Raw genomic sequence first — 72,089 nt, 5'->3', positions numbered from 1 at the left:
TATGACTCGGTGTAGATTGATGAAAAAGGCTTTAGAAAAAGGCTGTAAATTAACAAAATATGGAAAAAGTCAAGGGGTCTGAATACTTTCCGAAGTAAATGTATGTGTGAGGCCGGTTGGACGTTCTTTCAAATTCTCTAAAACGGCGTTAGTGGAGAAATTAACATTCAATTCTCTGGCAACAGCTCTGGTGGACAATACATTTTAGAGTATTTTTTTATATCTATTTTTTTTTATATATAATTTGGTTTTTGGGAACTCAGATGGCATCTCAATTTCTTGTTAGTCTAACCAGCTATCATACTAACCGGGCACACAGGGGACATGCCCAGGGGCCCCAACCTCCAGGGGGCCTCCATTGATTTTGTTAGTCACTCTCACTCAGATATAATGTCAACATGACATAAGTCATGGCATTAGCTTGTAAACTGTAAACATTCCTCCCCACCACATTGCAAAATGTGTAGAATTGCAGGAAATTAGCTATAAAACTGCACACAACAAAAATCTGTAAAGCAAACTCATTTGTTTACTTTTTGTTAATAAAATAGTTTATTTCCTACACTGATCGCTCTGTGCATATTAAGTTATTGTTTTTAATCCCAGGGCTAAATTAATGTGAGTTAATGTGTAGCGGCTAATTGTATATACAGTGGGGGAAAAAAGTATTTGATCCCCTGCTGATTTTGTACGTTTGCCCACTTACAAAGAAATTATCAGTCTATAATTTTAATAGTAGGTTTATTTGAACAGTGAGAGACAGAATAACAACAAAAAAATCCAGAAGAACGCATGTCAAAAATGTTACAAAATGATTTGCATTTTAATGGGGGAAATAAGTATTTGACCCCTCTGCAAAACATGACTTAGTACTTGGTGGCAAAACCCTTGTTGGCAATCACAGAGGTCAGACGTTTCTTGTAGTTGGCCACCAGGTTTGCACACATCTCAGGAGGGATTTTGTCCCACTCCTCTTTGCAGATCTTCTCCAAGTCATTAAGGTTTCGAGGCTGACATTTGGCAACTCGAACCTTCAGCTCCCTCCACAGATTTTCTATGGGATTAAGGTCTGGAGACTGGCTAGGCCACTCCAGGACCTTAATGTGCTTCTTCTTGAGCCACTCCTTTGTTGCCTTGGCTGTGTGTTTTGGATCATTGTCATGCTGGAATACCCATCCACGACCCATTTTCAAAGACCTGGCTGAGGGAAGGAGGTTCTCACCCAAGATTTGACGGTACATGGCCCCGTCCATCGTCCCTTTGATGCGGTGAAGTTGACCTGTCCCCTTAGCAGAAAAACACCCCCAAAGCATAATGTTTCCACCTCCATGTTTGACGGTGGAGATGGTGTTCTTGGGGTCATAGGCAGCATTCCTCCTCCTCCAAACACGGCGAGTTGAGTTGATGTCAAAGAGCTACATTTTGGTCTCATCTGACCACAACACTTTCACCAGTTGTCCTCTGAGTCATTCAGATGTTCATTGGCAAACTTCAGACGGGCATGTATATGTATTCTTGAGCAGGGGGACCTTGCGGGCGCTGCAGGATTTCAGTCCTTCACGGCGTAGTGTGTTACCAATTGTTTTCTTGGTGACTATGGTCCCAGCTGCCTTGAGATCATTGACAAGATCCTCCCGTGTAGTTCTGGGCTGATTCCTCACCGTTCTCATGATCATTGCAACTGCACGAGGTGAGATCTTGCATGGAGGGATATTGATAGTTCTTTTGTGTTTCTTCCATTTGCGAATAATCACACCAAATGTTGTCACCTTCTCACCAAGCTGCTTGGCGATGGTCTTGTAGCCCATTCCAGCCTTGTGTAGGTCTACAATCTTGTCCCTGACATCCTTGGAGAGCTCTTTGGTCTTGGCCATGGTGGAGCGTTTGGAATCTGATTGATTGATTGATTGATTGCATCTGTGGACAGGTGTCTTTTTTACAGGTAACAAGCTGCGGTTAGGAGCACTCCCTTTAAGAGTGTGCTCCAAATCTCAGCTCGTTACCTGTATAAAAGACACCTGGGAGCCAGAAATCTCTCTGATTGAGAGGGGGTCAAATACTTATTTCCCTCATTAAAATGCAAATCAATTTATAACATTTCTGACATGCGTCTTTCTGGATATTTTTGTTGTTTTTCTGTCTCTCACTGTTCAAATAAACCTACCATTAAAATTATAGACTGATCCTTTCTTTGTCAGTGGGCAAACGTACAAAATCAGCAGGGGATCAAATACTTTTTTCCCCCACTGTAGCTAATAAGCAATGTGTTTGTAGATCAACTGAGGTGAATGAAGCCATAGCTACCGATGTGATAATGGCTGGGGTCATTTTACCTTGGTTTTGCTGTTCTCCAAATATAATTTTAGGTCCGTCCGGACCTCATTAAAACTCAGATCCTGGTTACGGCCCTGACAGGGTCCACGAACACATGCCCCTTCTCTTTCCCTCACAGCCTTGTCAGCAACGTCAAGACCACCAGTCCAAATCCCACAAGGTCTCCCTCTCTCTTGCCTCACAGCGGTGGGATATCATTCATCAGCACTGACATGTGTTGGCAGACTGCTGGCAAAAAACCCCAGGTGACAGAAGGAGAAGAGACGGAGGGGTGGAGAGATTATTGGACTTGTGATAGGGCAGTTTTATTGGACAGCAAAGGTGGGTGACGACCTTCCACTCTGTCCCACACAGACCGGCCAAGCGGGAGATCTACAGCCACCATGGCCTCATCTCCAGCCTTTGATAAAAATGTAAATAATTCATTATTTCATATTAATATCTATGCTGTTCTTTGTTATTAGGGTTTATCTTAGCTGTATGCATGCATATGCCCACTTCTCTAAACAGTTTAAGCCTATTCAGATGGATCAAGCTACTCATAAACGTAAACCGTTTTGACCACCTGTTTTGTAACAATGTTCATTGTATTTCAATGGTGCTTATGTGGTGCATACCCAGAATGTCAACCAGTAGAGCAGGGTTCCCCAAACTCGGTCCTGGGATCCGTTTTGGGTTTTGTCCGAGCACTACACAGCTGATTCAAATAACCAACTCATCATCAAGGTTTGATTATTTGAATCAGCTGTGTAGCACAAGGGCAAAAACAAAACATGCACTAGGACCGTGTTTTGGAAACCCTTCATTAGAGGAATGGAACATTGTCAGTATGTCTTTTGAAACATGACAATAGAAATTGTAAGGGGACAAATCATTCCATATTTGTTATTGAATAGACTAACAACTTTTGAAAGGTTAGTTCACAATCTCATCGGTTACTGGAAGCCATGTCCCAAATTACTCATTCACTTAGTATGAATATTGTGTGTGTGTGTGTGTGTGTGTGTATAGACAGTATCAGTGCAGTTTATGTTCACTTATCTGTTTCTTGCTGTCTGTATTGGAGGGCATTGAGGGATGCCATTGAATTTCAACTAGATTTCGAACCATTGTGACATAACTGCAGTCTACGTACACTGAGTCAGTTGCAAATAACATTAAAAAAAAATAATGGTTGTCAAAAATGGCTGTTTGTAGAACACAGTTCGTGTGGGCAACTTTTCTGCACTGATCCAACACTAACACAGGCATAGGCTTGCATCCCAAATGGCTCCCTATTCCCTATGGAGCCTAGTGAAAAGTCGTGCACTATAGGGAATAAGGTACCATTAGAAACACAACCATTATTTTCCATTGAAATTTTCAGCTCCAACTAAGTTATCATCATGCAGTTTGGTTGTGGCAAGGATTCTCACACTAGAGCTCATAGCTGCCATCCAGAAATAGCAACCATTCATCAGCTAAATCAGCATTTCTTACACAGGAGGCTGCTGAGGGGAGAATGGCTCATAATAAATGGCCAGAACGGTGCAAATGGAATGGCATCAAACTCCTGGAAACCATGTCTTTGCTGTATTTGATACCATTCCACTGATTCCACTCCAGCCATTACCACAAGCCCGTTCTCCCCAATTAAGGTGCAACCAACCTCCTGTGATTTCTCATGCTGTTTTTATACTGGGTAATTACACTATCAATCACTTGATAACATCAACACTTTAGTCATTTAGCAGACACTCTTATCCAGAGCACCTTACAGGCATGAATGCATACATTTCATAGATATTTTTATTTATTTTTTTCCATACTGGTCCCCCGTGGGAATCGAACCCACAACCCTGGCATTGCAAACACCATGCTCTACCAACTGAGCCACACGGGACCCTGTGTACATTATTTCCATAAAATCATCAAATAATATAGATGAAGCTCTTTAAAACAGACTTGAGTGCTGGTTGTCTGGAAGGTAAGTAGATACGCTGAAGCATTTCAACATAGCTCTTTTTCAAAGCTTGTGAAGCACCTTCTTGTGTCTGGGAGCACATGCCTGCATTCACCAGGTGAGCAGTATCAGGGATGTGTTCATTAGCCACCAAATAGAAGAAAACTGACTGCAACATGGAGGGACTACTTGGACTTGTCCAAAAAGGAACGTTCATTTCCATTTTCCGTTGCAAAACATTTTGCTACAGTGTGCCCTAATGAACTCGACCCAGGTGTGCATCTGAGTAACAAAAAATAGTGCAGAGGGAGGAGACCACAGGAGGTTGGTGGCACCTTAATTGGAGAGGACGGGCTCGTGGTAATGGCTGGAGCGGCATTAGTGGAATGGTATCAAATACATTGAACATGGTTTCCAGGCGTTTGATGCCATTCCATTTGTTCCGTTCCGGATATTATAAGCCTGCCTTCCCTCAGCAGCCTCCTGTGGCGTAAACACAGGGCTGTCGTCTGAAATTGACAGGACACGCACACAAGTAGACAAGTCGATTGTAAAAATATGACTGAATAACAAAAATAATTGGACAGGCTATGAACTGAATAAGCGTCAGAGATAATATTATGCTTGTCACTTTGCCATAAGTATAAAAGCAGTGTCTAGAGACATCTAGTGGCCTAAGTGAAGCGAGTTTCCAGAAGTCACTGAACTAATGCCAAAGATGTAGGATGGAGAAGCAATTTCTCTCAGCCCTTTGGTTTGTCAATACACACAATAAAGTATGACTTTTGACTTATATTGCTACTTTGTGATCTTTAGCTAATTACTATCAACATAGATGTCATAAAACACTGCCTGAAGATAGTCCGTTCTAGAGATATAAGAAACAGAAAAGAGAGAGCATTATGATCGCGACCACGTTCACTTTTGCAATGCGTTAAAAAAATGCAGTGAGCTTCATGAAATGCTACATTACTCATTCATGTATGAATCGTTCCAAGATTCATGTGTTCATGTATTAATCGGCATATAAATCAACGCAAGCATTTTGAAAACATACAAACAAAAGTCATAGCGACATTTTTGTTGTCAAATATTTGCTGGAAGAAATACACTTGAGTACACAAAACATTAAGAACATCTGTTCTTTCCATGACATAGACTGCCCTGGTGAATCCATGTGAAAGCTATGATCCCTTATTGACGTCACTTGGTAAATCCACTTCAATCAGTGTATATCAATGGGAGGAGACAGGATTTTTAAACCTTGAGACAATTGAGACATGGATTGTGTGTGTGCCATTCAGAGGGTGAATGGGCAAGACAACGGGGTATGGTAGTAGGTGGCAGGCGCATCGGTTTGTGTCAAGAACTGCAACGCTGCTGGATTTTTCACACTCATCAGTTTCCTGTGTGTATCAAGAATGGTCCACCACCCAAAGGACATCCAGCCAACTTGACACAACTGTAGGAAGCATTGGAGTCAACATGGGCCAGCATAGCTGTGGGATATTAGGAAGGTGTTCCTAATGTTTGGTATACTCAGTGTATAGCCTATTACTTTTGTCTCAGTGATCTATGTTGTTTTTGTCTGGCCTGCTACCGGGCGCCAGGCTCCCCAGCATTACGCACTCCTGCCACCATCATTACGCACACCTGCCTTCCCCCGTCACACGCATCAACAACTATTGGACTCACCTGGACTCAATCACCTGTGTCATTACCTCCCCTATATCTGTCTGTTCCCAAGCTCTGTTCCCCGCTTCAGGATGAATTGTCGTACTTCGTTGTGTTACCCGTGTGATGACACTGGTCCTGTCTCGTTCCATGTCTGTTCCTTATTAAACGTTGACTCCCCATACCTGCTTCTCTACTCGGTCCATACAGTTTTCTTTCATTAGGTCATAGTTTTTGTCTTTTTGATCATAGACCCCAGCGAGCTCTGTAGCATTGTTTGTTAGATACAGCTGTGCATATGCTAAATATGGATTCTATGCAATGGCAAAATATATATATTTCATAACAAAAAATATATATATTTTCAGAATTGTTACATATATGAAGCAAAGGCACAAATGAAGATTAGCTGGGTGCTGTTTGACAAATCCAGATTACCATCTCACACAGAGATACTAATTTTGGATTACGTGCATGCAGTATGTTATTTGAGTACAATTCTGCCACCTACTATAAAAATCATTAACCAAAACACATCTGTAGGCCTACACATAATACAGCCTGGTCTCATAGACTAGACGTAACATAGTAAATGTAAATCCGAAACACTCAAATGAGTATGATATATTACGTTTGGTATAGTTAGATAGCCACAAATTGTAATTTGTAACATATCATACAAAATGGAGGATGGACATCCACGATTAATACATACCATACGAAACATAACATATAATTCTAATTGGAGTGTTGTATGTACATTTAATATGTTACATCTACCCCTGAGTCCATGTTGCATAATAACATAACAATGTGCACAATCAATTCAAAATAACATCATAGCCCCTAATTCATATAGCCCATCACCCTCCTGTAGTCTAAATCTGAGAAGATCTATAGATTTAAGCAATTTTGTAATTGAGTCACAATACCTTCTGATAGGTTGGATGGAATTGTTTTGACATATTGCTTTAATAAAGCAAAATGTAAGTTGAGGAGAGACTGCTGACCAAAATACAATGACTGCTCTTCGTTTCGAGACAGAGAGATCGGCGTTTTCAGACAGTATCAATCCGCCCATCGAGTTCAATTTGATCATAGTTGACCTACATTACAGAACTGACTAGTCAGCTTACTGATGGACCTAATTTCACTGTCTGTGGGTCCTAGTTAGGCCTGTCTGTTTTTAGCATGAAAGTAAGAGTAAGCGGACCGGTGATGTCTGTGTGTGCCTACATGTACTGTAGGCTACTTCAGAGACAGAGTAGGCCTCCGTAATGGGGTCCAACTTGAGCGCTGTTCTGACTCCTGTGTCGCCCAGCCCAGCCCAAGCAAGTTAGACTATGTTCAGTTGATGGTGACAAATAATATTATACCAATATGAATATACAAATAGGCATGCCAAAAGAAAGGGTTCAAACGGACGCGGGCAAACCTCGCCATGTCAAGAGACTAGGCTGCTCAATCCATCTCTCACTCTCATTTAACTGATTTCCCACCAATCCCTCACACTTGAGCAATCAAGCACCTGGCACCCAGCTTCTGCTGCCAATAGGGATGGGATACTTGAAAGACTTTAAAGCCTTCCTGTAACACATACAATGCATTAAGAATTATTACACGCAATGTTAACCAGCATATAAACTTCCCCAGTCTTCCAACTGCAGTTCAGGGAGGATATCCTGAGCTTCCCTGTGATGGTACCATCAGAGAACCTGGACTTAGTCACATGAAACTCAAACCTGAAAGAAAATCCTAACATTTTAAGATCATTTGGACAAGAAGTGAGAATGTTAAGTAGTTTTTTTTTCTGGGTCCTGAATTGTTATAATTATGTCTAACCACTAGAGGGAGCCACCTGACAAGGCCACACGAGCGCTAGACACTTTTAGACATAGTTGCCTCCCACAGGTCAAAATTGGAAATGCACGGTCATCAGATTCCAGCCTCACACCCACACACACGGGAGAATCTCAATTGTATTTTGATCGCCTTCCGTCTCCTCTCCTCCGTCCTCTCCTTCGAGGAGAAGCGGCAAGGAGAGGGAAAGTAGAAACAACTGCGCTTTTATGAGAAATTCTTCTCCACTCCCGCTTCATCGGGTAAAAAACATTTACAGAGGTGCAATCCCAAAATCAATGTCTAAATTGTTCAAAACTAATGGAACTAGGTGTGGAAGACATTTGATAGATACAAGGTATAAGAAGTGTATCGCTTTTAAACGGGTGCATGCTTTTCTCCTTTGAGGAAACAACAGCTGATTATGAGCGGGCGTGGTGGATGTTAAAACACTGATGCGCTAGCTGCGAAGAAGAGGACACTCCTCTTGTTCACCTACTCACGGACTTACACTCTCTTCAACAGCTTGACCACTTATCGGTTTCAGGGTCACGGAGGAGAGGAGGACGTAGGAGTCGAGGAGAGATTTTTTTCCCCCAATTAATAATCTCCCATAGTTAAAGACAGTACAATGGTACATCCAAGGGTGAAAAGGTTCTACCTGGAACCAAAAATGGCTCTCCTACAGGGACAGCCGAAGAACCCTTATGGTTCTAGGTAGCCTAGAGTGTAGCCTATGAAGACATCATTGTCATTACAAAGGTCAACCCAATTAGATGGATATGTTGGCATCCTATGTGAGGTAACATTTTCAACAGACAGGTTAAGGGGTATATCAATAACCAACAGTATCATTAATATATCCCAGGAAATTGAGTTGTTTTATGTAAATTGTAGTTCAGTAATCATACACTAAATTATTGAACGTACAAAGAATATACACTGAGTGTACAAAACATTAGGAACACCTTACTAATATTTAATTGCACCCCCTTATGCACTCAGGACAGCCTCATTCAATTCGTTGGGGCATGGACTCTACAAGGTGTTGAAAGCATTCCACAGGGATGCTGGCCCATGTTGACTCCAATGCTTCCCATAGTTGTTTGAAGTTGGCTGGATGTCGTTTCGGACCATTCTTGATACACACGGGAAGCTTTTGAGCGTTAAAAACCCAGTAGCGTTACAGTTCTTGACACACTCAAACCACTGTGCCTGGCACCTACTACCCCATTCAAAGGCACTTACATTCGCCCTCTGAATGGCACACATACACAATCCATGTGTCAATTGTCTCAAGGCTTAAAAATCCTTCTTTAACTTGTCTCCTCCCCTTCATCTACACCAGGCATTCCCAAACCAGGGGTACGTGCAATGCCATAGGGGGTACGGCAAATACAAATGTGATTCACATTTTAAAATGTTTTAATTCTTCACATTTTCAAACAGTACATTTATATTTTCCAACGGGGCTATACATTTGGGTGAGGTTTTTGTCTCGCCTGAGTAGCCTCGTTTCACTACCAAAAATAAAATTAAACCATCTAGTGTTCAGCAAAATAACAACACAATGTCAGATACAGGTAGCCTAGTCAAATAATTAGCATCCAATCACATTAACCGTTACTCTCTCGCGGGAAACCTTCACTCTTGCACAGACATTTAGAAACAAAATATGACAATTTGAAAAATAAGACACGGGAGTTTATTGAGCGTCAAAAAAGACGACTTTTGAGTAGTAAGACATGTATAAAAGCAACAGATACCATTGATAAAAAGGGGCTAGAAGCGTCTTATATGGTGAGCTACCAAGTGGCTAAGACAGGGAAGCCCCATACTATTGTGGAGAACTTAATTCTTCCTGCTGTCGCGGATATGGCTGGGACAATGCTGGGGGGAAAGGCCCAACAATCTATACAGACGATGTCTTCATCAAACAACACTATTTCACAACGCATCAGTGACATGGCAGGAGATGTTTTGAAACAATTACTGCTTAACATACAAGCCAGTGAATTGTATGCGTTACAGCTGGATGAGTCAACAGACGTGGCGGTCCTGGCACAGCTCCTGGTGTATGTCCATTACGTTTATGGGGGGTCAATTAAGGAAGACATCCTCTTCTGCAAACCACTGGAAACCAGGACAACAGGAGAGAATATTTTTTAAGTACTGGACAGCTTTGTGACATCAAATCGACTTTGGTGGTCAAGATGTGTTGGTATCTGTACTGATGGTGCAAAAGCCATGACAGGGAGACATAGTGGAGTGGTAACGCGCGTGCAAGCAGTTGCTCCCGACACCACTTGGGTACACTGCAGCGTCCACCGAGAGGCTCTTGCTGCCAAGGGAATGCCTGACAGCTTGAAAGACATTTTGGACACTACAGTGAAAATGGTTAACTTTGTTAAAGCAAAGCCCCTGAACTCTCGTGTATTTTCTGCATTATGCAATGATATGGGCAGCGACCATGTAACTCTTTTACAACATACAGAAGTGCGCTGGTTATCAAGGGGCAAAGTATTGACACGTTCTTTTTCATTGAGAGACGAGCTTAAAGTTTTCTTTACTGACCATTTCACTTGTCTGATCGCTTGCATGATGACCAGTTTCTCACACGACGACTATTCTGAGTGATGTTTTTTCTCACCTGAATGATCTGAATTTAGGATTACAGGGACTCTCCGCAACTATATTCAATGTGTGGAACAAAATTGAGGCTATGATTAAGAAGTTGGAGCTCTTTTCTGTCTGCATTAACAAGGACAATACACAGGTCTTTCCATCATTGTATGATTTTTTTGTGTGCAAATGAACTCAAGCTTACGGACAATGCCAAATGTGATATAGCAAAGCACCTGAGTGAGCTGGGTGCGCAATTATATAGTTATTTTCCCAAAACGGACGACACAAACAACTGCATTCGTTATCCCTTTCATGCCCTGTCTCCAGTCCACTTACCGATATCTGAACAAGCGTGTCACGCCCTGACCATAGAGAGCCCTTGGTTCTCTATGGTGTTTAGGTCAGAGCGTGACTAGGGTGGTGTTCTAGTCATTGTATTTCTATGTTGGTGGTTTGTATGGTTCCCAATTAGAGGCAGCTGGTAATCGTTGCCTCTAATTGGGGATCATATTTTGGAAGCCCTTTCTCCCACCTGCTTTGTGGGATATTGTTTTGTTGAATGCTGATGTGCACGGTGTTACTTCACGGTCGTTGTTTGTTTATTGTTTTGTTTAAGTTTCACTAATAAAAGATGTGGAACTCGAATCACGCTGTGCCTTGGTCTGTCTATCCCAACAACCGTGACAGAATATGTGAGAGTATGTGAGAGTGGATTCTTGGCCCTCACTAGCATGAAACCTAAATACAGGCACAGACTGTGTGTGGAAAATGATTTAAAGACTGAGACTCTCTCCAATACAACCCAACATTGCAGTTATGTGCATCCTTTCAAGTACACCCTTCTCATTAACCTGTGGTGAGCTATTCACAATTTTTTATTAACAAATAAGGTTTTATATGTAAGATGGCTAAATAAAGAGCAAAGTTATTGATTATTATTATTTGTGCCCTGGTCCTATAAGAGCTCTTTGTCACTTCTCACAAGCCGGGTTATGACAAACTCACACTCATTCTTATGTTTAACAATTGTATTGCATAGTGTGGGTTTGGCAGGCTTAAAATGATGGCAAAAAACAACAGAGTGCGCTGACCCTGATGTACGCAGCTGGAGGTTGAATGTTTGAAGGGGTATAAAAAGGACTATAAAAAGTTTGGTCTACACTGGTCTACACTGACTGAAGTGAATTTAACAGGTGACATACATACGGGATCATAGCTTTCACCTGGATTCACCTGGTCAGTCTATCTCATGGAAAGAGCAGGTGTTCCTAATGTTTTGTTCACTCAGTGTACGTGGCATAACCTATTCCAGAGTATGTTTTGTGTTACATTAATTAACAGAAACATGATATATTCATGCCTGTTTTCACCCCACTGTTTTAGAGAGGGTAAAACAAAAGCTCACAAGCTGACATCCAGAGATAGATTATGAATCAGATGACAACTGTGTATGATGATATCATAGTAAAAATTTAACCTGAGTTGTATCCGCTCATCCATGGCAGCCTCTGACGAGTCATATATTACCCATGAGCCTCTTGTGTGGATTGAAATAGACAGATCCTTGGTGGTGATGGTGGATACAGAGTGGTTCTGGTTCTACTTGTTTACTGCCTCCGGAGGAAGAGGGTGGGGTCTGCCCCACCCCCTCCCTCCCATCTCTTTCTCTACTTGCTTTACAACCCTGTCATCCTCACTGGTGTTGCTCCTGATGCTCTTTAAGCATGCATTATGTCCTGCACAGTGGATCTCCGGAAGTGCTGCAAGGATTTGCTCATTTGCCCAACTTGTGAAAATGGGGACTTTAAACTAATGCTGATCAATAATAATTTTCCCCTATTTGTTGACCTTTGATACTATGTTTCCATGGACTAATTTTACTGTAAAGGATAGAGATGTTCTACCTATGATATTATGTTCATGAGTAGGCTAACATATGTGTGCTTTGCTCTCTATGGAGAATGCATATTACAGTCATAATTGCCCCCAAATTTTTTGTTTTTTATTGATTGACAATGATAAAAGATACTCTAGCCTAGAAAATAAACTAGATAATAGAATAGAACACATTAGAAAACGATAGAATAGAGTGGAGTATAACACAACATTATTCCTGGAAGACAAAACTTGCTAATATTTTGTGGCTGGGAATATTTTCATCATTACTTAATTCGAACATTAAGGATGTTTTAACGCTTATACCGTAGCCTAACGCCAATGTTTCAGGGCACTCACGCTCCTTTGTTCCTTTCTATTTCACTGTACCTGTACTGCCCCTTTAAGAGAAAACAGTTCAATCTAGGCGTGTTCTCTGCTCCCATTGATTAGATACGAGTCAAACTCGCATCCTGCGGTAAAAGCACAGCGAACACACCTTCTTTTTAGGCTACGGTTATGTATATGTTATTTAAGATAGGCCTGTTGTAGTTGTTTATTTTTTATTTTGATTAATAATGAGACTTATTGAATAGCAACCATCATAAACCAAACCTGTGTGGTGCGCGCGTATGATCAGTATTATCGAGATGGTATGAACGTCACTCGGTCAAGGTCCACTCCCGATGCGAGGACCAAGATTGGATTGCTTTCTTATGGGCCGAGAAAATCTGCCTCCAGCATTTGGATAACATTTAAACAGATTCCATTATTAAAGGGATCATTTGGGAACCTGATTACTGTTCTATTCTATAATGGAAGCCCTCTGGCACTGGAAGGAGGTGGCCACACTGAAAAGAGAACTTTCATTGCCGAAAATATGGATGCATGGATTTTGTGAAAATGTATGACACAAACGACAAGTGATTCATAATCATCTCATTTCAGAGCAATTAACGCGGATTGCTGAAGAAAGATATTCGTTGCATCAGACTGAATGGACTGTAGGCTTATTGATGGCGCTTTACTAGGCTACCAGATTTAAATCAACAAAACTTTTTTATCATAGGCATATTTGTGAGCTTCTGAATCATTTGGAATCGCCCGTTTCAGATTACCATCTCGCGGGTGTTGTGATTCTGCCAGTTACAAGGCAATTGACTTTACCGTATCGTTGTCGTTTTGAAAGGCAAGGAAATATTGCCATTTGGGCTACATACTGTGGCCTTTACACATCATATGTCACTATACTGAGTTGAACGTAATCTGTCAGTATGTCGGCGGTAATGATTGCAAGGAAGGTACGAAAATGGGAAAAGCTCCCGGGGAAAAACACTTTCTGCTGCGATGGACGCGTAATGATGGCCCGGCAGAAAGGCGTCTTCTATCTAACCGTATTTCTCATCGTCGGCACCTGCTCCCTGTTCTTCGCATTCGAGTAAGTATAGTTACATCTCCATTATTCATTTGGGCGATGATCAAACAATATGTAAATAATTAGGGCGTGTTTTCTCAAGAAATCCTGAACATGCACCATCAGTGCAAGTGTCATAAAATGTTTTCTAGGATGAGGTGCAGGGCCTGTACTAGCCTTTTGGGGGCCCTAAACTAGATTTGGTTGACCCCCCCTTTACAAGTGCATTTCCTGCAAGTCTACACATTTTGCCACAGGGAGGGAAGCAGTATTTGCAATTTTATTACACATTTAAAAAATTCAGTTATACAGTTAATTCCCTGCAATTCTACCCATTTTGCCATGACTTATGCCATGCTAATGATATCTGATTGAGAGTGACTAGCAAAATCAATAGAGGCCCCCTGGAGTTCAGGGCCTGGTCGGTATTTGGCCATGATTACTATACATTTCGATAGCTGGCTAGACTAACTTACCAATCCAAAAATTGTTAGCTGACATGGCTAATTGAGTGACTGTCAGTGACTGACATAACATGAGAAAAATTGCTGATGCACAACCAAATTTCCAACTTGCACCTTGTGTATTCTACTATTCTTACTCTCAACAGTAAGTTGAGACCCCGACTGAGTAAAGAGGGAAAAAAAGACAGCTTATGCTTGGAGCCCAGATGAGGCGCTTTTCCTATAGGCCCGAATGTCAGATGCAAATAACCTGTAGTATGCCTAAAATATAGGTTATATTTACACTGTACCAAGTTATGATTGAATAATTTATGATTATTATAATAATTTTATGGGTGCTTATATTTGTCATGTTTCACACGTGTGTATTAATATGCATCTGTGAAATTGATTTGAAAACATTTGCATATCCCAACTCCCCTGAGACACCCTCAGTGAGTCGGGTCACGGCCAGGGCCTGACATTATCAATGGAGACGCTGAAGCAATTAGGATTCAAACTAGCGACATTTAGGTTACTGGCCCAACGCTTGCCTAAAACATCAGACTGTTACCATGGTTAGCCCATGGATATTCAGTCTGAAAGAAGTCTGCCTAAAAAAGACAAGGGTCTCTACAAGCGAGAATGTTGAATAAAATATGTACTTTACCGGTTGTTCATGCTGTTTTGGCGGTAGGAGGTGGAGATACGGTATCCACGGGAAAGTGTTGTTTACCCACATTTTGTTTGTTTTTTGGCTCCAGTAGGTTCTGTCACTTGTATTTTCGATCTCCTGAGGCATTGCACGTGATGCACAATATGTAAACTATAGCCGAATCTAACCAAACCGTTGACCGACACAGTTTCCTCGTAATCAGCTGGGAGTTTTTTTTAATTTTATTTGCCAGCTGACTGCATGGGACAACGTTCAGTTAGGCTCGGCCCTACTGACGGTAGGGTTGAAAACGCTTCCCTGTGGATATTTTGTCAGATTACCTCCGACATAGGGACAAAATCAGCAGACAACAGGTGAAGTAATTTGAAATGAAGTATGTTCAACATTCTGACTTGTAATAGGACTGTTCGGGAAGGCTAAGCCTACATCTTAGAGAGAAGTGTAAGTGTTTTACTCTCAGATTCTAAAAGAGCATATCTAACCACTAGTCTATCAGCTGCTCTCAAGTAATAAGGCATATAAAATATTCAAATATAGATTTTTTGGTGTTTTTTTATAGAGATTTATTTTCTTCACAAAAATTAATGGCTGAGTGATAGCCTATCAGAAGGGAACCATTATTGACTAATATCTAGTCTTGCATATTTAAACATTTTAATTCCCTTACTGGGCTCTTGCTCAAAATTAAGCATTGCCTTTCAGAACATAGGCCTACTGTAGATTTGCCTTTCTTGTACTTCATCAACATAAAGCAAAACTGCCTAACAAAGCTGACCAAAGAGCAATTCGGCCAAATGCCTTGTTTGAGGGCCTGTCTGAATTGTGGGTTTTTGCAGAATTGTCATTATTTAGCTAAAAACGGGGGGCCTCAAGGAAAATTGGGCCGGCATGTCAGAAATAACCAGGCCGGTTTGTTGTTTTGCAATCTCACTGAAACCACAATACATTTTCCTCCATGAAATGTATGGCATGATGGAGATTGCACTGCAGTGGATAGCTGCCATCTTAAGGGCTCCTGACCAATTCTGTTATTTTGCGGGGGTTTTACGCTGATCTTAACTTTTTGTACATAATGTTTCCGCTATCATTTCCTATGACTGAAAACAGCTTCTGGACATCAGAACGGCAATCACTAATCTTGATTTGGATGAAGATTTATACTTCAACGAGTCAGGCAGCTCTGGTTGTTTGCTTACGCCAGACCAAGCCCTCATCCCTGGGACTCTAAAGAGGAAGCGGTGGTGAAAGAGAGGCAAGCGAGGTGGCATTATGATTTGACTACGTTGGCGAGCATCAAGACCACCATTGCCCTCCATTTTGTTGGCGAATGTACAATCACTAGAGAACAAATTGGATGAGCTCTGTTCAAGACTATCCTAACAACGGGACCTGATGAACTGTAATATTCTATGTTTTTATCGAAATCGTGGCTGAACAAGGACTTGTATAATATACACCTCGCTGGCTTTTCCATGCTTCGTCAAGATTGGACAGCAGCTTCGAGTAAGCTTAGAGGGGGAGGGGTGTGTATTTGTTAACACTAGAACCGCAAATGACCACTGTCATTTGATTCTGTAAATAGAAAAAAATCTTCCCCCAAAAAGCTATGTCCTACGCCTTCCATTACTTTTCCTAAATGTTTGTATTTTACACTGCTCATTTGTCAGAATTTTGAAATCACAAATAAAGTATTTACAGCCCTTTTACCAGTTGCAATTAAAAAACTCTCACACCTATTCCCAACTTAATCCGCCGAGACCATGTGCTGTAGGATGTTGATACCCAATCAGGCGCTAATGCGTGTCACTCACTTAATGACAAATGGGTGAATGGGCGAGAATAACTGAATGATGAGGGTGAAGAGGTTGATTTTAATTTAGAAAGACAATAGTGTAATGATGAGTTTGCGTTATGCCTCTTTATCAGCAGCAAACCATTTGACCGCGCGCCTTGTGGATTGATACCATTCTCTTTTACGTTTTACTTTGTGAAAAGAAGCTGTTATGGGACTGTTTGATTTACTATAACTCTCCCTTACAATATATTTGATTAGTAATAAAAGAAAACATGCTACATGTTGCAGTAGGGCTTTAGAATAATGCAAAACGTATCCTTGACTATCCAGTGACGCAAGCTATGCCGGCCCACTGAAGGAATGACGAATTGACGATAATTGTGCAAGTTACTTCACAATTGAATTTTAAATTAGGCCTAACTGAATGATGAGGGTGAAAAGGTTGATTTTAATTTAGAACAACAATAGTGTAATGACGAGTTTGTCTATTTATAAGCGTTGGCAATCATGTTAATAATTTGACCGTGCGCCTTGCAAGTTGATACCATTCTCTTTAACTTTGTAAAAAGCAGCTGTTACAAGACTGTTTTATTTACTGTAACTCTATTACTAATAAAAATGTATTGTAAGGGAAACGAAAACATGCTATGTGTTGCCGTAGGCCTTTAAGATAATGCAAAATATACCTTTGACTCTATCCATGATGATGAGCGGGGAACAAACGATTCCAGTCAACTTGCACAGCCGGCCCATAAAACTATACCGAATCTAATTTCACACGATTTAGCCTATAGACAAGATGACATTGACAATCTGAGTGACAGTATTAACCCTATCAGTTGTCAAATTATACATGAAGAGATGGGTGCATCTTGTAATTGACAGATGCAAGGAAAGGAGCATCACTTTATCAAATCCTCCTTCAGAGTCACATGCAGGTAAAACATTTAGATTTCTATATAGTATCAGAAATAGCATATTCTGCAGTTTCCATGACACTTACCTTTGTAAAAAAAAAAAATATATATATATCTCCTCGAGGTGCAGCTTTATTTCCAAATTTCAAGAATATCTGTGCTTCCATGCATTCAGCACATGATCACTCGCACGGCAGCATTGCTCTGGCTACTAAGCAAAAACTAGTAACATAATACACTTAGAATTCAAATATTTTGTTCTGTCATCAATGGATGAATGTACGATTTAGAAACTGATAATGGTGCGTGTGACTTCAAAGAACTGAATGATGAAGAGGGTGATTTGAATTTGATTGATCTGAATAATGAGGGTGAAAAGGATGATTGAATTTAGAACAATAGTGTAATGATGATGAATTGTGGGTGTTTTTTGTGGTCTATTTTATTATGAAAGACTGGAAATGGTAAATGTTTCGGAGAGTCAAATCAGACACTGAGTACAACCATACAGTGTGTGTAGTTCACAATGCCACGCGACCGCTCGCGAGGGACCGCGCCACGCGACCGCTCGCGAGGGACCGCGCCACGCGACCGCTCGCGAGGGACCGCGCCACGCGACACCTGTGGCAGGTGCACACAAAACAAGGCCCATGAAAACTGTGTGCAGTGCAACCAATTTTGTTTGTGGGGCTTGCTCACACGAAGCCCAGAAGTTGTGTGCTGACTGTGGAGCATGAAGACGAGATTGATTAATGCGTATAAGGGCACAATACAGTGTCGGATACAGTTGACTGTTTTTATATCTTGTAATTAATATTTTTCCACATTTATTTATGCAATTCATCTTTTTAATAATAATAATAATTACAGTTATTTTCGCTTGTGCACCTGGCTGGTTATATTATCTTTTCATTTCTACTTTGTCAAAAGAAGCTGTAACTGGACTTTATGAATTACTATAACTCGATTACTAATCGACTATAGAAATAAAGTTGATCAAATGGATTATACTGTAATGTTTTTTTTTTATTGTAAGGGAAATGAAAATAGGCAATAGGCCTATTTATTTTTTTCTCTGACTTTGTAGAATTATACAGAACATATACTTGACTCGAATTGATATATTTCCACTATTTATTCATGCAATTTATCCTTTACAATAGTTTATGCAATATTTATCAAGTGTTGGTACTCATCTTTGTGCACCTTGTGGGTTGATATGCATCTGATGCATATGCTAAATAAAGGGGACTTCCGGCAATGTTCTCTAGTAGGTACTTATAGGCTGAAAGGCCAGGGGGTTCTAGTGTTAACAGCTAATGTTAAGAAAGTATTGAGTTTTTGCTAGCCTGAGTTAGAATACTTCATGAAAAGCTGCCGACCATAATATTTACCAAGATACTTTATCACGATGCTGTAGATAAACCTTTTGCCCCCTTTCAGATTTTTCTCTCTTTTGCATAGTTTTGGTATTGAATGTTATCAGATCTTCAACCAAAACCTAATATTAAAGGGAACTGGAGTTCAAAACAATTTATAGTTATTTAATTAACGAAGTTGTGCAACACTGAATTCCCCTGTGTGAAAAAAAAAGTCATTGCCCCCTTACATTCAATAACTGGTTGTGCCACCTTTAGCTGCAATGACTGCAACCGAATGCTTCCTGTAGTTTATCAGTCTCTCACATCGCTGTGGAGGGATTTTGGCCCACTCTTGCATGCAGAACTGCTTTAACTCAGCGACATTTGTGGGTTTTCAAGCATGAACTGCTCGTTTCAAGTCCTGCCACAACATCTCTATTGGGATTAGGTCTGGACTTTGACTAGGCCATTCAAAAACTTCAAATTTGTTGCTTATTAGAAATGTTCATGTAGACTTGATTGTGTGTGTTGGATCATTGTCTTGCTGCATGACCCAGCTGCGCTTCAGCTCACAGATGGATGGCCTGACGTTCTCCTGTAGAATTCTCTAATGCAGAGCAGAATTCATGGTTCCTTCTATTAAGGCAAATCGTCCAGGTCCTGAGGCAGAAAAGCATCCCCAAACCATCAATGCTGACACCACAATTTTTGACCGTTGCTATGAGGTTCTTACTGTGAAATGCAGTGTTTGGTTTTTGCCAGGCATACTAGGACCCATGTCATCCAAAAAGTTGAATCAAGTTTTCCAAAAGTTACCTGGATGATCATCAAGACTCTTGGAAGAATGTCCTATGAAAATATGATTCAAAAATACGACCCATCCACATTGACGGGTCTGTAGTGGAGCAGGTCAAGAGCTTCAAGTTCCTCTGTGTCCACATCACTAAGGAATAAACATGGTCCACACACACCAACACAGTCGTGAATAAGGCACTGCAATGTATCTTCCCTCTCAGGAGGCCAAGAAGATTTGGCATGGGCCTTCAGATCCTCAACGTTCTACAGCTGCATCATTGAGAGCATCTTGACTGGCTGCATCACTGTTTGGTATGGCAACTGCTTGACATTCAACCGCAAGGTAGTGCGTACAGCCCAGTCCTTCACTGGGGCAGGCTCCCTGCCACCCAGGACCTCTATACCAGGCGGTGTCAGAGGAAGGCCCTAGAAATTCAGACTACAGCCACCCAAGTCACACACTGTTCTCTCTGCTACCGCATTGCAAGCAGTACCGATGCATCATGTCAGGAACCAACAGGACCCTGAACAGCTTCTACCCCCAAGCCATAAGACTACTAAATAGTTAAAGATACAATATTCAGAAATTGCTCTGCCATTTCCTGGTTGCAAAAATTTGAATAATTTACCTAATTTCCATTTGTAACAAAACAAGCAAGAGAAGCCTTCTTAAATACATTTTCAATAACCCAAATTATTTTATTTTCATCTGTTTGAAGCTGGTGTACAAAAGTAAATGATGCAGAAACGAAACTGAAGGGATGCGTAGGAATAGTGCGCATAGAACAGATGTACCGCTTCTTAGACTTGCTTTCAATGAGAATGACATCTGTAATTCATATTTCTGTCAAATTTGAATTTGGTCAGGTTGACCAAAAAGCTACATATTGCAGCTTTACTAAATAGCTACCCAGAGTGTCTGCATTGACCCTCTTTGCTCTAACTCTTTTGACTCATCACATATGCTGCTGCTACTATCAATCCTGTTGCATACTCACTTTACCCCTACCTATATTAGGGCCAGGACGATACCAATATCAAGGTACTCGTTAGTATCGTGGCAAAGAAAGAGAACGTGAAGCGGAATTAACTGCTTTAGGAAAACAGCCCTAATGTTGGAAACAAAAATCGTAATGTTGTCATCGAGTCACATTTATTTTCCAAGCTATAACACACTGTTAGATAAATCAGGTTTTTAAAGGACCGAAGAGTTTTCTGATTCATGTTTTCATTTTTGCCATGGAAAAAATATTGCGATATAAAAAAACATTGCGATATGTGACCGACCAGCTCAAATAGGTCTTATGTAGCAAAATTTAAAATGTAGTTTTTACATTGGATAGAAGTAGAGACTCAGAGCTACAAAATGGTATATCATACACTATCATTTTGCTACATTTTGCTTTTAAAGTTGATAAACTTGTAAACTCACTTTTGAGAAAATGGCCTTTGAATGTTTTGGTACTACTACTGGAGAGTATGATAGAAAAATTATGTATTCTCCTTATTTGTTGGACATGTAACAGTTATTTACTTAACAAACAGTAAGATATTTCTGTCCCGCTAATGCTGTGTTTTATGGTCTCCACTCTAGCACCCTGCAGCTAATCTGGGTGTTTGGTTTTACAAGACATAGCTTGAGCTGACAATGACTTGGTGATTTAAAAGCTGGCATTCCATAGACAAGGTGTGTGTGTGTGTGTGTGTGTGTGTGACCCGAGATAGCCTGGAAGAGTTTAGAACAATGCCTCATTGTCTCATCTTCCTGGGAAACTTAGCCGGGTTGGGGGTAAAACACCAATCTGTGTAGATCACCAAGGTGGCTTATGGGAGATGGAACCATTGTGACTAAGCATTTTTAGGTCCTATATAATATCATTTTTTTTCAGTTACTCTTAGTCCAGCTGTCAAGACTGTTGGGCTGACGGTTTCATTATTGCAATAATTAATCGATATTAAATACATTTGATTGTTTGAAGAAATTCTCTCTCAGTACAGCATTTCCATGACAAGAGCCCTTTGTCTACATCCATTCAGCGCCGTTCACTCCCTCTTAAGCTTTAGCCCCATCTATTTAAGGGTTGACCTGAGCGTTCTGTACTAACAGCAGTCAAGCAGCCCTGTAAAGACCTTTATTATACACAGATCCAAAATAGCTATTGATAACAAATGTGTATTTTGAGGTTGTAACCGAGACTCTTGACCATTTATTTTGGGACTGTTCTTATGTCAGAAGATTGGAGTGAGTTATATTTTATTTAAAAATAAACTACTATTAATCTTAATTTGAAAGACTGTTTTATTTTGATCCACATTATATGGACCTTATTTAACTTTCATTGTTTATTTTTCATGGCAGAACCTTTACCAATAAAATAAAGTGGGCGGAGAACAAACCCCTCTACATTGTTTGAGAGAATTTAAATATAATTTAGAAATGATCAGTATATGTAAAAACAAAAAAGCAATACGTACCATAACTTTTTGACAAAATATATCTCTATGTAATACTGTTAGGTTTATGTATTTTTGTTTTTATATTTTTGTTCATAATTAAAATTTAAAAAAAGCAGTCGGGCACCTAAGCAAACTTGCTAGCTTCTTCCAGACACAAATGGGAGAACAGCTCACTGAACATTACTCACTCTAGCAGAGCTGGTTAGGCTGTTATGTTATCCAGAGCGTTGGTGACTGCAACTGTGCTGTCAGATTGCCTGTTCGTAAATTCAGAGCGTTTCGCTCTCAAAGTGTTCAACCGTACACTGGAAGCTCTGGCCGCAAAGTAGGGTTGATCTGAGCGTTCTGACCTCGCAACGGCAGTCAAGCACCCAAGCTAACATTGGCTAGTTTGCTAGCTACTTCTGGACACGTAGTGAGAGAACACCCCACTGACCATTTTACTCACCCTAGCAGAGCTGGTTAGGCTGTTTTTATGTTATCCAGAGAGTTGGTGACTAACTGTGCTGCTGGCAACAATTTAATTACGCTTTTTTTGTTGACGTTTACTGGCACCGGCCATATTCAACGGGCGTTGAGCGTTCGTAAATTCATCAGTTATTCTGCGCTCTAGCACACTCAGACGAGAGTCTTTTGTTAAGACATGTAGCTGGCTAGGTAAACACTAACCATAATCCTATGACGTTACTACCCTGCTTGAATCTGCAGTTAGCTAACCAACCAGGTTCAATGTTAGCTAGCTAACATTAGGCTATAACTAGTCAAGCAAATGGGTCTGAGAGACAAGAAATAAGATCATACTCAACGTTAGCTGGTGAAACAGCTAGCTAGCTAACAGTACACTTTTACTTTAACCTCTCTGGGCCAGTGGGACGCTTGCGTCCCACCTACTCAACAGCCAGTGTAATCCCGTGGCGCGATATTCAAATACCTTTAGAAATGCTATTACTTCAATTTCTCAAACATATGACTATTTTACACCATTTTAAAGACAAGACTCTCGTTAATCTAACCACACTGTCCGATTTCAAAAAGGTTTTACAACGAAAGCAAAACATTAGATTATGTCAGCAGAGTACCCAGCCAGAAATAATCAGACACCCATTTTTCAAGCTAGCATATAATGTCACATAAACCCAAACCACAGCTAAATGCAGCACTAACCTTTGATCTTCATCAGATGACAATCCTAGGACATTATGTTATACAATACATGCATGTTTTGTTCAATCAAGTTCATATTTATATCAAAAACCAGCTTTTTACATTAGCATGTGACTAGCATTCCCACCGAACACTTCCGGTGAATTTACTAAATTACTCACGATAAACGTTCACAAAAAACATAACAATTATTTTAAGAATTATAGATACAGAACTCCTTTATGCACTCGCTATGTCCGATTTTAAAATAGCTTTTCGGTGAAAGCACATTTTGCAATATTCTGAGTAGATAGCCCGGCCATCACAGGCTAGCTATTTTGACACCCACCAAGTGTGGTACTCACCAAACTCCGATTTACTATTAGAAAAGTTTGATTACCTTTGCTGTTCTTTGTCAGAATGCACTCCCAGGACTTCTACTTCAATAACAAATGTTGGTTTGGTTCCAAATAATCCATAGTTATATCCAAATAGCGGCGTTTTGTTCGTGCGTGCAAGACACTATCCGAAGGGTAAAGAAGGGTGATGCGCCCTTCTTTTCCCATAAAAAGAAATAGATACATGTCATTAACTAGAGCATCTCCGTGCTCTGTAACCATTACAATTAGAGGGGGTAAACCACAGACATGTTTAAAAGTTTGTTACATTTCGTGACAAAAAGTTTGTTGCGTTTCGTGACAAAAAATTTCAAAATATTCCATTACTGTACTTCGAAGCATGTCAAACGCTGTTTAAAATCAATTTTTATGCGATTTTTCTTGTAAAAAAGCGATAATATTCCGACCGGGAGTCGTTCAAAGAGAGAGAAAGTAAACATGGTGTTGACTCGTGCACGCGCCTCCAGTCTCATTGTCCTCAGATCGACCACTATCCAAATGCGCTAATGTTTTTCAGCCATGGCCTGCAAAGCCACCATTCATCGTTCTGGCGCCTTCTGAGAGCCTATGGGAGCGTTAGAAAATGTCACATTATGCCAGAGATCCCCTGTTTTGGTTAGAGATGATCAAGAAGGCCATGAAATGGTCAGAGAGAGCGCTTCCCGTTTGGAATCTTCTCAGGTTTTGGCCTGCCAAATGAGTTCTGTTATACTCAGACACCATTCAAACAGTTTTAGAAACTTTAGGGTGTTTTCTATCCAAATCAAACAATTATATGCATATTCTAGTTACTGGGCAGGAGTAGTAACCAGATTAAATCGGGTACGTTTTTTATCCGGCCGTGCAAATACTGCCCCCTATCCCCAACAGGTTAAAATTGAAACTTTCTTTCAAAGTTGGAAATGTATAATATATGAAAATGTAGCTAGTTAGACTATCTTACACATATACATCATCGATGGATGCGTCTCCTGTCAGATGCCATGGTTTCCCTTAGTTTGAAGATGTAATCCAGAGACGGGTGGTTTCTCCATCTCCTTAGCTATCATACTAGAAATCCATTGATTTCAGAACTCGGTCCTCCAGAAAGTGGAGAGCATACACGTAACGTTAGCTAGCTAACAGAACACTTTAACTTGACATTTAGGCTTATGCAGTTAAAAAAAAGCTGCAGTAGAGAGGATTACCTAGACATACTAACTCAAATAGACAGAAACCTTCTATATGGCTGACCAATTTGAACTCCTCTTGGCATGTCCAGCCCACTCATTATCTCAACCAATCATGGCTAGCGGGAAGGTTGCTGTCTTTTTATGTGGCTAAACCAACTAGGCTCGCAACTTAAGTTTTTTTTATTTGTATTTACAGATGGCATAGCAGTTTGTTATTAAGGCACATGAAAGTACACATATTCGAGAAGGCATTTCTGCCAAAATATGCATTTTGATAAGAACAAAAAAAGTTTACGTTCAAATGGCTCTACTGCGAAGTAATGATGGCTCTCCTGTGACATACGCCTAGTTTACTGAAACGGGTCACATATTTTCCTGCCCCTAACCTATATGTATAGTGCCTTCGGAAAGTATTCAGACCCCTTGAACTTTTCCCACGTTTTGTTAAGTTACAACCTTATTCTGAACATGCCGCTTTCAAGCAGTGGGACTCTAACCCGGAAGCTTTTAAGAAATCCCGCCATGCAAACAGGCAAAGCATCAATACAGGACTAAGATCGAATCGTACTACACCGGCTCCGACGCTCGTCGGATGTGACAGGGCTTGAAAACTATTACAGACTACAAAGGGAAGCACAGCCAAAAGCTGCCCAGTGACACAAGCCCACCAGCTTCTATGCTTGCTTCCAGGAAAATAACACTGAAACATGCATGAGAGCATCAGCTGTTCCGGACGACTGTGTGATCACGCTCTCCGCAGCCAATGTGAGTAAGACCTTTAAACAGGTCAACATTCACAAGGCCGCAGGGCCAGACGGATTACCAGGACGTGTACTCCGAACATGCACTGCCCAACCGGCAAGTGTCTTCACTGACATTTTCAACCTCTCCCTGTACGAGTCTGTAATACCAACATGTTTCGAGCAGACCACCATAGGCCCTGTGCCCAAGAACACTAAGGCAACCTGCCTAAATGACTACCGACTCATAGCACTCACTTCTGTAGCCATGAAGTGCTTTGAAAGGTTGGTCATGGCTCATATCAACACCATTATCCCAGAAACCCTAGACACACTCCAATTTGCATACCGCCCCAACAGATCCAAAGATGATGCAATCTCTATTACACTCCACACTGCCCTTTCACACCTGGACAAAAGGAACACGAATGCTGGTCATTGACTACAGCTCAGCGTTCAACACCATAGTGCCCTCAAAGCTCATTACAAAGCTAAGAACCTTGGGACTAAACCCCTCCCTCTGCAACTGGATCCTGGACTTCCTGACGGGCTACCCCCAGGTGTTAAAGGCAGCCACGCTGATCCTCAACATGGGGGCCCCTCAGGTGTGCGTGCTCAGCCCCCTCCTGTACTCCCTGTTCACTCATGACTGCAAAGCCAGGCACGACTCTAACACCAAGTTTGCCGATGACAACAGTGGTAGGCCTGATCACTGACAATGATGGCAGCCTATAGGGAGGAGGTCAGAGACCTGACCATGTGGAGGACAACAACCTCTCCCTCAATGTGATCAAGACAAAGGAGATGATTGTGGACTACAGGAAAAGGACGACCGAGCACGTCCCCTTTCTCATCGACAGGACTGTAGTGGAGCAGGTTGAGAGCTTCAAGTTCCTTGGCGTCCACATGACCAACAAACTACCATGGTCCAAGCACACCAAGACAGTCGTGAAGAGGGCACGACAAAACCTGTTCCCCCTCAGGAGAGTGAAAAGATTTGGCATGGGTCCTCATATCCTCCAAAAGTTCTACAGCTGCACCATCGAGAGCATCCTGACGGGTTGCATCACTGCCTGGTATGGCAACTGCTCGGCCTCCGACCACAAGGCACTACAGAGGGTAGTGCGTACGGCCCAGTACATCAAGCCAAGCTTCCTGCCATCCAGGACCACTATACCAGGCGGTGTCAGAGGAAGGCCCTAAAAATTGTCAGACTCCAACCACCCTAGTCATAGACTGTTCTCTCTGCTACCGCACGGCAAGCGGTACCGGAGCGCCAAGTCTAGGTCCAAGAGGCTTGTTAACAGCTTCTACCACCAAGCCATAAGACTCCTGAACATCTAATCAAACCCAGACTATTTGCATCCCCCCCCCCTCGACTCTGCTGCTACTCTTTATCTATACATAGTCACTTAAACTCTACCTACATTTACAGTTGAAGTCGGAAGTTTACATACACCTTAGCCAAATACGTTTAAACTCAGTTTTTCACAATTCCTGACATTTTATCCAAGTAAGAATTCCCTGTCTTAGGTCAGTTAGGATTGCAACTTTTTTTTAAGAATGTGAAATGTCAGAATAATAGTAGAGTGATTTTATTTCAGCTTTTATTTCTTTCATCACATTCCCAGTGGGTCAGAAGTTTACATGCACTCAATTAGTACTTGGTAGCATTGCCTTTAAATTGTCTAACTTGGGTCAAGCGTTTCAGGTAGCCTTCCACAAGCTTCCCACAGTATGTTGGGTGAATCCTGGCCCATTCCCCCTGACAGAGCTAGTGTAACTGAGTCAGATTTGTTGACCTCCTTGCTTGCACACACTTTTTCAGTTCTGTCCACACATTTTCTATGGGATTGAGGTCAGGGCATTGTGATGGCCACTCCAATACCTTGACTTTGTTGTCCTTAAGCCATTTTGCCACAACTTTGGAAGTATGCTTAGGGTCATTGTCCATTTGGAAGACCCATTTGCGACCAAGCTTTAACTTCCTGACTGATGTCTTGAGATGTTGCTTCAATATATCTACATAATTGTCCTGCCTCATGATGCCATCTATTTTCTGAAGTGCACCAGTCCCTCCTGCAGCAAAGCACCCCCACAACATGATGCTGCCACCCCCATGCGTCACGGTTGGGATGGTGTTCTTTGGCTTGCAAGCCTCCCCCTTTTTCCTCCAAACATAACGATGGTCATTATGGCCAAACAGTTCTATTTTTGTTTCATCAGACCAGGGGACATTTCTCCAAAAATTACGATCTTTATCCCCTTTTTTTATGGCGGTTTTGGGGCAGTGGCTTCTTTCTTGCTGAGCAGCCTTTCAGGTTATGTCGATATAGGACTGGTTTTACTGTGGATATAGATACTTGTGTACCTGTTTCCTCCAGCATTTTCACAAGGTCCTTTGCTGTTGTTCTGGGATTGATTTGTACTTTTCGCACCAAAGTACGTTCATCTCTAGGAGACAAAATGCTTCTCCTTCCTGAGCAGTATGACGGCTCCATGGTCCCATGGTGTTTATACTTGCGTACTATTGTTTATACAGATGAACATGGTACCTTCAGGCATTTGGAAATTGCTCCCAAGGATGAATTAGACTTGTGGAGGTCTACAATTGTTTTTCTGAGGTCTTGGCTGAGTTCTTTTGATTTTCCAATGATGTCAAGCAATGAGGCACTGAGTTTGAAGGTAGGCCTTGTGATACAGTGAAATTATATGTGAAATAATCTGTCTGTAAATAATTGGTGCAAAAATTACTTGTGTCATGCACACAGATGTCCTAACCAACTTGCCAAAACTATAGTTTGTTAACAAGAAATTGTGGAGTGGTTGAAAAACGAGTTTTAATGACTCAAACTTAAGTGTATGTAAACTTCCTACTTCAGCTGTTCATATTACCTCAATTACCTCGACACCAGTGCCTCCGCACATTGACTCTGTACTGGTACAGAGCCTCACTATTGTTATTTTACTGCTGCTCCTTAATTATTTGTTACTTTTATCTTTTTGGGGGGGTATTTTCTTAACTGCATTGTTGGTTAAGGGCTTGTGAGTAAGCATTACTGCATTACGGAGCATGTGACAAATATAATTTGATTTGATTATTCTAAAATTGTTTAAAGATTTTTTTTTTACCCCATAATGACGAAGCGAAAACAGGTTTAAAAAAACAAACAAAAACAGATACCTTATTTACATAAGTATTCAAACCCTTTGCTATGAGACTCGAAATTGAGCTCAGTTGCATCCTGTTTCCATTAAGCATCATTGATGTTTCTACAACTTGATTGGAGTCCACCTGTGGTAAATTCGATTGATTAGACATGATTTGGAAAGGCGAACACCTGTGTCAGAGCTACGGTGAAGCATGGTGGTGGCAGCATCGTGCTGTGGGGATGTTTTTCAGTGGCAGGTACTAGGAGACTAGCCGGGATCGAGGCAAAAATGAACGGAGCAAAGTACAGCGAGCTCGTTGATGAAAACCTGCTCAGGACCTCAGACGGGGGCGACGGTTTTAGAATAAGGCTGTAACGTAACAAAATGTGGAAAAAGTTTGTCTGAATACTGTACATATCTACCTCAATTACCTCGTACCCCTGCACAGCGACTCTGTACTGGTACCCCGTGTATATAGCCAAGTTATCGTTACGCATTGTGTATTTATTCCTCGTTATTCTTCTTCTCTCTGCACTGTTGGGAAGTGCCTGTAAGTAAGCATTTCACAGTTAGTCTACACCTGTTTACGAAGCAAGGGACAAATAACATTTGATTTTGATGATATTCTAGCTGATGGACTCAAGTTTCACTATGTAATTCCACTAGACAGGGACCATTACTGCTAAGCTACTAGACATAATGTAATCATTCAGTTGACTGCTGAGGAGCTACAGTACTGGCTGCAGACTGCAGCTTCCTGAAGCCTCTGGGCCTACTGTGAGTGCCAAGCCCTTTCCATCTCTGTGTGCACTCACTGGGAGTTTGGGTTGTGTTAATTAGGCACCACACGGACGAAAATGGACTGAAACTGGCAGGGACTTTCTGGACTCCAATAATATTCTATTTTACGTTGTATAAAAAAAAAAAAACGTTTTAAAACATTTTGCCCTAATGAACAGATCAAGTTCTCAGCTGAGTCCCCACAGAGGGAACCGTTGTCCGCCCCAGGGCCGGAGTTGAGACTGATACCGATTCCACTAGCTTAGCGCCTGAGGTTGGACCAGGCCCAACAATGACTAATGGCGAGAGGGTTGTTAGCGATTAGCACGCTACGTTCATATTACAATTGTCCCTCATGGGGGGGACGCCTGAATATTAACATGGATATTGAGCTGGGGAACAGGGGCTGTAATTCAAAACTCTCCATTACGGAGCAATTTGAGACGTATCTAATCTAGCCCCTTGATGGGCTAATGGAAATTTGCTGATGAAAGAGGCACAGTGGTTTTGATGCTTTTCAAGAGTCATGTTTGAGAGAGTAGCTCACTACCACTAACCAACAGCTACAGGCGCTCCTCTATTAGGAACTGAGAAGTGATACCTGGGATTTTTCACTTGCACTATACTATATATTTTAAGAGATTAAGAAATGTCTAACATGGATGTCTAAATCTTTCAAAATGGCATCGAACATGGGGCCAAAAAAGTCAATCTTCACCTAAAGAGATGTCTCTACTTAGATTCCCATGGATCTAGTGCTGTATGTGCATGTACAGTATGGCATGACAATAGAGGAGTTGGCGCCAGCACATTATGGAACAAGGCTGCCATGGATTATCTATGGGACAGATTCTTCAGCTGGAAACAGGGAGCGTCTCTGTGATTCTGGTTGGTGTCTGGCGAAGGTTTGACATTCCTCATTTAGCAAGAATGTTAAAAAATAGAGAGCGTTCACGGAAGCTGCTTTTGGTGGCTGTGCTTTCATGGTTTACACCAGTAAGAGACTGGTCAGTATAATCATCATTGGTGTAGCATCTTCTCTGCACTGAATACATATCCTTTTTCAGAGGGGAGACAGGTCTAATCCTGTATTAATTTATTAGACAACAACAGAAGAAAACGGTGTGAAACGGAGGTCTTATCTGAACTTGTCCATCTTTTTCCAAAAACATTTTCCAAAGGTTTTGCTTTGTGTACCCTAATGAACTTGCCTTACCACTCATCCTGAATTTAATTCCGCTGCTCTATCGATCACGCCATTGTCTGTAACTGCCATCCTAAAAGTTGTTTGTGCAGACCTCAAAATGAGGGGCAATATTCAAAACAAATGAATCAGCGATTTGGATAGTCTCTAAACAGTCTAACCATTTTAACATATCAAAGTTCTGTTTCTAGGACCAATCAGAACAGTCAATGTGTTTGCATTCTAGAAAATGTCAGGGAGGAAAGCCAATCCAGACTCATCGTGGAGAAAAAAAACGCTAGTTTGGCTGGAGCAATGTGGATGGGTAGTCAGGTTACTAATAAACACAAACTAGTTCTGACAGCTCAAGGCCAACAACTTCAGTGGAATTCTATGATTTGCATTGCTCTCTGACCTCCATCTTCGTTCTCCACCCACCAACTTTCCTTCCCTTGGGAATCAATTCACTGCATCAGGGCCCTTCTTTTAATGTGGATTTAGGATTAGAAAGAAGCAACACGGCATAGATAGGGGAACAGAGAAGCAGTGTCCTCATGAGCGGGCTGGACCCAGTCCAACAACAACAACCAACCAACCAACCAACCGGGTAGCTCTCTTATAACTAATCTCCAACCATCAGCAGTCCAGCGAGAGAGGCACTCCCCCTGAAGAGTAGCTGTGGAAATGAGCAACAAATACACAACAGATGAGCCAAATTGGTAGAAACCATTGGTAGGATGAAGCAGTCTTTTTCCAGCGTTGATTCATATAATAGGATTCATGTCTTGTGGGGTCTTTGTATGTGAGCTGACTATTTCCTCGGTGCCCCTGCTGAGTAACATTTCACCATTTTGTTATAATAGAATTTCAGACATGCATTTCAGTGGTGTTTTGTGCTTTGAATGGGAGCTTACCTCTGTGGCAGAGAGCAGGGTTGTGTTTATTAGGGCATGTTTTGCAGCAGGAAATGGAAATTAGCGTTTCTTATTGGACTTATTGGTTCCTCAGTTTGTCTGTTTTCTTCCATTTTGGTACCGAATGAACAGGCTCAGGCTTTGATAGCAGTAGTGATGTGTGAGTAAAATCACTGGGGGAAGCCAATCCATGGGAAACAAAAGGCATATTATAACCTATGTGTTGTGATAATTGCGTTGTTTGCTCTATAACCTGTTAGTACATATGCCTTGACACCGTGATGCACTACATGACTATATTTCTGTATCAACCTCTCTTTGTGCACGAGGGCATTGCCATGCTGAAACAGGAAAGGGCCTTCCCCAAACTGTTGCCACAAAGTTGGAAGCACAGAATTGTCAAAAATGTTCTATGCTATAGCGTTAAGATTTCCTTTCACTGGAACTAAGGGACCTAGTCCGAACCATGAAAAAACAGCCCCAGACCATTATTCCTCCTTAACCAAACTTCACAGTTGGCACTATGCATTATGGCAGGTAGCATTCTCCTGGCATCCGCCAAACACAGATTCGTCCGTCGGACTGCCAGATGAAAGCGTTATTCATTCCTCCAGAGAACGTTTCCACTGCTCCAGAGTCCAATGGCGGCGAGCATTTACACCACTCCCGCCGACGCTTGGCATTGCACATGGTGGTCTTAGGCTTGTGTACAGCTGCTCGGCCATGGAAACCCATTTCGTGAAGCTCCCGACTAACAGTTATTGTGCTGAAGTTGCTTCCAAAGGCAGTTTGGAATGAGATGTTCGACTAGCAGGTGTCCACATACTTTTGGTCATGTAGTGTACATTCAGCCCCTTGCGAATTGAAAAAAATGTGAAACACAGAGATGAAACACAAAATAATAATATTTTTCTGGTACATTTTTTGGGGTAAGCCTGGCTTCCCTTGGCATCCATGAATACATGCCAGTTTGCTAGTCATTTAGCTCTCTGAACTGAAGGCCTGGCTGTACGTAACCTCATGGACCTGCTTACTGTGCCTGTGATGTTCCATGGCTCAGCTCTCCAGAGGGGGGGCGTATGTGCATGTGTGAGTGACGAAGCAGCAGCATGGCACACAAGGGCAGTGTATCATCTGTGTTTGCCCATGTAACTGAGAAAGAGAGCATATGTGTGTGTCCTGTGTAGGGGGGTGGATGGCGTCCGGGGTGTGTACCTAGCCTAGCAGAGCGGTGCTTGTCAGCTCCCTCATATATTTTGTGTGTGTGTGACGAGGAAGGAGGGCGAGAGAGAAGCGCACTGCCAAGTGCTGACCTTGCAGTCCGACTCTGGCCAGAGGATCTAGTAACAGGCCCCAAGGTCTCCCAGGCATCCATTTCTTTCTTTCTCTCTCTTTCTCCTGCTCGCGTGCTTGCTCATATATGCTTGTTTGTTTTACCATCCTTGTGGGGACCAAAAAATGTATTCCTGTTCAAAATCTGATTTTCCCTTAAGCCCTAAAACTAAATCTAACCTCTGTAACCCTTCTGGGGTTTCCCTCCATTTGGCTGTTTTCATTCATTTGTCTGTTTTCCTGCCTAATAAACACGAGCCATGAAGTAAAATCCTTAATTTATATTCAGCAATGTAACAACATTTCTAAAACGGAAAATGAAAATGATTCGTCAAGGTTTTTCTGCCTAATGAACATAACCCAGTCAATGCCCTTATTTTTATTCAGCTGGGAAAACCTACTACATCTACTTCCAATAACAATGAAATGGAGTCTTTGTTGACTAAAAGCTTGCTTGTTAAAGGTTGTGTTGGGTTTATGTGAATTTCAGTGAAATGATCCTGTTCGTATCTGTACTTCAATACAAGCAGGCGAGCTAGGGACGCACAGTTAATACATATTTGCCTCCTCATCAAAGTGCTGTGTAATGGATGACAGCTGCCACTATTCTCCCAAGAGATGTCTTCTGTCTGATGTCAACTTTTAAAGGCCTGGACTCAGGTGCGCGTACTGCCTCGTAGCCACTTAGGCAGCATTTTGGGTCTTAAGGTTTCAGTCCCTTCCCAATTTGCAGATCAATGTGTATTACATCCCAAATGGTCAGAAGTAGTGCACTGTAGGGGATAGGGTGCTATTTGGGACACAACCAATGTATTGCAGTTGCTAGTTGGACACTTTAGTATTGTGGAAAATCTGTTCCTTTTTCCTCTCTCTGTCAGAGGTCACTGGGGTGGTATTTCATGTTTCTGGAATCAAATCGTTATTATCTGATTAATTCAACACTTTGTTCTGCTCGACTGTGTTACAACTTTGTGTTGCTGATTCAACCTTTTTCTGACTACTAAGATCAGACCGTTTTCAATTCCAACCGAACATAAATTAAGCTTATCCTTAAGTTTACTGAACAATTGTAGTGTTTTAAGTTCATTATTCGGCTTTAATGTAATTTATGGCACTAAACTGCACCTTTACTGTAGGTTGGGATTATTTCTTATTGTTTAAAGGGGTGTTTCCAGCCAGCACTTTGTCTTGTGGCCATAGCTGAAAGTCTGTCTCAAGCAAATATGTCAGGAGGATAACAGGGCACACGCATTGTGGAAAGTTCATATAGAAATATACTATCTAGAACAAACATGACATGTAGAATATGGAATCATGTACTACTGAATGCTTTGAGATGACTGTGAATGAGAGATCACTGGGACCTCTTATGGAACTATTTCCTGTGGGCATCTGAAAGAGAGAAGCAGCAAATGTCGTTTGTGGGCTCTCTGTTTCTCGCCAGTGCCCAAGAAAGAGTGAGTGAGACAAAGGGACAGAGGGAGAAAGTTGTAGGCAGACATCCTTACAAAAGATGTAAGTTACACAGCTGTCCGACTGCAGATCTGCTAGCGCAGCATTACGGTACATAATTCAATGGTATTGTGATTTCACGTCTGCTCTCCAACGGATGGCTAACGCCGACGTAAAGTTAAGAGACTGGGTAGGAAGTACTTAGGCATGACAACTCCCTCTGATGCTCAGGCACGGTGGTGTTGCTCAGCATGAGGACTACTAATATTTGAAGTCTGCAACATCTCTACTTTAGAGAGTTCCACTTGCGAAGTATATGATGGGCCAGTGTCCCAGACACAGATTTACCCAAGTCCTGGGTTAAAAAGCATGCTCAATGGAGATAAATAGTTGTTGTGTCCAGGAGTGGGTTCAATCTATGTTCAGGAAATGGGGCAGATCCAGTTGAAGTCGGAAGTTTACATAACACTTAGGTTGGAGTCATTAAAACTCGTTTTTCAACCACTCCACAAATTTCTTGTTAACAAACTATGGTTTGGCAAGTCGGTTAGGACATCTAGGACATTTACTTTGTGCATGACAATTGTTTACAGACAGATTATTTCACTTATAACTCACTGTATCACAATTCCAATTGGTCAGAAGTTTACATACACTAAGTTGACTGTGCCTTTAAACAGCTTGGAAAATTCCAGAAAATGTGATGTCATGGCTTTAGAAGCTTCTGATTGGCAAATTGACATAATTTGAGTCAATTGGAGGTGTACCTGTGGATGTATTTCAAGGCCTACCTTCAAACTCAGTGCCTCTTTGCTTGAAATCATGGGGAAAATCAAAATAAATCAGACTATCTCTCAAGACCTCAGAAAAACAATTGTAGACCTTCACAAGTCTGGTTCATCCTTGGGAGCAATTTCCAAAAGCCTGAAGGTACCACGTTCATCTGTACAAACAATAGTACACAAGTATAAACACCATGGGACCACGCAGCCGTCATACCGCTCAGGAAGGAGAAGCGTTCTGTCTCCTAGAGATGAACGTACTTTGGTGCGAAAAGTGCAAATCAATCCCAGAACAACAGCAAAGGACCTTGTGAAACAGGTACAAAAGTATCTATATCCACAGTAAAACGAGACCTATATAGACATAACCTGAAAGGCTGCCCAGCAAGAAAGAAGCCACTGTTCCAAAACCGCCATAAAAAAGCCAGACTACGGTTTGCAACTGCACATGGGGAAAAAGATCATAATTTTTGGAGAAATGTCCTCTGGTCTGATGAAACAAAAATAGAACTGGTTTGGCCATAATGACCATCATTATGTTTGGAGGAAAAAGGGGGAGGCTTGCAAGTCGAAGAACACCATCCCAAACGTGAAGCATGGGGGTGGCAGCCTCATGTTGTGGGGGTGCTTTGCTGCAGGAGGGACTGGTACACTTCACAAAATAGATGGCGTCATGAGGCAGGACAATTATGTGGATATATTGAAGCAACATCTCAAGATATCAGTCAGGAAGTTAAAGCTTGGTCGCAAATGGGTCTTCCAAATGGACAATGACCCCAAGCATACTTCCAAAGTTGTGGCAAAATGGCTTAAGAACAACAAAGTCAAGGTATTGGAGTGGCCATCACGAAGCCCTGATCTCAATCGCATAGATTGCATTAATCGCATAAATTTGTGGGCAGAACTGAAAAGCGTGTGCGAGCAAGGAGGCCTACAAACCTGACTCAGTTACACCAGCTCTGTCAGGAGGAATGGGCCAAAATTCACCTAACTTATTGTGGGAAGCTTGTGGAAGGCTACCCAAAACGTTTGGCCCAAGTTAAACAATTTAAAGGCAATGCTACCAAATACTAATTGAGTGTATATAAACTTCTGACCCACTGTGAATGTGATGAAAGAAATAAAAGCTGAAATGAATCATTCTCTCTACTATTATTCTGACATTTAACATTCTTAAAATAAAGTAGTGATCCTGACTGACCTAAGACAGGGAATTCTTACTAGGATTAAATGTCATGGAATTGTGAAAAACTGAGTGTAAATGTATTTGGTAAGGTGTATGCAAACGTCCGACTTCAACTGTAAGTCTCAAACCTTTGATAATTGAGCCTGTTTCATCGACACCTCAACACGAAGGGAACAGTTTTTGTTACTTAACGAGTCCTGTACATATCCTCCCGTGTGTGTGTGTGTGTGTGTGTGTGTGTGTGAAGTGTGAAGTTCAATGGTTCAAAGTCTAGATTAGAGAGCCCTCATGCAAATGTCCCTTCCCCTCCAGTAGTTAAAAGTTGGAAGTGAACTTCTCACTCTGCATCAGTTAGCTATTATAATTGGTACCAGGTAAGGGTGATGCCTTTGCATTGCAAATATTTCCAGGGGTGATATGTTATCTCTGCTTTCAAGAATTGGCTGTTACAAGCACAGCCTCATGTTAGGAAAGTGTCTGATGATAACTTTTACAGGGTCCGTAGCATGCATAATGGGCTCTTGGTCTAATTCTAAAGGGATAGGTCAGCGAAATTACAGATTTAGATACCGGTATCTTAAATTAATTGTGGTTCTCAATGACTTGATTCATTCAAATGTATGTTTTAGTGCGATGTTCCCAAATGCCTGTATCGCAAGAATCAAGGATTTTATATATTTTTGGGTCCCAGTGAGGGAGAGGAAGAACAAACAAAATAATGCATTAAGAGAATATATTAAGAATTACATAACATAATCTTGATTTCCCAGAGGCAAATAATACTGAACTCAGAATCTGATAATGAGTGTTGAGTCTGAACGTGATTTGACTACGCTGTTGATGTAATAAAAATACATGACCATGCTTAAATTTGACTGGTTTATTGCAACGTTTTTTAATGATTGACACAACAAGGAAAAATAACCACTAGATGTGGGATTTTTGGATCCGATTTTTAGAGTGGAAATATTTACCGATAACCATTATCTGTTGATTTATTATTCTAGCTGGAATGGGGGGGAACTATGGATTGTGCTTAAAACAGCCCTACAAAGATGAGCAGACGTGAGGAAAGAACATTTTAATGTAAGCACCACATAAAATTTAGGAGCGCCAGAAATACTTTTTTCTTTTTTGAAAAACTGTTACTCTAGTGAAAGGAGGATAAACCACACCGATTCCAGAAAAAAAATGTGCCTAGGCTCTGAAGACTGAGCTGCCTCATGCTAGCCAGCTGGAAAACAACAACATAGGACACATTTTCAATATATTGGTGTTTTAATCAATAGTAGGGCTGTAGCCACTGAACTAGTTCACTCTCTTCTCCGACTGGTGTAGTTATGTTGGGGGATTATGTCCGGTCTTTTTTTGGAGCTTTTTCTCCGCATCTTATATCGGTCCTTAAACGTTGATACAAATATTATCGGCAAATATCGGTCAACCGATTTTTTTTAAATTGGTCGGGTTCTAAGAACCACCCAAAGCCAAATGTATGTCTGTGGTACCACCCTGGTTTTGGCTACTGGTAATGTCCAGGAATTCCAGGTCATGACCGTGTGACTAGAATGCTCAACCAGTCATCAGTGCTGGAATTATACAAAATTGACAGACTGCGAGAGGGCTGAGACCAAGCTTCCTTTCCCTGCCTGCCTCTCCGTTCTCTTAATTCACTTCCTGTCCTCTGTTGTCTGTGATGACTCTGCAGTAATTGAGCAAGCTCTAGGCAACTGTCTCGGGGCTTGAACCAGTGGAAATCTATATTGATTGGATGGATCTCTCCCTTTTTATCATTTTTTCCCATTAGTGTAGAAAAGGTAGCCTGATCCCAGATCTGCTTGTGCTGTCTTGCAAACTCATATGGTCATTGTCAAGGCAAAGGAGTTGAACACACCGCAAAAACAGATCTGGAACCAGGTACTGGGGGAAACTTATCAGACCTGTCCTGCAAGTATGGCACCAGTATGCAGACTTACCTGTCTAATCTACATAGTGCCTTTTGCTCTACTAAGAGTTAAAAGGAATAAGTCCTGAAATCAAGTCAATCTGCATAATGTGAAAGGAACAGGTGGACATTGTTACCCTGTTTTTTTGTTGGCTCACTCTTGTACACTGTAGCTATACCCCTCCCCTTAACCTCTTCCTCCCTCTTACAGTATGTTTCCACTGTGGTGTAGGACAGTGTTTGAGTCAGCATAAAATGGCACCCAAACAAAATGAGGAAATTGAACATTTTTTAAATGGGAACTGAAAATGACAGTCGGTGTCTGGGGCTTACATCACAACAGCATTTGTACCGGACTGAGTGGGGAGAATGTTTGTTTGTTTTTGAACTAGAAAGTATTTTCTTGGATTGATCATGTTTTGGGATGTTGTAGGGAGATCCAGTCTTTATACATCTGGATCCACTAGAAATCTGGTGTTTTGAAAAAATGATTTCCTTTTTACATACCTCTTGCATAATGAAACCTATATCCTGTTACACCGGGGTTTCGCAAACTCGGTCCTCCGGACCTCAAGGTGTGCACATATTTTACATTTACATTTTTAGTCATTTAGCAGACGCTCTTATCCAGAGCGACTTACAGTAGTGAATACATACATTTCATACAATTTCATACATTTTTTTTTTTTTCCTGTGCACATTTTTGGTTTTTGCTCACTACACAGATTATTATTATTATTTTTTTCAACTAATCATCAAGTAGTGTTATGGCAAAAAAACAAAACGTGCCCTTTGGGGATCCCGAGGACCGAGTTTGGGAAACTCTGCATTACACCGTTTGCTCACTGGCACTGATAAAAACACTCATGATGACTCATCACCAATGTGCTGTCTAACATGCAATACTCAGGATTTCTGCCCTGTATGACCACCTCTTCTTTCCAATGCTCCCTTCACAATGAATTCTATGTGGCATGTATAGCTCATAAGGTATTATAAATGTGCTGATAATTCATTATGAAGAGGGAAATGTTATCATAATATATTACTCTTACATTATGGATGTGTGATCTCTTCACATGGGGAAGAAGGAGAGATGTGCAGCTTTTCTATTAATAGCTCAATGCAGTGGCCTGTGGCGCTTACAGACCACCTTCGCCACCGTGAAGGGAAAAAGGCCTTTTTTTTAGAGGGGCATCCTGGCTGCAGAATGGTATCCTGACTCTATTGTCAGTTAATGCGTGCCATTTGGACTTATGTTAATGCAGCCTCTCCCCCCCCTACAATGTGTGTGAGCATTCAGAAGAGTAAACACGGTCTCCGGCTGTTGTTGATTCTTGGGCCATAGCTGCAATGCGCGTGTGTGTGGCCCTAGGGGAAGGGTTGCAGACCAGACGGCCCTAACGGCACGTTGCAACAGTGACCTTCTGAACACTGCTCTACAAGAATGTGTACAGGCTTGTTTCGCAGTGCCGACTGTGCAGCGCTTTTGTTGACAATTACGGGACGCTAATAACCTCTCGTGTATAAGCAGAGGGATTCTTCCACCCCGATGTAGTTGTTATCGTCGCAGCCATATTGTTGTGCTGCCATAAAAGGAAAAATAGATTAGCTCCTGGGTCATGTAAACACATATTTTTGTTTTGGTATGAAATTGAAGGCAAGAAATTATAATTTTCCACTTAATTCATGAGAATTTGCATCATCATAAATAAACAGAATAATCACCATGGCACGAACTATCCTGCTTTTAGCTTAATGTTTTATGGGTCAATCGCATTATAATCACTCAGTAAGGAGTATCAAGAGACAACATTGTGTGGTACTTCTGTGTTTGCTTGAATATTGCTATTAACCTATGGTCCTCTTATCACATCTGCAGATGCCCATACCTGGCAATCCACCTGTCCCCTGCCATCCCGGTCTTCGCTATTGTCCTCTTCCTCTTTGTCATGGCCTTGCTGCTAAGGACCAGCTTCAGTGACCCGGGCGTTTTGCCGCGCGCACTCCCCGAGGAGGCCACCTTCATTGAGATGGAAATTGGTGAGTAGTTGACCCATACCTGTGTCATCATAATAATAATTCACACCCATGCCTCCCTCATTCTTCCATAAGCCCTGTCTAGAAAAAACCCTTAGGCGAGGGTTCCCCAACTGGCGGCCCGCAGGCTGAATTTGGCCGGCGGGTGATTTATTTATTGTAAAAACACCAGCAAATCAGTTCCAAGTGGTTGTAATTTTGGAAATGTGTCCCAAAGTATCCTTACGCATAATAGAGAGATATATGTGATCGTATACAAATGTAAGCAAGGTTTGACATGATTATGTTTTAGTCAAATATTATCTGTTTGGGCTTCTTGCAATCAAATTGCAGTCTACAAAATATTCGAAATTATGTTCTTCTGAATCTAGTTAATCAAATCAAAGTTTATTTGTCACGTGCGCCGAATACAACAGGCGTAGACCTTACAGTGAAATGCTTACTTACAGGCTCTAACCAATAGTGCAAAAAAGGTATTAGGTGAACAATGGGTAGGTAAAGAAATAAAACAACAGTAAAAAGACTGGAAAATAACAGTAGCGAGGCTATATACAGTAGCGAGGCTATAAAAGTAGTGAGGCTACATACAGACACTGGTTAGTCAGGCTGATGATCCCTGCCCTAGGCCAACCCCACTAAATGTGTATATTCGAAACCTAAACTGGATCAATGTAGTGTGACACTTCCGTAGTTCTGAAATAATTCCATCTAGCCAATCAGAGGGCAAGGTGGAGCTACTATCATGCTGCCCATACCTATCTAATCCTTTGATGTACATGAAATGCCTAAGGGTTAAGGGCTAGCGAGGTCACTTCTGGATATGGAACAAATGTCACCGGGTGGCCAAGGAGGACTGTGAATTAGGAACCAAGCGAGGTCTAAAGCCTTCTAGGTGCATGAATAAAGTGTGTGTGTGTGTGTGTGTGTGTGTGTGTCAAGCAGCAGTGTGGAGACTAGAAGCCAATCGGAATGGCCAATTAATTAGGGCCGATTTCAAGTTTTCATAACAATCGGTAATCGGCATTTTTGGACACCGATCATGGCCGATTACATTGCACTCCATGAGGAGACTGCGTGGCAGGCTGACTATCTGTTATGCGAGTGCAGCAAGGAGCCAAGGTAAGTTGCTAGCTAGCATTAAGATTGATTGATTGTTTTTTATAAGATAAGTTTAACATAATAACTAGTTAACTACACATGGTTGATGATATTACTAGTTTATCTAGCTTGTCCTGCGTTGCATATAATCGATGCGGTGCCTGTTAATTTGTCATTGAATCACAGCTTACTTCGCCAAACGGGTGATTTAACAAGCGCATTCGCAAAAATGCACTGTCGTTGCACCAATGTGTACCTAACCATAAACATCAATGCCTTTCTTAAAATCAATACACAAGTATATATTTTTAAACCTGCATATTTAGTTAATATTGCCTGCTAACATGAATTTTTTTTAACTAGGGAAATTGTCACTTTTCTTGCGTTCTGTGCAAGCAGAGTCAGGGTATATGCAGTGGTGGTTCTAGACCATTTCAACTGGGGGGGCCAAGCTGGGGCCAGTTATACTGTTAGAGGGGCCAGTTACATTAGACATTATTGTTGTCATATCGTTTTCTTCACTGCATTGCAGGCATTAGCAGGCAAAAGACCATGTTCATAATCATCATCGTTGCCACTGTCTAATAACGGTTGTAAAAAAGAACAATAGCAAAAATGTTATGTAAAAATTATTTCATACTCCACATTTAGGGGGGCTACAAGGGGGTCCAAAATTGTTGTCACAGGCTTTTTTTGGTCCTCCAATAATCGGTATCGGCGTTGAAAAATCATAGTCGGTCGACATCTAGTAGAGACCAGAGCTTCAGCCTGTTGTTTAATTCATGTTTGTTATGCTTTATATTGCTGAAGGTTCATCATCCATGCTGTTCTGAGCTCATCCCCTAGTCAGATTTTTTTTCTCTGAAGTGTACTATTTCAAGCCTTGATGTAGTTTGAATTCATCCTTTTGGCCCTACAGCGACGCATTCTGACATTCTCATTACCTAAACAACAGTAGCACAGGCTCTAATTATGAAGGCACAACCAAATAGGAGGGTTTTGCAGACACACTTCCTGCTACTTTGTCTAACCTAGCCAGATGGTTCAGTTCCTGTTACTTTGTATAACCTAGCCAGATGGTTCAGTTCCTGTTACTTTGTATAACCTAGACAGATGGTTCAGTTCCTCTTACGTTGTATAACCTAGACAGATGGTTCAGTTCCTCTTACGTTGTATAACCTAGACAGATGGTTCAGTTCCTCTTACGTTGTATAACCTAGCCAGATGGTTCAGTTCCTGTTACGTTGTATAACCTAGCCAGATGGTTCAGTTCCTCTTACGTTGTATAACCTAGCCAGATGGTTCAGTTCCTCTTACGTTGTATAACCTAGCCAGATGGTTCAGTCCCTGTTACTTTGTATAACCTAGCCAGATGGTTCAGTTCCTCTTACGTTGTATAACCTAGCCAGATGGTTCAGTTCCTCTTACGTTGTATAACCTAGCCAGATGGTTCAGTTCCTCTTACGTTGTATAACCTAGCCAGATGGTTCAGTTCCTCTTACGTTGTATAACCTAGACAGATGGTTCAGTTCCTGTTACGTTGTATAACCTAGACAGATGGTTCAGTTCCTCTTACGTTGTATAACCTAGACAGATGGTTCAGTTCCTCTTACGTTGTATAACCTAGACAGATGGTTCAGTTCCTCTTACGTTGTATAACCTAGACAGATGGTTCAGTCCCTATTACTTTGTATAACCTAGCCAGATGGTTCAGTCCCTGTTACTTTGTATAACCTAGCCAGATGGTTCAGTCCCTGTTACGTTTTATAACCTAGCCAGATGGTTCGGTTACTCTTACGTTGTATAACCTAGCCAGATGGTTCGGTTCCTCTTACGTTGTATAACCTAGCCAAATGGTTCAGTTCCTGTTACGTTGTATAACCTAGACAGATGGTTCAGTCCCTGTTACGTTGTATAACCTAGCCAGATGGTTCAGTCCCTGTTACGTTGTATAACCTAGCCAGATGGTTCAGTTCCTGTTACGTTGTATAACCTAGCCAGATGGTTCAGTTCCTCTTACGTTGTATAACCTAGCCAGATGGTGCAGTTCCTATTACTTTGTATAACCTAGCCAGATGGTTCAGTTCCTGTTACTTTGTATAACCTAGCCAGATGTGGGTCTGAATGAACTTGCTGCACATGCATGTAATGGCTTTTGTTTTGATTACCTGACCACTCCCTTGTGCACTATCCACAATTTTGCCATTATTTCAGCCAGCTTCTCTTTCCTATCTCTTAAGGAAAAAGCCTGTCTGCTCTGCAATATCCATGCCACAGCCCAACCCTCCCTCCCTCTCTAGCTGTTCAGTGTTCAGCCTCTGTCTGGGCGGTGAAGATTCACATTGCCCTCCTTGTCCCCATTCTCTCTCGTAACAGTCTGGAGGCGTAGGTGGGGGACTGGTAAGAGGTCCTCTCTAGATGACAGAAGAGGGCTGTAAATGATTGCCGCTGCTGCAGGTGGTCCACTGGAAGTGCCTGGGCTGGCAGCACTCCCTTTGTCACGGCTTTGACTCGAGCATTCCAGTCAGAAAACACTGAGATGCATGCTAACAGCTATTGGGCTAACATTGGGACAATATGCTCCCTTTGTGACGGCTCTGACACAGGCCTTCCAGTCGGACTCCATAGAGATACATGCTAATGGATATTTAGCTAACATGCTATCTACTGTTGGGCTAACATGCTATTTACTGTTGGGCGAACATAATAATGAATTTGGAATAACGTTCTCATGTTTGGGCTAACAATGGCCGCAATGGCACTACTTAGAACAGCGAGGCCGTTCAGGTTGTGTGACATTACCTTGTTTAGCATATGGAGTATGTTGAGCCACAGATTGTGTTTTGTTGGCGTGCATCGATCCTTCCCTGATAAGATTTTTCGCTCTTCCCAAACTTGTCTTCCTCATTGTAAACTAGTACAGAGCCCACACGCATACCACACCTTCGCATAAAATGACGAGAGAAATTGCTCAAATTCCCAAAATAAATCACATCCTCATCAAGCTGTTCAAACGTGTTTGTACAAGAAAAAGAAACCACCAACTTCAATTCAGCTTGTCTTTAATTAACAAATCAAATCTTATTTGTCACATGCGCCGAATACAACAGGTGTAGACTTTACCATGAAATGCTTACTTACGAGCCCTTTCCCAACAATGCGGAGTTATAAGTAAGAAAGATTTGGACACAATAAAATAATGAGGCTATGTTTTCATACACACTAATAATATTAAACTGATTTTATGGCAGTAGGCAGAGAAAGGAAATGGCAATGTAAAAACCTTACCCTGCTTATCTTAAAATTGAAGTAAGCATACGCTGATTAAAACACCTGGTTTTCTGAGCAATCTTTTGAATTATTAGGACATGTAAACAGCTTAATCTCCGTTCCAGTCGTATATTCGATCTGCACATGTGCCAGCAGTGGTAGCCTCCCTCTTATGAGCGAGTGAAGTGAGTTCAGAAAAACTGAAAGAATGCATCTTAGAAATAGTTTTCACATCCAAACTTTATATGTCCGAACTCAGAATCAAATAGACTTCGCAATAATATGGTCACTGTAGCAGAACGTTTATTTTCTTCTGTGGTTTTCTGCATTTATCAAAAGTCCCGTCAAGTAGTCTGATTTTTGATGTGTCCATGTAAACAGGATTATTAGGGAAATTGTTCATCTTGCAAAGCATGTAAATATTTTAAACTATTGCATTAATCTGACTATCCACCATAATCATATTATTGTGTGCATGTAACTGTGCTCACTGAGTGTACAAAACATTAGGAACACCTTCCTAATATTGAGTTGCACCCCCTTTCGCCCTCAGAACAGCCTCAATTTGTCGAGGCATGGCCTCTACAAGGTTTTTGAAAACATTCCACAGGGATGCTGGCCCATGTTGACTCCAATGCTTCCCATAGTTGTCAAGTTGGCTGGATGTCCTTTGACCATTATTGATACGCACGGGGAAACTGTCGAGCGTGAAAAACCTGGCAGCGTTGCAGTTCTTGACACACTCAAACCGGTGTCCCTGGCACATACTACCATAGCCCGTTCAAAGGCACTTAAATATTTTGTCTTGCCCATTCACCCTCTGAATGGCACACATACACAATCGATGTCTCCTCCCCTTCATCTACACTGATTTGAAGTGGATTTAACAAGTGACATCAATAAGGGACATCCAGCTTTCAACTGGATTCACATGGTCAGTCTGTCATTTGTACACTCAGTGTACAAGAAGTACTGGTACCGGGTACGAGGTAGTTGAGGTAATATGTACATGTCGGTAGGGGTAAAAGTGACTAGGCAATCAGGATGGATAACAGAGTAGCAGCAGTGTGTGTGTGGTGTCAATATACGTGTGTGGTGTCAATATATGTGTGTGTTGGAGTGTGTGGGTAGAGTCCAGTGAGTGTGCATGAAAGGGGGTCAATGCTTGCACTCCGGTACCATTGTAGCAGAGAGTGGCTTGGGTGGCTGTAGTCTTTGACAATTTTTAGGGCCTTCCTCTGATACTGTCTAGTATAGAGGTCCTGGATGGCAGGGACCGTCCCCAGTGATGTACTGGGCTGTACAGTTGGATGCCAAGCAGTTTCCATACCAAGCAGTGATGCAGATAGGCAAGATGCTCTCAATGGTGCAGCTGTAGAACTTTAAGAGGATCTGAGGGCCCATGCCAAATCTTTTCACACTCTTTAGGGGGAAGAGCCCTCCTCAGCCCTCCTTTTCCTGTAGTCCACGATCCACTTCTTTGTCTTGCTCATGTTGTGAGAGAGGTTGTTGTCCTGGCACCACACTGCCAGATCTCTGATCACCTCCCTATAGGCTGTCTCGTCATTGTCGGTGATCAGGCCTGTCATTGTCGGTGATCAGGCCTACCATCGTTGTGTCATCGGCAAACTTTTATAATGATGGTTTTGGAGTCGTCCGCGACCACGCAGTCGTGGGTGAACAGGGACTATGCACACACCCCTGAGGGGCCCCCGTGTTGAGGGTCAGCGTGGCGGGTGTGTTGTTGCCTACCCTCACCACCTAGGGGCAGTCCATCAGGAAGTATAGGATCCAGTTGCAGAGGGAGGTGTTCGGTCTCAGGGTCCTTATCTTAGTGATGAGCTTGGACGTCACTATGGTGTTGAACACTGAGCTTTAGTCCATGAACAGCATTCTCACAAAGGTGTTCCTTTTGTCCAGGTGGGAAAGGTCAGTGTGGAGTGCAATAGAGATTGCGTTACACCTCCTCCCCCCCCCCCCCCCCCCCGAATGTGTGTGGTTTAATGTGCTATCTTTCGCTAGTGTGGCAGGCGGTGGCATTTGTGATGGAACATGGGGGTGTGTTAATGGGAGGCAGATGGGCACAGATGTTTTGAGCTCAATGACGTGCATAAAACCCTGGATGACTGACAGGGAGCGCTGTAAGATGGCTACACGCCACTGGCTACAGACACCTTAATGTATACTTCTAAATTATATTATGTGAGCAAAAATAAATAAAAATATGCCTTTATAAAGTATTCACACCCTGTGAGTTTCTCCACTTTGTTGTTAAAGTGGGATTAAAATTATTTTGACATTTTTTGTCAACGATCTACACAAAATACTTGGTAATATCAAAGTGGAGGAAAATGTTGTACATTTGTAAAAATATTATGTTAAATAAAACACTAATATACAGTATTTAGGCTTGCCATAACAAAGGGGTTGAATACTTATTGACTCAAGATATTTCATCTTTTTATTTTAAATACATTTGTAGAAATGTATAAAAACATTGACATTATGGGTATTATATGTAGGCCAATGACAACACAAATTTCAATTGAATCCATTTTAAATTCAGGCCGTAACACCAAAAAATGTGGTTGTGGATACTTTGAAGGCACTGTATATATACAATACATTTTTTGAGAGTACTAATGTTACTGTCCCCACTACAACAATAAAATAGTTAAATACATGTCATTTTGTCCTTGAAACATTTAATTGAAATACTGTAGAATTCCATGGAGGACTGCTCCATGGGCTTCCGAGTGGCGCAGCGATCTAAGGCACCGGATCTCAGTGCTGAAGGCGTCACTACCGACCCTGGTTCGATTCTGGGCTGTATCACAACCGGCCGTGATTGGGAGTCCTATAGGGCACACAATTGGCCCAGCGTCTTTAGGGTTTGACAGGGTAGGCCGTCCTTGTAAATAAGAACTTGCCTAGTTAAATTATATAAATAAAAATGCTGGTGAGTGCCAATACTGCCGACCAGTGGCTTCAAACCCTCTCAATGGCCAATACATAGATTGCTAATACTAATGTTTTATGTACATAATTGGTTGAGCTCTAGAAGCCAGTCATATTGTGATCAATGGCCAGCTTCGGTGCTGTCACTTGGCCCGTTAGTGGCTAGCCCTAGAGGAATGCTAACAGTATAAGATCCTCCTGGAATACATAATGAAATTGGGCCGATGAAGACCGGGTTTTCCCAAGGGACCGCATGTATGGTCTCATTCCCCACTGTTGTGCTAGTGTAACCGATGTGAAATGGCTAGCTAGTTAGCGGGGTGCGCGCTAATAGCGTTTCAATCGGTGTAGTTGAAGTAGTTGTGCCCCGGGCCGCGGCTTTTGTTGAGCGATGGGTAACGATGCTTCGAGAGTGGCTGTTGTCGATGTGTGCAGAGGGTCCCTGGTTCGAGCCCAGGTAGGGGTGAGGAGAGGGACGGAAGCTATACTGTTACACTAGCTAGCTACATTAATTCACAAAGTAATGGTTTTAAGTAGAAAGTGGTTTGATTCACTTGTGATTCGATTTGTTAAAAGCCTGGTGTTTCTTTAAGTGTTTGTTCACTATGTGAAGAAGTCATTTGACCGCCATCTTGTGTGCTGTACACTTGATTTGGCCTGTTAAGTGTTGACTTTTTTTCATCAATTGCGGTAGCAAAATCCTTAAATATATTCTGCTTCCTTTTTAGCGTCTTGCTGCTTTAACCATGCAAAGACTTTTGAAGTGTTATGAGGTGGATGGCCTCAATGCTTTCGAACTGTAAATGTTCGGTTTGGGTCAAGTTGTGCTGTCTCTTCACCTATCCTAGCAGTAATTCCTACTGGCAGTATTCAGTCATGTTATTCCATTTATTAAAATGAACCATAAAGGAAAGGTTCAACCATTTTGAATGTATTATGTTATATTTTCTGATTGATCTATCGATTCCCTGGATCATTTCATGTTTTCATGTGTATCTGAGTTATTGAAATAGCGACGTGATAAAGTCGCTCACACTGGATGTTAATAGGAATAAGACTTTTAGATCGCGAAAACGTCTAATACATGTCAGATTTCAATACTGGCTGATTTTCATAACTCGGGAGGATGTCTTCTCTCGAATGAGGGTATAGCACATTTTTCTGTCTCTTTATTCTAGTGACTTGCATGGTGCCGTTGCCAGAGATATTATAGAAAGGAGATAGAATCCAATGAACAGAGGATGGGTTACGCCCCCACCAGGCATGACTGACCAATCGCGTTCACGTTGTCATGTTGCGTCTCGCGGTTGCTAAGCGCTTCGTCACGCAATCCCTTCTCAACGTGTATATGTCGAGAAACGTGCCTATCACGATTCCAAAGGTATACGATACTACAGATAGCAAGTTCATTATTTCACATCTCACATCTAATGTTTTATACTTATTGTTGACGAAATTCGTGTTAATGTTGGGGTTTTGAGCTTGCGCCCAATGGACTCACATTGAAGGGGAGAGCTCCTTGTCTCAGAATCGTCCAGAATGCACCGAGCGGTCCATTGACGTAGCATGGCAACGTTTTCCCCATCTCCTCAAAAGTATATAAGTTATGCCGTTGAGCATGTTCGACTCCACTCTGAGGCACATCGATATTCAGGTTGAACATGGTGAGATTGTAGACTCCTAAGTTGATAGTGCAGTTTGGTTAGGCGATTTTACAGTTAACCAGCCACGTTACATGCGGATATTGTCTTTGGCGTTATTGTGTGTAGCTAGCTACTTAGCTAGCCAGCCAGCCAGCCCATAGAGAGAGCATTGCAACAGATTCCCACAGCTATTTCCCATGTTGCTACCAACGTCATAACCCCACAATGAAACATTTGTTCACAAAAAAGTGTTATTTAACACTGTAAATTTAAAGGAAGAAGTGGATTTTCTGTGTTATTCACTGACATTCTCAAGGTTCGACGATTCACATGTGTGCTTCCAAAGCCCTTCATTTTTAACCGCCCACTGTGTAGATATTCAACCCAATTGGAACCTCGATTTCCACCAGCTTTGAATTCAATACTTTGAAGTGTGGCGATGGAGCTAGCAACAGGCAATGCAATAGAATTGATGCTCTACTATATGATTATGTGTGTGGTAGAGGCACTCTGGGTCAACTGTTTAAAGTCTGGTATATTTAGTTGACTTAATGTAATTTGCCTGTGGTCGATCTATGACTCCTAACTAGTTAAATGCGTTTCATCATCCATGATTGAGACATGTCTGAAGCCAAATTATCATTATTCTTGGTTTAAAGGCAATTTAGGCTTAACCTGTATGTGAAACTTGCACTACACAGTATGAACATGAATAGATATGACTCCATTGTTAACTGAGTATAATCCAAAATGGCCACCTTTTTGTTGTCTCAGAGGCGGCTAATGGGAACGTCCCGGCTGGGCAGCGGCCTCCACCTCGGATCCGCAACGTCCAGATCAACGGGCAGATCGTCAAACTGAAGTATTGCTACACCTGCAAGATCTTCCGACCGCCTCGCGCCTCACACTGCAGTATCTGTGACAACTGTGTGGGTAAGAGCGAGCACTCTTCTCCCTTCAGTCAATTCATCTTGTTCTTATCATGAAAGAGACTCGGTCTGAAAATAACATACACGTTTTACACGTACATTTCAATTCATTCAGAGACTGGGTATTGTGTGAGAACTAGCTTTTTTTATCAGCGTGTGAAGGACCACATTCTGCTGATGCAAGTTTTTATTCGTTTGCTCGAGCCTTGACCTTACCTACATGTATTTGTCAGTGTTTTAGAACATTTTATTGGAAATAGTTTTAATCGAAAGTTCTATTGATGAGTTCTATATCCGGAGATGGACATTCTATAGCTGAATGGGTTTCCAGTGGGGATTTGGAATGCTGGCGTATTGTATTCATTCTCCCCAGTTTTCTACAAAGCACTCTTTGGAATGTTGCTTGAGGATAGTTTTTCATGTGTGTACATGAACATGTCAAGCGTTTGCAGAATAACAGTATTTTGGCTAGTCATGATTGAACCGTGCATTTGACCTTTAAACATCAGTTATTGTGTACGATTCCCCCCACCCCACCCAATCTGTGTGGGGCCAGTGCACCTGCTGCTGTCTGTGTCACACACAACCAGCATGACACAGCAGCCTGGGACAGCCCGCCAGCCTCCTTATGGGAAAGGTGGGGCTCAGGCCCCTCCACTCTGCAGTAAGGGCTCAATATGATCAATGAATCAATAAAGGCTGTGGGTTTAATGGTCATCTGTCTTTGCACAGGAGTTGGACAAAACAAAAGACATGACCTTTCTTCAATGCAATCAAGTCTGTTGCAGTATTGTAGTGAATAAAAACAGATTTTTCACATATTTGAGTAAAACTAGTGGGTGTGGTTAATAGCTGGAAGAAAGGTGTTTTTCATGAACCTGTCTTGTGTGTGTGGTGCGGTGTACCATACAATATTTAGTAGTTGATTATACACACTGGGCTCCTTTCTATATACAGTACATCAACAGATCACATTTATGGTGTTTCCTCATTCCAGATATGCTTCAATGCAGAAGTGCCCCACCTGCATGCTGTCATCATATATACTGCTCAAAAAAATAAAGGGAACACTAAAATAACACATCCTAGTTCTGAATGAATGAAATAATCTTATTAAATACTTTTTTCTTTACATAGTTGAATGTGCTGACAACAAAATCACACAAAAGTAATCAATGGAAATCCAATTTATCAACCCATGGAGGTCTGGATTTGGAGTCACACTCAAAATTAAAGTGGAAAACCACACTACAGGCTGATCCAACTTTGTAATGTAATGTCCTTAAAACAAGTCAAAATGAGGCTCAGAAGTGTGTGTGGCCTCCACGTGCCTGTATGACCTCCCTACAACGCCTGGGCATGCTCCTGATGAGGTGGCGGATGGTCTCCTGAGGGATCTCCTCCCAGACCTGGACTAAAGCATCCGCCAACTCCTGGACAGTCTGTGGTGCAACGTGGCATTGGTGGATGGAGCGAGACATGATGTCCCAGATGTGCTCAATTTGATTCAGGTCTGGGGAATGGGCGGGCCAGTCCATAGCATCAATGCCTTCCTCTTTCAGGAACTGCTGACACACTCCAGCCACATGAGGTCTAGCATTGTCTTGCATTAGGAAGAACCCAGGGCCAACCGCACCAGCATATGGTCTCACAAGGGGTCTGAGGATCTCATCTCGGTACCTAATGGCAGTCAGGCTACCTCTGGCGAGCACATGGAGGGCTGTGCGGCCCCCCAAAGAAATGCCACCCCACACCATGACTGACCCACCGCCAAACCGGTCATGCTGGAGGATGTTGCAGGCAGCAGAACGTTCTCCACGGCGTCTCCAGACTCTGTCACGTCTGTCACATGTGCTCAGTGTGAACCTGCTTTCATCTGTGAAGAGCACAGGGCGCCAGTGGCGAATTTGCCAATCTTGGTGTTCTCTGGCAAATGCGAAACGTCCTGCACGGTGTTGGGCTGTAAGTTTACCCCCACCTGTGGACGTCGGGCCCTCATACCACCCTCATGGAGTCTGTTTCTGACCGTTTGAGCAGACACATGCACATTTGTGGCCTGCTGGAGGTCATTTTGCAGGGCTCTGGCAGTGCTCCTCCTTGCACAAAGGCGGAGGTAGCGGTCCTGCTGCTGGGTTGTTGCCCTCCGACGGCCTCCTCCACGTCTCCTGATGTACTGGCCTGTCTCCTGGTAGCGCCTCCATGCTCTGGACACTACGCTGACAGACACAGCAAACCTTCTTGCCACAGCTCGCATTGATGTGCCATCCTGGATGAGCTGCGCTACCTGAGCCACTTGTGTGGGTTGTAGACTCCGTCTCATGCTACCACTAGAGTGAAAGCACCGCCAGCATTCAAAAGTGACCAAAACATCAGCCAGGAAGCATAGGAACTGAGAAGTGGTCTGTGGTCACCACCTGCAGAACCACTCCTTTATTGGGGGTGTCTTGCTAATTGCCTATAATTTCCACCTGTTGTCTATTCCATTTGCGCAACAGCATGTGAAATGTATTGTCAATCAGTGTTGCTTACTAAGTGGACAGTTTGATTTCACAGAAGTGTGATTGACTTGGAGTGACATTGTGTTGTTTAAGTGTTCCCTTTATTTTTTTGAGCAGTGTATATTTTAATGTGTACGTGTTGTCTGCCACAGGGAGAAAAGTGTAAAGCAAGATGTTTTTCCTCTGTAAAGCTGTCTGACCCTGCATAGCTTCGCTCTGGCTCTGGTCCTAGTGTAATGAAGAAACAGTGGTCACTATATTTAGATCAGAGAAAAAGGAAGTATAGGGAAATGGCTCTTATTTCCTGCCAAAACTGTGTGCTTGTCTTTGAGGGATTGTGACGTATTGTAGCAGAGGACATTGATAGCTACATTACCTTTGTTGAACTTGGTTGTTATTGTCAGAATTAGTTTTCAATGACTACCTAGCGAAATAGTTAAAAAAAAAATGTGTTCAGCCTTTAACCAGCAGAACTTTGGGGAAGGGTCTATCCAACGCACTCATTTACATCTCCAAGTTAAATTGAACTTAGTTTGTTTTTGTGTCTGCGTTGAAATGTGCATTTGATCCCGTGGCCACAGAGCCTCCTCCCTCTCCTCTCCATCTTTGACCTCCTCCCGCTCCTCTTTTCTACAGATCGTTTTGACCATCACTGCCCATGGGTGGGCAACTGTGTGGGCAAGAGGAACTACCGCTACTTCTACCTGTTCACTCTGTCCCTGTCCCTGCTTACCATCTACATCTTCACCTTCGCCATCGTACATGTGGTGATGCGTGAGTACGGTTGTTCCTTCATCGTTTCGCAACCTTATGTGTCAGTCAAGACCAGAGCAGAATATAATAACAAAAGCAAATGTAGATTCAGGTCAGTTTCAGACCATGACAGTACTTTAAGGACTGCGTTTACAGATTGGTGCGATAGGAAATTCACAGGTGTGCGGGAAACCGTCACTCTTGACAGTTGAGAGAATGTAGTCGATCTGGAAGGGTCAGTGACGGATGTGGACTAAATGTGATGAAAAAGAGACCTAGTTCAGCTGAGGCTTGACTGGAGCGTGGAAGTGACATGCAACAGTAACTGCCTGGATGACCCACTCACACACACACTTCCCTTTGATCTGGTCCTGTATGTGGGACTTTACAAACAGCGAGATGGCAGGGAAAAGCAGAGAGCATTTACATTCAGGATCATTGGCTCCAGGCTTGTGATCTTAATTCAAGCCACAGCCAGCAGACTGTCAATGTCATTCCTAATTTTAATGAATAGTTTATTTTTTTAATGGTCGAGTGAGTGAGTGAGTGAGTGAGTGAGTGAGTGAGTGAGTAAGTGGGACATGTAAGTGTACGTCTTGGAGTTTGTTAGGAGTGTGTGTGTGTGTGTGTGTGTGTGTGTGTGTGTGCGTGCGCACGCTCGTATACCGTGCCTTTGGAAAGTATTCAGACCCTTTGACTTTTTTCACATTTTATGTTATTCTAAAATGAATTAAATAAAAGTAAATCCTCAGCAATATACACTCAATACCCCATAATGACAAAGCAAAAACAGGTTTTTATGCATTTTTGCTCATTTATAAAAAAAAAAAAACAGAAACCTTTACATAAGTATTCAGACACTTTGCTATGAGACTTGAAATTGAGCTCCGGTCCATCCTGTTCCCATTGATCTTCCTTGAGATGTTTCTACAACTTGATTTGGAGTCCAACTGTGGTAAATTCAATTGATTGGACATGATTTGGAAAGGCACACACCTGTCTATATAAGGTCCCACAGTTGATAGTCAGAGCACAGATCTGGGGAAGTGTACCAAAAAATGTCTGCAGCATTGAAGGTCCCCAACAATGCAGTGGCCTCCATTCTTAAATGGAAGAAAATTGGAACCACCAAGACTCTTCCTAGAAGAGCTGGCCACCCGGCCACCCGGCCAAACTGAGCAATCTGGGGAGAAGGGCCTTGGTCAGGGAGGTAAGCAAGAAATCGATGGTCACTCTGACAGAGCTCCGGAGTTCATTTGTGGAGATGGGAGAACCTTCCAGAAGCACAACGATCTCTGCAGGTTTCCACCAATTAGGCCTTTATGGTACGGTGGCCAGACGGAAGCCACTCCTCAGTAAAATGCACAGAAAAGCCTGCTTGGAGTTTGCATAAAGGCACCTAAAGATTCTCAGACCATGAGAAACAAGATGCTCTGGTCTGATGAAACCAAGATTGAACTCTTTGGCCTGACTACCAAGCGTCACGTCAGGAGGAAACCTGGCACCATCCCTACGGTGCAGCATGGTGGTGGCAGCATCATGCTGTGTGGATGTTTTTCAGCGGAAGGTACTGGGAGACTAGTCAGGATTGAGGCAAAGATGAAGGGAGTAAAGTACATAGAGATCCTTGATGAAATCCTGCTCCAGAGTACTCAGGACCTCGGACTGGGGAGAAGGTTTACCTTCCAACAGGACAACGGCCCTAAGCACTCATCCAAGACAACGTAGGAGTAGCTTTGGAACAAATCCCTGAATGTCTTTGAGTGGCCCTGCCAGAGCCCGGACTTGAGCCTGATCGAACATCTCTGGAGAGACCTGAAAATAGCTGTGCAGCGACGCTCCCCATCCAACCTGACAGAGCTTGAGGGGATCTGCAGCGAAGAATGGGAGAAACTCCCCAAATACAGGTGTGTCAAGCTTGTAGACCCAAAAGACTTGAGGCTGTAATCGCTGCCAAAGGTGCTTCAACAAAGTACTGAGTAAAATGCCTAAATACTTATGTAAATGTGATATTTCAGTTTATTTTTAATACGTTTGCAATAATGTCTAAAAACCTGGTTTTGATTTTGTCATTATGGGGGAATTGTGTGTAGATTTATGAGGGGGAAAAAACAATCAATTTTGATCACTTTGAAAATAAGGCTAACTAACAAAGTGGAAAAAGTCAAGGGGTTTGAATACTTTCCGAATGCACTGTATGTGCTCCACAGAATATTCTTTAACTATGTGCTCCTCTCTACAGGCTCGGTGGACTCTGGGTTTGTGAAGACACTACAAGACACACCTGGGACATATCCTTTCAGTTCCACATACATCTACAGTTCACAATACCATCTGTTTATTGACCCATAGGGCTACCGTAGTAGTTTACTTTTTAAACCTAAAAGAATCAGACATTCATAATAATCATAAGATTTTAGTTTGAGTCAAATCATGTTATATGCAGTTATAAAATGAGTCATCCCTGAGGCATTTAACATAAAATGATCTAATAAATCAGTAGTGATCGCAGTAACCTCATGTTCGACAGACCGATCCTTGACCTGTGGACTTACATGCTGACCAGACCGGACACGTCGTGTGCGTGAGCGTCGCAAAATAAATTTAGAAATCCATGTTATTCAATTATTGCACACACTGCTCGCGAGCGCCAACGAGCGTCTGCGTTGCCAAGGGTTAAAATAGAAGTCCTTTCTATTTCTGACGCAGATCGCGCTGCCTCTCCCATCTCCTCATTGGTTTATAGAAGCAGGTACCCACGTGCCATCTCCTCATTGGTTATACCCACATGGGTGATTGAAAGACAAAATGTTTTTCCGGTTGTCGTGGTAATACTATGAAAGTTTAGATGCCAATCACCATATAAGTTCAAAGATGATAAAGCCTGGAAGGAGGAGAGATGACTAGAAACCATTCGGTTGACCGTTTTATGTGTGGATTAATTGTCGGAGTAGAAGACCTTGTGCATTTCAGGTAAAATAACAACTCAATGTTTATATCCCAGGACAAATTAGCTAGCAACAGCAAGCTAGCTAAATAGAACAAATTAGCTAGCAAGTGCAAGCTAACTAGCTAAATTGCCGTACATGTTTAATGCTTTTCGACCTGTCCCCAAATTAATGTAATTGGTTCAGAGTTTGTTTTGATATTTTAACCTGCGTGTCGTGATCGCGTTGGGTGTGGGGGGACAAAATAAATGTATGCACGATGGCGCACGCGCGCATCCGGTTTGGGTTCCGTGTTAGAGCTTGTAGTACTCTTACTGTATCTGTCCTGTTTCTTTAACCCCATCCCACTGTGCTGGAAGTGTTGGTGTGCTTCTTCACCTTGTGGTCAGTAGTGGGACTGACAGGTTTCCATTCTTATCTTATCTCCCTCAACCAGACCACCAATGAGGATGTGAGTATATCTGTTCTCTACCATTCACTACTCCTATTACAGGAGCTGTGTCTCAAAAGTTTAAACTGTCTGCCTCTCCTCTTTTATCCAGCACTGGTGATTATGGAGATAAGTAAGGAAGGACGTTTTAGATTATTGACACAGCTGGTAGTCTCAGAAATCATGAGGGATTCTCTTGGTAACTTCGAAAAGGGAAAAATAAATCCAGGAAGGGTCCTCCACAGACAGACAACTCTCCCAACAAATCATGCGATTGGGTAGGCGGGGCTTAAAATGCAGACAGGAATTGTGCTTATGAAGAAGTCTTACCATAGCCTGTAGGCAGATATGACAGAACGTTGCAATTTGAAACCAGAGTTTGCAGGCCAAACCTTTGCAGTCGTTTTATTCAAGGTTGACGCAAACTAGCCACTTGCGAAATGCACTTATTCCAAACATTCTAGATACTATTTTGTGTCCGGGGGATGTTTACGCTAGGGCAACAAGCGGATAAGGCAGTGATGTAAGAAAGCCGGATGTCCCACCTTTCCTCTACGCCAAACTGATGTTGTCTAAGTACAGGCGTGCGTGCTGGAACATTGGCACGTCGTAGGAGGCAGCTTGTGTATGTAGAGACTACACAGTCGGTACTCGAGTTAGTGTTTACATTACCACAGATCTGGGATCAGATTAACGCTAATCCTAACCGTAACCATAATGTAATAAGACCTGACCCTGTGTCAGTTGTTAGGAGCCGCTTCACTCCAGGGTTCTGTTTTAAGTCCTGAAAGTGGAGTGCTAACATGGGCATGGTTGGAAAGATAAATATACACTCAGGGTGGGTGGCGATAAACACTCCAAAGTTCTCCAGTCGGCTGTCACCTTGGCAACCACACACACTTTTTTTTCTTTGTAGCCTTAGGGAGGGGGGGGGGGGGTAGAATTAAATCAAATACACCATGGCAATATTTACTCTGTCTTTGTTTTCAAATGCAGACACAGACTTCTTATTCTGATGAATGCAAGACTGTGAGGGAAGTCTACCTGTACTAGTCGTAGGTTTTTATACAGTACCCAAGACCAGTGTGATTTTAATGACCATGGGGGAGGGGAAGCTTTACTGCCTAAATATGGCTAATGCAGAAGTGATTTAATTCTAATTTCAAGTTTGATTAATAACTACATAGCAGTCTTAGACACTCAAATCCATTGGTATTACATAAACAATAAAATATTCAAGTTTATAAAAGCATATTGAATAGTGAGGGCAATTCCATGGTAACATAATGACAAAACCGTTCAACAAAAGTTGAACAAACCATACAACTCTATGCACAAGGACTACTTTCTACCATTTCCAATGACAATTGTACAAAAACACATTTACTTGAACAACTGTGCAGATGTACATTTCTGTAACAGAATGATGGTAAAAAAAAATGCCCTCCATTTGTGACCAAGTTTTTTCCAAAAACTCAGTTAAATATCTATTCTGAATTAAGATTCAAAGATGTCCGCAAAAATAATGGGATGTAAAAGCTATGATATGACACCTTGAGTTTGAAAAAAATCTATTTTGGTAAGTGAAGTGGATTCACACCTGATAACAGAATGACTGTAAACGAATAGGTCCTGATTTGTACTGTACAGAAATGCATCATGATGGATATGCGATGCGCTCGTTGATGTATCCTGAATAGGTACATAAAGGTAGAATAATGTATTTTCCTCCTTTACATGTTTGGGTATTAGTTATTGAGGTATTTGTATTGTTTTGTACATTCAGTGAATATCTGAGGTCTAACCTCCTGAAAGGACCTGTCCAGTATATTTCTGAACACCCTTAAGGATTTATGTTTCCATTACATTCACCAGCAGGTAGGGTTTCAAAGGGAGGGTATATTACTGGAAACCTAAGTTTACCAGTAAACAACCAGAATTTTGGTAACTTGTAGTTTTTGGGGGAATTTTATCAATGACATCTAGTGGCCTTTTTGGGTACTTCGGGTTATCACAGCAGTCTGTAATTATCTCTGGCCCCCTGTGTTTCCTTATCACCTGTAAAATATACTGCTCAAAAAAATAAAGGGAACACTTAAACAACACATCCTAGATCTGAATGAAAGAAATAATCTTATTAAATACTTTTTTCTTTACATAGTTGAATGTGCTGACAACAAAATCACACAAAAATAATCAATGGAAATCCAATTTATCAACCCATGGAGGTCTGGATTTGGAGTCACACTCAAAATTAAAGTGGAAAACCACACTACAGGCTGATCCAACTTTGATGTAATGTCCTTAAAACAAGTCAAAATGAGGCTCAGTAGTGTGTGTGGCCTCCACGTGCCTATATTATCTCCCTACAACGCCTGGGCATGCTCCTGATGAGGTGGCGGATGGTCTCCTGAGGGATCTCCTCCCAGACCTGGACTAAAGCATCCGCCAACTCCTGGACAGTCTGTGGTGCAACGTGGCGTTGGTGGATGGAGCGGGACATGATGTCCCAGATGTGCTCAATTGGATTCAGGTCTGGGGAACGGGTGGGCCAGTCCATAGCATCAATGCCTTCCTCTTGCAGGAACTGCTGACACACTCCAGCCACATGAGGTCTAGCATTGTCTTGCATTAGGAGGAACCCAGGGCCAACTGCACCAGCATATGGTCTCACAAGGGGTCTGAGGATCTCATCTCGGTACCTAATTGCAGTCAGGCTACCTCTGGCGAGCACATGGAGGGCTGTGCGGCCCCCCCAAAGAAAAGCCACCCCACACCATGACTGACCCACCGCCAAACCGGTCATGCTGGAGGATGTTGCAAGCAGCAGAACGTTCTCCACGGCGTCTCCAGACTCTGTCACGTCTGTCACGTGCTCAGTGTGAACCTGCTTTCATCTGTGAAGAGCACAGGGCGCCAGTGGCGAATTTGCCAATCTTGGTGTTCTCTGGCAAATGCCAAACATCCTGCACGGTGTTGGGCTGTAAGCACAACCCCCACCTGTGGACATCGGGCCCCCATGCCACCCTCATGGAGTCTGTTTCTGACCGTTTGAGCAGACACATGCACATTTGTGGCCTGCTGGAGGTCATTTTGCAGGGCTTTGGCAGTGCTCCTCCTGCTCCTCCTTGCACAAAGGCGGAGGTAGCGGTCCTGCTGCTGGGTTGTTGCCCTCCTACGGCCTCCTCCACGTCTCCTGATGTACTGGCCTGTCTCCTGGTAGCGCCTCCATGCTCTGGACACTACGCTGACAGACACAGCAAACCTTCTTGCCACAGCTCGCGTTGATATGCCATCCTGGATGAGCTGCACTACCTGAGCCACTTGTGTGGGTTGTAGACTCCGTCTCATGCTACCACTAGAGTGAAAGCACCGCCAGCATTCAAAAGTGACCAAAACATCAGCCAGGAAGCATAGGAACTGAGAAGTGGTCTGTGGTCCCCACCTGCAGAACCACTCCTTTATTGGGGGTGTCTTGCTAATTGCCTATAATTTCCACCTGTTGTCTATTCCATTTGCACAACAGCATGTGAAATTTATTGTCAATCAGTGTTGCTTCCTAAGTGGACAGTTTGATTTCACAGAAGTGTGATTGACTTGGAGTTACATTGTGTTTAAGTGTTCCCTTTATTTTTTTGAGCAGTGTATATAAAATAAGATTACTTCAAAATAAAAAATATAACAAAGCTGTAAAACATCATCCTAACTATAAACCATAACCATAGTAAATACTATTGATGTCTAATATGAGGTTTTCAGCATGAAATATTGTTTATATATTTTTTACACACATTTATTTTACTATGTCAATAGGTCATGTTGTAAATGTTTTGGTGCCAATCTGGTTGCAGTTGTGAAAAAAGTCAATAGCCAGAAGAGTTGGGGAGTTCATTGGAATTAATGCCATTGTTGATTAGATGCTTTTTGTCATTAATCAATTTTCTCTTGAACCATACGGTCTGTCCACTAGAAACTCCTGGACAATATGTGCACTACATGACCAAAAGTATGTGGACACAGCCTCCACTTTCTAGGAAGGCTTTCCACTAGATGTTGGAAAATTGCTGTGGGGACTTGATCTTAGGCTTCCCGACAAAGTTATTTTGCTGATGTTGCAGTTTGAAACTCCGTAGTAAGTGTTGCAACCGAGGATAGACTATTTTTATGCGCTTCAGCACTCGGGGGTCCCATTCTGTGAGTTTGTGTGGCCTACCATTTCGTGGGTGACCCGTTGTTGCTCCTAGACGTTTCCACTTCACAATAACCGCACTTACAGTTGACTGGGGCAGCTCTAGCAGGGCAGAAATTTGTCGAACTGACTTGTTGGAAAGGTGGCATCCTATGAAGTTGCCATGTTGAAAGTCACTGAGCTCTTCAGTAAGGCCATTCCACTGCCAATGTTTCTCTATGGAGATTGCATGGCTGTGTGCTCGATTTCATAAAACTGTCAGAAACGGGTATGGCTGAAATTGCCGAATCCACTAATTTGAAGGGGTGTCCACATACTTTGGTATGTATTTTGTGTTTTTTTCTCTCTTTTTTTTCCCCAAGTATAAATTACCTAAATTACTGTTAATTACCAACGATTCCGCTAACTTTGGTACATTTTGGGTAGGTTTGCAACCCTACCAGCTGGATACTTCATGCATTGATAACACTTTGTGTGAAGAATTATTTCCATTTTGGAGAAATATATCCTAGTATCGCTACCCGTCAACACAGAATTGTGTTAAAGAATTTGGTCATTTTAATGACAATATGCCCTGTATACATGCATATTAACATACCTATCTTATACTTTGATCAGGAATTTATAAAATCCCTCACCAGATATTTTTTGTAGGTCAAGTGTAACCCTGTGGGATTACAATCTAAAAATGGAACCGTACGTTTGAATAAGGTATAACTAAAGGGAAATTATTTGAGTAGGGGGAGGCAATACTGAATATCCCCTATTTTTTTTAAATGGTAACCAGACCGGCAGTGTCTGAGATCTGTCTGTAAGGGCGTTGTTTGGCAGAAGTAGGGTTGGGGTCTATTCCATTCCAATTCAGTCAATTACAGAACTGAAATTACAATTTTCCTCATTGAAAAGAAATGAATGGACTTGGATTTCAGTTCACCGAATTGAAATGGAATTTACCCTGTGTGGAAGAGATGGCACAAGAAATGTATTCCTTCCTACAGTGCCTTCAGAAAGTATTCTCGGGGATTTTAGAACAGAGTTTAATGTCTGTGATAGGAGACAAACGACGAGTGAAAAGAAGGACGTTTGTACGTTTGTATAAAAATATTCCAAAACATGCATCATGTTTGCAATAAGGCACTAAAGTATTACTGCAAAGCATTTGGCAAAGCAATTCACTTTTTGTCCTGAATAGAAAGCATTACGTTTGGGGAAAATCCTACACAACACATTACTGAGTGCCACTCTATATTTTCAAGCATAGTGGTGGCTGCATCATGTTATTGGTATGCTTGTAATTGTTTAAGGACTGTTGAATTTTTCAAGATAAAAAAAAAAATGCAATGGTGCCAAGCACAAGCAAAATCCTAGAGGAAAACCTGGTTCAGTCTGCTTTCCAACAGACACTGGGAGGCATTCACCTTTCAGCAGGACAATAACCTTAAACACAAGGCCAAATATACACTAGATGTTCCAAAGTGGCCTTGTTACAGTTTTGACTTAAATTGGCTTGAAAATCTATGGCTAGACTTTAAAATGGCAGTCTAGTAATTAGCAACAATCAACTTGACAGAGCTTGAAGAGTTTAAAAATAAAAATGGGCAAATATTGTGCAATCCAGGAGTGCAAGCTCATAGAAATTTACCCAGAAAGACTCAGCTGTAATCTCTGCCAAAGGTGATTCTAACATGTATTGACTCAGGGGTTTCAGTACTTATCTAATCAAGATATATCAGTGTTTTATTTTTCATTAATCTTTTAAACATGTTAGCATTTTTCTTCCACTTTCACAGTAGAGTATTTTGTGTAGATCGAAAAAATAAATAAAATGGGTTTTAATTCCAAATTTTTTACGGGTAATTTGTCATTTGTGTTTTACAGATCAAAGGCTCATGGTCGGGAAAGAACCGGCTGCAGAACCCCTACAGCCACAAGAATATCGTCAAGAACTGCTGTGAAGTGTTATGTGGGCCTGCATACCCCAGGTACTGTACAGTAGGCGCACTAGCGGCCTTATCTGTGCTCATACGATTAACTAGTGTAGAAAATACTCTGCTGCTGTGGTTTTCATTGTTTTACCCTCTCTCCTCATGGTCTCTTTCTCTCTTTATCTTCCTCTTGCTAACTTCCCTCTACTATTTTTCTTCTCTATAGCCATACTCCTGCCCTTTCCGACCCTCCCTCGTCTCACTCTCACTACTTTCTTGTTCGCTTAGTCTCTAATATTATTCCTCTCATACTGTAGCCTCCCTTTTTATCCTCCTCCCCCTACCTCACTTCTTTGTCTTCCTCTCATTCTCTCGCTCTCTCCTTTCTGTTCGGTGGTGAATAGGGTGTTGTTGATGACTGACTGTCTGTCTCCCCTTGGCAGTGTCTTGGACAGAAGAGGACTGACGCAGGATGATTTGCCTGTTCCCGCATCCACTGCCACCCAGAGCAATCCAGTGCCACAGACCACAGTAAGCCCACGAACACATGCACACACACAAATTTACTCTTTGGCACTAAAATGGTTTCAGCTTGCCAGACACAAAGCATTAGTACAGTGAACATGCATAAAATATAGCCTAAATCAATTACATAGAGGGAGGAGAGCAAAGGAGGTGAACGGGGTGAACAATGTACTGTAGAGCAGAAACTGTTTTCCTTTTTTTTATTGAGATACTATTAATGTACTCAGCAGCTCACAGTTCTGTAGACAATTTGTGTCTGTACAGATGCCATTTTGTACTGGTGTCTAGTCTATCCTACTATAGCCATTTTGTACATTGCAATGTCTACAGTTGCCATCTACTGTTGCAGTATTGTACCTCACTTTGTCTGTAGCCATTTTATGCCTCACTTTATCAGTATATTTTTACTGGTGCAATATCTTGCCTTTTCACATCCCCTGAATTTAAATACAGGGCAGCTATCAATAGTTTAGTCTTTGGCTACTATTAGTATCCTTATTGTTTCATGTTCCCTCTGTAGAAAACTACAGCTCCACTCATCCCCAACGAGCACACCCCTGACGACGCCAAGCCCAGCATCGCAGACTCGGCCATCGCCCACGCAGAGAAAAGAAGCCCCTCCCCCAAGGAGAAGTCGCCCACTCCCGCCAAAGTCCCGCCCCTGGCCTCACCTGAAACTGACGTGGAGGCCTCCATCATTATCGCCAAGGAGAAGGCGCTCTAGCTGCGCGGTGGGGGTGGAGACTCCTTCCTTGCCCCGCCCAAAGTCAGTTTATCAATAAAACGCTCTGTCTGGACCTGTGAGGAGACACTTTAATCAACCTCTGTATGAGTGAAAAGCATCTATCTGCCTGTAATGAGTGGGGAATGACCGCAAGGCTCTGACTCCCTGCTCATTCCACCAGATATGTAGAGTTGGTGCCCACACCAAACCCTGCCTCCCCCCTAACTCAGTGACTGCAGGACTGCTTGATTGACATTCACACTCCAGAAGGGTGGGGTTGGGTATTGGGGGCTGGTGGCTCAGCACCTTTCTCGTTCCCCTGAACATTGTGTGGAAGATCACAGAGGATGGTGAAACTGTGGGACGAACTGCGATATCACTGGATGCAGATGACTGTATATCCCCGGGTAGTGTGAGGCTGAGGGTGTCCTAAAATGTGCACCGTACCCAGGCGCCTGTGGACTCGCTCTGATTTGTTAATTCTACTTTTTCTGTCTTTTTTGTTTTGTAGCTGTGATGATGACTTTTAAAATGTGAAAAAGCCAGTTCTAACATACTAGCTTTTGTGTTGTAAATCCTCTTAACACATAAACACTATTAGACCGTTCTCATCTTCTCTACTGAACCACATGAACAGCCCCCTATGCAATTAATGGGAAAGTTGGCAGTTTGGATAATGCGAATATAAGGACTGACAACTAGTTTAGGGTGTGTTTTAACAGTAAAACATAGTGGCGAAAGGAAACGCCATCCTTTATGGTTGAGATGGAGGCAATATCTCAGCCACCATTTTGTCTCTTCCGGGAGGTGAAACTACACTACCTGATTTCCACTGATATTGCTGCATCTAGTTCTATCCTAATTAACTTCTCTGACTAGATTTGTTGAGATGAAGGTGCAGCCTCGGCTACCGTCCTTCCTTTTTTATACTGTTATAGCAAAAGGTAAAATATTCTGGAATTGTTGAACATCCACATTTCTGCAGACCGTTTGCAGGGGCACGCTCAGAGTTCCTGTATCTAGCGTTAGAAATAGACACTTTGCCACTGTCCCAGAGTGTGTCTGGGTAGGCGTGTGTGTCAGTGTTGGGGGCATTTCAATTCAGTCAATTCAGAAAGTAAAATGAAAGAAATTATCCAAGGGAGAAAAAAAAAGAAGAAAAAAAAAGTTGACCCTCTGAATTGACTGAATTTATGTTGGAAAACCCAACCTGTGTGTGTGTGACAGAGAAGGCCTGATTGTTGCTGACAGTAGACACTAGTTACAGTGCCTTATCAAGAAGCTGCACTATCACATGCGACTATAACTATAAGGTTGTCTATCTACAGAGAGACCCTAAGACTCCAGTTCATGACTCAGCACTCCAAATCGTACATGCAGACTGTCCAACGAGAAATACCGTCGCTTTTTATAGTTACCAATGAGACTGCAAAAAAAAGATGAAGTAAAGCCATTGTTTAAATGTACATACCGTATGTAGGTGTTAAAAAAAAAAATGTGGATCTATTTCTGATGAGAAGAGACCCAGATTGTCTCTGTTTTTGGAAAGTGCATGTGTCCAGTGTTAGATATTTGCCTGTGTATGAAGGCCTGCCCTGCTTCTTGCAAGTCATGCAACTTTCACTGTCAAAGCTTTCGCTGTCAACTTGGTGTCCTTGCTCCAGGTCATGATCCATTGATGAGGAAAGCTTTCATTGTTTCCACTCCTCCATGCCTCACTCTTTCGCCTCCTTTCTTTCGCTCCATCTTTCCCGGGGAAGATATTCAGTTCCCCAGGCAACTGAGTCACGACCAAAGCCATCCGTGACAGGCTCATTATCAAACCGAAAAATCAAGAGACTGAAGCTGCTTTCTCTCTCTCTCTCTCCTTTCTACACATTCTGTTAATTTCACACCAAATGGAGCAGAGGATTATGGGGGTTTGTGAGAGGTGGGCAAGGTGGTTGAGAATTTCAGGTGCTTCAGCCCAAGACAACTCAAAGGGACAGGATTCACAAAGGGATAGTCAGTGAGACTGGCTTGCTTGACTGTTGGGTGATATGTTAAACTGATATTGGTTGGAGAGAGTTTGTATTACGCTTTGTGTTGTATGCAAGGCAGAGTAATTGTGATGTATAGAAACATTAGTATAACAACGTTGACAGTGTCGTTCAGCCTTTTCATATGCCCAAGATAATTGTACCCCACGATGAAGAGGGGACTGTAGATCTGTCTCCGTCCTTTCATTCATACGTTAGTCACACGCGATATCTCAGAGCGCACTGTCCCTATTTCGATGAACTTGGGTGAATGATATATCTTGCCGTAGAGATCCAGTATTTACTAAATCATACTGATTGGCCCAAAGCGAAAATGTGTTTAGTCACACGCATGATCTCAATTGGCCCAAATGAGGGCAGTGCATCATTTGTGGGGAACATGTTTACTATTGCCTTATTTATATATGACCAGAACAGAATGATACTGAAATAATCAGATTTAATGAATGAAAAGGATTGCAGAGCTACTGTATTATGGCCAAGCAGTGTGTTTCTACTTTTGTTGATTTCATTTCACAAAGATTCTCCTTTCCAGTGAAAAAGTGTATTTGTATTGGAAATGTGAGTAGGGGAGTTACTAGTTGTTTCCATCTAGGCCCTTGCACTGTTTTTATCACTTTAGTCTACTCCAGATTTAAAATATCAAACAATCCAGTGAAGGTCATGGAAGGGATTATTTTAGGGAAGGAAAGATAAAAGCCAAATCCATATTCACTTACGTAGTCTACAGATTCTGGAAGGACACTTGTGCTGTTGCCCCTAGACGCTGGTCAGGGTCGGTTTAGAATTTTCCCCACCAATGGTCTCTGCGTTCAGTATGAATGAAGTTGGAGGTGGTTTTGCTAGGCAATGCTAACTAGAGTTAGCAACTTCCTTCAAACTGCACGCAGAGACACACAAATGGTATCCATGAGTTCTTCTGACTCTAGGGAAGTAGATAAAGGTCCTCATTGACAAAATCCCAAAAGTATCCCTTTAAGGTTAGGATTGGGGGAGGGGAAGTCGATCCTACTATAGAGCTGTACCTAGGGGAAGTTTTACCCCGGAGCTGCTGAGAATGTAAGCCACCTTGTGAAATGGACAACAAATGGATGTTTTAATCAAATAGTGGTGTAGAGTATTTCCTGAATTTACGTGTGTGTATTGAGAAGGCCTTTCAGGAAATGTATTCATTTTCTTTTTTTGATCTATTTTTGTCTTTCGGAGCAGTTGTTAGGATTGGTTTGAGGGTAGACCTAGCAATTTAAGTTGATTGTTTGTTTTTTTCCCCCTGAATAGTATTCTGTTCTAGCCAGTTGTAAAAATTCTCTCTCAGTAGATAACTGTGCTGCTGCATTGCTGTCAATGGAAAGTGTGACCGTTTTCTTGATTTGTTATTAACAAATGAAAAAGGGAATGTTCATGTTAAAGTTTAAGCTGGTTGAAAGATAATTGAACGAATTGGACCCTTGTACTATTTAATGTTATCGCTATGGGCATATAGTAATAGTCTATACAATGACTTGGGAAGTTTGGGCTTTTTTTTCTCTCAATGTTTGGATGTATGATTTTGATTTATAATGTGAAAAGTGCGTGACGAGGGTCTCCGATCTGAATGCTCTGATCTACATAACGCTGTACATAATACAGTATACAGTAGATACAATACCACTGATGGAATACTATTTATGTTCACTTTGTTTAGTAATAACATTGTGATTATGTATATTTCATGATATTTCTCACTTCTTTTTACATGATTGATTGACATGTCTGGTAATTGAATGATATTGTCATTATTATTAATCATCTTGTCTCTGAATTATTGCATGGAAAGGATTTTGACTGCTGACTGCCAAATAATATCTGTCAAATAATTTCCATACATGGAGGGACCAGGAAATCTGGTCACAATACAGACACAGTGGAAGGATAAGAGACATTTAACAACCATGAGTAGACCCAGAACCCTGAACAGATAGTAATTGGATCATCTTGATCAGATCATGAAAACCACATGTTAATGCAAGGTGTAACCAGGGCTATAAATAGACATTCTTTGACAAGGACATCAGCAAGATTGACCCTCTGGTCCCTATCTCAGTGACTATTCACCCGCCATTTGTTTGGAGTGGATATCTAAGAAATGAAGGTGTAGCGAAGGTATGGCTACAGCTACAATATATATATTCTGACCTGGACTTAATTCCCTAATAATTCCACCACCTTTATGCGTGAGGAAACCAGGAATAAGGGGCTGAAATTTAATGGCAATGTTCCTGCTTTAGCAGAGACTGCATTCACGGTAAATACTGCATATGTCGGCTCAATCGGAAATGACCTTTACATTTCTATGGTGGAATCTGTAAGCAGCTTTACAGATTGAATAGAGCCCAAGGTCGAGTGAACCTGATGGTTCCAAGTGGAAAAAGCATCTACTTTATATTTTCTGATAGAATATCCATGCACTGTAATTTATAAATTGATAAGCGCTAGGTGAATGAGCGATCCTTTTGGAGAAGGGGATTGTAAATACACATAGCAATTGTTTTCGATTTTTCCTTATGATCCTTGGAGAAGAATGCAAAAACCAGTCATGGAAGGAAGCAAACTGAAAATCATAACATGACATGTAATGTGGCCCCTTTTCCACAGGGAAGTAGGCTATACGTCAGTGGAGACTGGTGGGAGGATTTATAGCAGGACGGGCTCATTGTAATGGTTGGAATGGAATAGATGGAACGGAGTCAAAAGTGGTTTCTATGTTTGTTTGATACTTCCATTTATTCCATTCCAGCCATTACAATGAGCCCGTCCTCCTATTCATGGGTTGCATGTTTCGTCACAATATTGTTTTGAATGTTCTGTCGTGGAAATTCTACATATGGGACACTCAGTCAATCTTCAATGATACATTTTTTATTAACAGTTAACTGGAGAGGCTCCAAGAAACTTGATGCACCATTGTGAACGTCTGTCAGAAGCTCTACCGGGGCAGTCCCTTTAGTTCTCTTATATTCTGCAGACAAGTTATTATTTGTATGATTTAGCTCATTCATCATTAACATTTGCTTCATTCATGTGACCGACCGATACTAGTTCATGCATATGACAGACCAATACCGCACGAGGCTTCTTCTCCCTAAGCTGAGCCCTTGAAACAGATATTTCGTTCTCAAAACAAGGGTCTGGGCGTACTGCCAAATTGAACGAATCCACACCATCGGTATCTGCAATCAGTCACTTGCATGAACACAGAAATTGGTTATTAGAAAAGCACAAACATAAAAAAAAAAATGTATCACTCGGTTTGCGATAATTATCATTACATTTTAAGGTAAACATTAGATTATAGCTTCTATCAAAAGGTTCTGTACGCTTATTAAAGTAAGGGAAATCAACACAAAACCAGACACTTCATTATTTCAAACCATTCTGGGTTGTACAATCCTTCTTGTAAAACCATGGCTTTAGACCTTCACTTCATACAGTTACATATATGCTTCATTACACAATTTCATTTATGGATTCTGGCAATGACATTTCAGCTGGAGCTTTTGTCGCGAGTGGCATATTAATGAAAGATCGGTATCTCAATGTATTTCTAGTTTAAAGTAATATACATTTCGCAGTGTGCAGACCTCCACAATTAACCTGATACCCCAAATTAACAATTTTGGATAAGCCTAAATTAATTACGGGCATGGTTGACCACCCTCCTCCCTCCCAGCATTCATTCTTCTGGCGTTTCAGTTCGTCCTCCCAATGGCACATGTTCAAGGTGGACGGCCCTTGATAATGTCCAGATTTCTCTCACCTGAGCCACAACTGTGTTTTACAGTCCATTATGTATTTTCCATTTTCCTACCAGTACACCAGCAGCATGAGAGAAGTTTGGACGGGATCTCTCTCCATGCTCACTTCACATGGACCCATGTCGCACTCCTGAGAGAAAAGGCAGTTGATAGCTTCGACTGGATGCTGTGTACAGGTTGCTGGCTCTGATTCAGGTCTCACGGTAGAAGTGAAGAAGGACCATAGTGAATGCCATTGTCGCCATTACTTCAGCCGGTTAGAGGGGGTGAGGTTTACACTGTTCTCAGTCAAATTATTCCTTCCATGCATCTAGATACCATCTGTGGTCACCTTCGCCATAACCTCGAGAGAGGACGGCTCAGAACAACAGTTTAGTTTAGGGCATTTCTGATTCAGGAAATCCATGCATTATTTATTTATGACAAATTATTCACTGTATGACAAATTAGTACTACTACCAATATTCTTAATACAAATATCTAAGACAAATGTCAAATAGAATAACACACAGTTGAAACCATTTCCCCTCCCCCCCCCCAAATTGGCTTACTCCCCTATCATCTTGGCGATCTCACCACAGAGTTACAGGGTCGGGGAGTCAGAGGGCTAATCCTTAGGGAGAAATCCCGACCATCCAGCAAACCCAATCTGATGAGATTTGTATTGAAGCAAGACAAAAACAAAACAACAGCAATGCACTTCTTCATATATCACTCAATCTGGGGAAAACTTCAATCAATTTGGATTAACAACATACCTTTTTCCTTTTACAGGGAGGCATGGAAAAAAAATCTATTTACATATTTAGCAAAGGGCGCCAGGGGATTGGTAATTCCCCCTTTAGACACATGACTCACATCGTGATTCATGCGTCCCAAAAAAAACCAACACTGTCTTAAATCAAAATAACAAATAAATTAGAATTACAACCCTTGATGACTCGATCTTAACTTAACTGTCTCCCATAAGGTAATGGTAAAGTAGACGAGACACGTGTCCCTCATTCAGGGTCAGCGCTCTCTCTCTCCCTCCTCATGTTTCAAATCACACAGTGATTTGATAAATTATAAACTTCTTCCTAATTATTGGTGTTTACATAACCCATTAAGTCTCACCCAATGTCTCTAGTCTTTCTAGTGATGGTGACCAGGCCTCACAAAAAAGTCAGAACAGAGGTCATTCATCCCCATTAAGTGAGTGTTTCTTTCCCTGTACCTCACATTATTTAACGATATTTCAAACATTTTGTGTATCAGGTTTACATTGGGTTTTTCAGTACATTTCTTATCAAGAAAATTGACATGTGTGCAACCAAAACTCTGACAATAGATACTTCAGAAAAGTTCATTTGTGTGCCCTTTAAGGTGCATCCTTTCTAACCTGTGAAAAGCCCACTAAAACAAAAAATAAAAAGACCCCACACAATAAATCAGTATCAACACCACTAACAAATATTCAATAACAGGTAAAAACAAACAAAATGGCCTTACTTTATTTGGGGCTCCTTTACCAGCCGGATTCAGTTACCTTCATACTAACTCCAAGGCACAAGTCATTCTGCTTTGAAAGTTGATAAACTTGTAACCTCACTTTTAAGAAAATGGCAATTAATTACTTAAAAATCATACAATGTGATTTTCTGGATTTTTGTTTTAGATTCCATCTCTCAAAGTTGAAGTGTACCTAAGATAAAAATTACAGACCTCTACATGCTTTGTAAGTAGGAAAATCTGCACAATCGGCAGTGTATCAAATACTTGTTCTCCCCACTGTATGTCACAAAAACCACAGCTAAATGCAGCACTAACCTTTGATGATCTTCATCAGATGACACTCCTAGGACATTATGTTATACAATACATGCATGTTTTGTTCAATCAAGTTCATATTTATATTAAAAAACAGCTTTTTTCATTAGCATGTGATGTTCAGAACTAGCATACCCACCGAAAACTTCCGGTGAATTTACTAAATTACTCATGATAAACGTTCACAAAATAC

General features: G+C 41.8%; 1 protein-coding gene across 1 annotated transcript; it reads left to right on the top strand.

Moving 5' to 3' along the window:
• Window positions 1–12,739: 12,739 nt before the first annotated feature.
• zdhhc9 (zDHHC palmitoyltransferase 9) lies at window positions 12,740–68,079 on the top strand. The gene is made up of 9 exons (XM_029770672.1): window positions 12,740–13,727; window positions 40,207–40,367; window positions 50,108–50,266; window positions 53,397–53,534; window positions 55,756–55,804; window positions 56,810–56,912; window positions 62,959–63,062; window positions 63,449–63,536; window positions 64,051–68,079. Exons 1-9 carry the CDS (start codon window positions 13,564–13,566, stop codon window positions 64,252–64,254), a joined length of 1,170 nt encoding a protein of 389 aa, XP_029626532.1. The 5' UTR covers window positions 12,740–13,563; the 3' UTR covers window positions 64,255–68,079.
• The last annotated feature ends 4,010 nt before the right edge of the window (window positions 68,080–72,089 follow it).

Source organism: Salmo trutta, chromosome 13 (genome assembly GCF_901001165.1).
Source record: "Salmo trutta chromosome 13, fSalTru1.1, whole genome shotgun sequence".
Lineage (NCBI taxonomy): Eukaryota > Metazoa > Chordata > Actinopteri > Salmoniformes > Salmonidae > Salmo > Salmo trutta.
The sequence above is the reverse complement of the archived record's forward strand: the minus strand, read 5'-3'. Positions and strand labels throughout refer to the sequence as shown.

What these genes read in the sequence shown, in the direction of transcription:
- zdhhc9 (XM_029770672.1), top strand. Translation starts at nt 13,564, where the DNA reads ATGTCGGCGGTAATGATTGCAAGGAAGGTACGAAAATGGGAAAAGCTC. An exon ending in TATCTGTGACAACTGTGTGG is followed by an intron (nt 50,267 to 53,396) that starts GTAAGAGCGAGC and finishes TCTTTTCTACAG; the next exon opens with ATCGTTTTGACCATCACTGC. An exon ending in CTACAAGACACACCTGGGAC is followed by an intron (nt 55,805 to 56,809) that starts ATATCCTTTCAG and finishes ACCCCATCCCAC; the next exon opens with TGTGCTGGAAGTGTTGGTGT.